This window comes from Silene latifolia, chromosome 4 (genome assembly GCF_048544455.1).
Source record: "Silene latifolia isolate original U9 population chromosome 4, ASM4854445v1, whole genome shotgun sequence".
Classification (NCBI taxonomy): domain Eukaryota; kingdom Viridiplantae; phylum Streptophyta; class Magnoliopsida; order Caryophyllales; family Caryophyllaceae; genus Silene; species Silene latifolia.
Window position 1 is genome coordinate 3,537,785 of NC_133529.1, and position 72,089 is coordinate 3,609,873.

Here is a 72,089-nt window from a genome sequence, read left to right on the forward strand (position 1 = left end):
GAGTAACTAAACTCTTTCATGTCGGGATTAGGGGATCTATGGTAGGATTGTGACGATGTAGCGAATAGACTAGACGGTTTACTTGTGAGAATCTGCTCCCATAGCAATATAATTATATCACCAATTTAGTTGAATGCATGCTTCTAAATTATTTTAATTTGGTTAACTTCGTTCCTGGATCGGAAGATTGGAATGAACAGACCTGCTATGAACAGTAAACTACCATAATGAGGACGAAAGTTAATTTAGTGGAAATCTAGGATAGAAAGTGGACCGGAAGGACCTTTCATGTATCCTTCTCACATTAGATTATTTAGGCTATTTGCGACTGAGTCGATAGACTACCGTGGTGAACCGAAATCCTGACATGTTCTCTCTCTTTTGATCAACTTACTTGCATTTTCTGTCTTTTATTGCTCTTTCTTTACTACTCTTCCCTTAAGCCTTCTTTAGTTTAGAAACCAAATATAAAATCCCCATCTGTAACTTAGATAGACGGTCTACAGATAGATACCCTGCCTCCCTGTGGAGATCGACCCTACTTATCGCTAGCTTTTGTTAGTTATATTTAGGTATTTATTTTTGGTACAGAAACGACCGTATCAAATTTTGGCGCCGTTGTCGGGGGGGCAATTGGCCTATTTATCTGTTTATTTTCGTTTGTCTTGCGCCTCAAGGGATTTACTCCTTGAGGCAATTCTTATCTTTTTCTTTAGTGTTGTTTTGATAGGTCTACAGGTCTATTAGACAGATTTCAGAGAAAGATTATCGAAGGGAAGGCTTGAGTACCTTCGATTCTTTAGCCAAGATAACGTCCGTCTCCCAACTTATAGCCTGTTTTGAAGCTCCAACCGTCAGAACTGACAATTGGGAGAGGAAAAAGTCTTTACGTACTCGTATAAAACAGAGGCTTTTTTCCTTAAAATTTATTTATTTATTTAATTAATTTAAACTATTCAGTTACACATGTACTCCCTCAATTAAGATGAGAGAACTCCTTAATTACTACTATTGCAATCAAAATTAATAAGTCTAGTAAATAACCAAAAAAAATTAAATTAAATTTGGTATTTAGTATAGACTTACTGCTCGCGTGTGATCCTCCGAACACTATAACCGGGGACTCCGTAGTTGATAAGTTCTTCTTTAAGTTCAGGATCACATCAGCAAAGTCGGTCATAGCTTGCGCGGAAGTTAAGCACCTCTGACCTCGACATCATTAATCGCCAATTCTATGGATCCATATGGTATGGATTTTTCATAGAATCGGTGCTACAAAAAATAAAGAAGATTTAGTCAGTCTGAAAATGCACAATTATTGTACCATTAAATATGCATCAATTAAATATGTCGTAGATGCAATCATGCAAACGTTGAGATTGGTCCAGTAAGGACTAAGGAGATACGAAGTATTAGGTTAACAAGGAGTAAAATTAAATTCTCATAATACAAATTAAAGGCGGCAAGCACGCGAGTACTTCCAAGAGAGAGACCACTTTATTATTTTGAACATTTATTATTTTACAAAAGCATGCTTTATTCCGTGTATTTTTGTTTTTTTGGGTAAAATATTATTTTAAAATCAATATTATTTTTGGGTAAATAGTTGTCATTTTGAAAAATAGGTCATTTTTAGGCATAAAAAACGGTCACTAAGACCACTACTCTACTAGTCATACGTAAAACCGTCGCATAAAGAAAATTTGTGTTTATAGTGTTGTGAGACCTTCTATATAGGACGTGGTTGGTTGTTAATGTCATATAATAAATCCCATATATTATTAAAAATTATAATATCACTACACTTTTTACCCTACAATCCTACATTCAAATAAGTACTACTTTTGTTCTTCTTTATTTATTGCCCTAGTTGTAACTTGTAAGTATATGGTCATTTTTGTTTTTCCAAAAGGTTTTATTACTAACTCATACTTCCACAAAGCTTTTATTTTTGTTTTATTACCCTACATTTAAAAAGTAATTCTAAAGCACGACTGTTGTACTGTGTAGTTTCATACAAAGTGAAATTTTTGTAGTAAGTGTTACCTATTTTGTGTTAAAAAGGGATCATTTTATTTTATAGTAATAGAAAATGGTCACCAATTATATCATAAAAAGACCATTTTTTATCATAGAAGTACCATTTTTTTCTCACAATACAATTGTTATAGAGTAGGATTTGCGACATTCAAATATTAAAAATAAAATAAAAAAATATGGACAACCGCACATCATTACCACTACAGAACAAGCAGAAAGATACAAAAATTACGACCTATTTATTTTTCTTATTACCCTTTTAAGTACTAGTAGCATAACATTATCATCTTCCTCGTCAATTCTACTCTTTTGGATTTGTCCTACTTTGAAAAGCTTAGCGATTAATATATGTGTCTCAATAGCTTAAATACTCTTATAATTCCAAATGTACCTCAATATAGACCACCAATGCTCCAATTTGCTCAGCCGTCATCATCAATATTCCTGGTCCATTACCGGGTCCAAGAATCATTGTCTCTATATTTGCTTCTCCCCCGAAATAAATAAAGATCGGTGCCCCTTTCACCATTTCTTTTTCCGTTAAATAGTAGTAGTCCAGAAAGAACCGTTGTTGAAACGTTTCCCTGCTCATATTCCCGTACCCAAAATGATCGAGAGGTTAAAGGTGGTAGCGTGGATGAAGACTCGACGAAAATGTGAGAACTAGAAAACTAAACAGCAGTAGTGCAAAGAACGGGAGCTTAGGATGGTTCGTTATTTTTAGGAAAAAAAAATTGGGTTAGTTTCTCGAAAGGTTGGAGGTTTGTCAGGTTTCGTTGACGGTGATGAGGAGACCTATTTAGGGTGTCGAAGGGGAAGCATTAGAGTGACAATGAGGCAGTGTTGGTGTTGATGAGGGTGTTGTGGGCTGTTGGTGAGGGTGTTGGGGTTTTGGGTTAATGGATGGGGAATGAAGATGACGGTTGGGTATTGTGGATGAAAAGTGAAGATGAGTTTTTTGTTTATGTGTAATGTAAGTGGTAAGTATAAGGAGTGAAGGGTTATATTAAGGACCCTCTATTAATGTCCAATTCCTCTTATCACCTCTTAATTCTTGAAAATATTACAAGGTAACTTTTCGATTACTAACTAGTTTTATTACCCATGAAATTCACGGGGTTAGCTGTATTGTCACGTTGGTGGTGTTATACAATCCCGGATTTGCGGTCGTACTGAGCCTTATTGACAAAAAGGACTCTATTTTTTTCTTATCAATCTATACTTATACTACCATAATATATTGTCAATATATTATCAATATATATATTCTACAATTTACTAAACGTTTGCCGTTGATTATTAATATTTTGCCACGAATATTGTTACGTTTATTAGTGTTTTCTCACGATTATTGTTATTGTCTTCAATTTTGTTTAACTATGTAATTAATTCAACCTAAAAAAAATTCAAAATAGATTTTTTATATTTTTATTTGTGAACAATAATTCAAGGTAGATTGAATGGTTAGCATTATTTTGAAAGATTATGGTGAGAATTATATTTGTGTTTAATATGAGATATATTGTCTTTAATTTTAACTTTAATTTTTCTTAACAAATAAAAAACAAATACTAATATTTATTGTGATTTAATTAGTGTTTAATGTTATGATTTTTTCAATTTTTTAAATAATAATGACGATGTGTCATGCTCTAATAATCTAAAAGGTGAATGTTGAAAGCTAATATTTAGACTTGCCTTTTTATATTATACTAGTTTTGTACCCGCGAAAATCGCGGACTTGTTCTATTTGTTCCATTTATTTGTTTTTGTTGACGTCCATCTTTAACTAAAATATAAAATATTTTTTAATCGCGAATAAGCTAGAAACCAAACATTTGTAAATAATTAGTTCTTTTACATTATTTTTCATGATCATAGTAATATAGATAGAAGTTTTAATTTGAATTTTATTTCCATATTTTTTAATACATGTTAATATTATTTATGAATTTTTTGTAGTCAACAATTTAATGTAACTAATTTTATAACTATAAATGTTTGTTTAAATTTTTTATTTTTATATATTTATGATGTACGTCATAAATAATTAAGCTAAAAACGGCTACGTCATTAGGTCGATAAACAAAGCACTTCAAGATCGCAGTTTATCAACCTAACGACGTAGCGACAACTTACTTACCATGACTATGTCTACCGATGTCTCATCTTAAAACAAGTTGGTAGGTTTGTTTTTATGTATGGGTTGAACTTCGGGGACGAAGTTCTTTTTAAAGAGGGAAGACTGTAATACTACGATTTTACGAGTCTTTGGGTACTCTATCGAGTGGGGTTTGCTATGTCGAGTAAGTATGTTTGAGTAACGAAACATTAGTCTGCCTGCAGGGTACTCGATCGAGTAGCCTTGGCATCGATCGAGTAAGTGACACTCGATCGAGTACGAGACTTACTCGATCGAGTAAGTGGGTTTCGAGTGATATTTGACGGGTTTTATTAATAATGCGGGAATGATATATAAGGCTTTCGTCACTTTTCTCAAAACACTTTTACAATCTAAAACCTTCAAAGGAAGATTAGAAGTTACGTTGAATCATCCTCGCCGCATTATTAGCAAATCCCGGAGCTAAAAGTGTCGGATCTTGTCGTTCTTCATACCTTTGTGATCCTTGTGTCGAGGGTAAGCTCTACATATCTTTTTTATATCGTTTGGGTAGTTTTGGTTAAACCCTAATTTGGGAATTGGGGGTTTTATGATTATATTGTTGTGGTAGTGATTGTATGAATATGTGAATAGGAAGAGGATTCGTAGAAGAGCGTTTTTGTGACAGCTGCTAGATCGTCTGCTGTTTGTGATTGCATTCCAGGTAGGGTTTCCCTACTCAGTATTAGTTACATGATGTGTGTGGTGATTGTGCCGTAGTTAGTGATTGTTGATTGATTCAGACGGTTATGATTTCATATTGTTGATTAATTCAGACGGTTGTGATTTCATATTGTTGATTGATTCAGACGGTTGTTGATATTGTATTGTGGTTGCTGTTTATCTGTCTGTGTTCTTCGGGGTGCGTCCCTGGCTGAGTGGAGTCACTTGTGGGAGTGACTTCACGCCCTTGATTCGCCTTCCGTGGAACCCGTCACAGAAGGGATGTGCACATTAATGAACATGGGTTTATCGCTCGATGGAGATGAGCGGGGCTTAGGTGGGAACGGCTGTAATACTACGGATTTTATAGGCTGGTACTCGACCGAGTATGGCCTACTCGGTCGAGTATTGTGTGTCGTGAGTCTGTTTGGCTACTGCCGAGGAACACTCGGCCGAGTATGATGAATACTCGACCGAGTAGAGGATACTCGGCCGAGTATACTCTATACTCGACCGAGTATCCGGTCTAGCGAGTAATATTTCAGCGGTTGATTCGGGAGTAATTAGAGATTATATAATTCGATAATCAGTTTCTAAAACACCATTTACAAACCTAATCAAACCTACGACGCACTAATCACTCCCAATCTCTCCTCTGTGTATGTATGGACACTCTTAGCAATCGCATTTAATGATTCATCCTTTCGTCGGTAAGTCTTTATTCCCATGTTTGTTGGTGTTTAATTATAGGGTTTGCCTTTAATCATGAATTGGGGGAAATGGTGTTTTGCAGTTAGTGATTGGAATTATGTGATTGTTGTTGTAGGTGACGATGTGGTATTTATTATGCATTTGTATGGTTGATTGCAGCATAAGCGGATTGCGAAAAGGTAGGGTTTTCCTACTCAGTTACTGTTAATTGATTTAAGACTGTGCTTGTGTTGTAATTGTTGTTATCTGCTGATCATCGGAGTATGGGCGTTGTTGTGACGGTGTTGGTGTGGAGATGTTGTGTGTTTGTGATGTTGTGTGTGTTGTGATTGTGGTGGAGTCACTTGTAGGAGTGGCTTCACACCCTAGTTCGCCCTCCGTGGAACCCGCCACGGGAGGGGATGTGCACATTAAGGGACGGGGATTGTTAGTTGCTCGTTGATGATTTGGACTAGGTAGGGATGGGCTGCGGTCACCTCGGCGGCGAGGATTACTGTTGCGATGGGTAATCTGGCGGGGGCTACACACTTCGGTGTGTAGTCGATTCTTGTGTAAGATTGGGAGACCGGGGATGGAGGATGATCAGCTGGTTGTATTGTTTGTTGTCTTATATTGATTGAGTAGTTCTGACCCCGTGTTGTTGTTTTTAAAACCTGCGGTGATCCATTCAGGAATGGTGAGCAGATTGTGACAGGTAATGCAGATGTTAGCTATGGGACAGTCATGGGGAGTCATCACGTCAAGTCTAGCTTCCGCTGTTATGAGTTTAGATGTCTTAGATTTCATTTTTTTGAGACCTTGTACTTTTATATTGAGTTGGTCTGAGATAATGTAATCGCTAACACTTTATACCTTAATAGATATGTTGTGGATTGTTACTTTTGATATATACTTACCTTGGCCAACCGAGATGGTAACAACCTTTCATGCTAGGGTAGTCCTTGGTAAGGTACTTTGGTATGAGGGTGTGTTACAAAGTGGTATCAGAGCCGACGATTCCGGCACCTAAAACTAATGAACCCAATGAACTTAGGGAGTCTGAATAAAATGAACCCGGGAGAGTTGTTTGGAGCTACCGCAAAGACTTGGGAGACGTCCCGAAGTCGCATTAAGGCCCTTACGATCTCAAGCCGGTCACATGGGGGGGGGGAACTGTTGTATGCTTGAGTCATGTGAGTTTGATATTTATAGTTTGAATCTTGTGCATGGTTGAATGAAATGGTGAAATAAGTGGAATGTGATAGTTGTTGAAAGATGCATCGAGGATTGTTGATGTTAAACTTTGAGCATGAATATGTTGGCATGTTAAGTGTTGGAACATGGTAAAATATGAAAGGTGAATTGTGAATTTGTATCTGACTGATATTGAGCATGAAGAATGTGATCATGTTACCTGTTTAATACAATCTTGAGCATGAAGTATGGTAGTGGTACATGTGCATAAGAACATGATGATGTTAATGCTTGATTGTTGGTAGTAGCATATGGTTACGGGTATATGTCTATATACATGAATGTCGTGTCTAATTTTCATGTGGGTATGATAAGAGTTCACTTGTGTACTGGTTTCTTGAAGTATTAAGTTGTTGTTGTTGCATTATGCATGTTCAAATTGTTTGGGTTTAGAAAATTTGATTTGTATGAAGATCGATTACGAAAGGGTTGTCTTAAAACTGTCATAAGTCGAGTTCTAGAAATGATATGGCTGTGATTCCAAGTTGAGGTGATAGCTTGTCTTCTTACGATTCTAACGATAGGTCACACGTCCAAAACGACCAAGTAACGATTGAGATATGACTATTTTACGAAAACTGTACGATGCTGAGAATTGTGTTGATACTCGACCGAGTAAAGTAATACTCGACCGAGTAAGGGCTACTCGGCCGAGTATTCCTAATACTCGACCGAGTAATCCTCTGTGATAATTACGTTCACTTCTGGAGTCGAAAACTCGGCCGAGTAATATAGTTACTCGACCGAGTATCCTATACTCGACCTAGTATGCTATGTACTCGACCGAGTACCTCAGTGGGCGGCTATTTTGAGTCGGTGGCTATATTTTCACCTTAATTTTTAAGTTGGTGGTTATGTTCCTACATTTGTTTTGAATCATGGGGGTATGTGCACACGTATGTTTTGAGTCTTAACGCATTCTTTTATATATGTGACGGTCTTGATACATAAGTTACCAAATGCTATGATAGGGAGGATGCCGGCGTATGAGGGATAGGTGTTGGATATAAAGGACATGAGTTATATGTGGTTATGAGGGATAGTGGAACAAGAAAAGAGTAGATTGATGAGTTAATTGAGACAATGAGCATGTTTTGTGAGATGTGATGAGTGATATAGTCGTGGGTTGAGTAATATAAAAGTAAGTGTATATGGGCAACGATGATGTAAGTGTAAAGAAATGTGAGAATGAAAGATTGAGATGAGGGATACGAATAGTGGCATATTGGGATGTGTAAGGATTTATGGAGGGAGACGGTTTGGATTGATTTGCTTAAGGATATATGTGATAAAAGGTCGCTATAGAGAGATGGAAACGAATAGTGTATAGTGAGGTCAAGTTATGCCGCGATGAGTAGACAGTGGTTGATTTGGGAATTTGGAATATCAAGAGGTGAGCCTAGTGTGTAATTCTTTGGGCAATTAACGGTATGAGATGAATTTTTTTTGGTTTTCTAGAGATACAACAGGGAGATACGGCTTATTGAAGAATAACCGTTAGTGTGTATACTTGATGGTAACAAGTGCGAGTGAATAGTATGATGGGAGGAGATAAGTGATAAGAAATAAAGAAAAGATATCGATATGAATTACTGGAATTTGAGTTGTGGAGATGAATTATTAATTGGTATTATTGAGTAAAAAGGGGGAAAGAGAGATTGAAGTAAGTTGGGAGAACGTTGACCGGAGTTAAGGAGCATGAACGTAGGAAATTATGGATATGTACGATAGCCTAACTAGAGGGGCGAGTTAATAGTTATATAAGAGAGCATGACGACATGTTAGCCGTGAGTTTCGAGGTATTAAGGGAATAAGAAGCTGGTAGAGTGTTTGCACGATCTGAGATTTTGGCGGAGAGTTAGGTTACGATGTGATAAAGGATAGAATTGGGAATAACGTTGAGGTAAATTTTGTTGATGGATTTGATGTTCGTTATTTGGGATTGCTAACTAAAGAGATGAAACGGATTGTGATATTAAGAAGTGATAGTAAGAGAGTAGTCACATGAAGGATGTTGGTGTTATAGTATTGTCACTAGTGGTTGAGGATGATGTTACTTTAGGGAAGTTAGTTGTTCTAATGAGGTTGATTTTGTGGAGGTGATTAGTATGTTTGGTTGTGAGGGAGTATAAGATGTGAATATATGAGGTGTTCGCTGGAAGTTGAGCAATAATGTTATAGCTACATTTGCCGGAGGGGTGATAATTGTGTGTATGAGAGGATATGTTATGAAAGGCACCTGAGTTAAGTCAGGATGAGAGGTATTCATTGACAAGTGGTAACTTACGTGATCAGGTTTGGTTAGTTAGATTCGATTATATGTCCATGAAGTGTGTAAAACTTTGTGTGAGGTCCTGGCCTCACGAGTAATGGTGTGGCGTGATAGTTACGAGTCGTTATATGTGTGCCCCGCATCATATGTTATATTTATATATGTATGTATGATATCTGTAAGTAATGGTGTGAGGTTCCGGCGTCAAGAGTCATGGTATGGATAATATTCATAAGGTTGGTATTTGTGATCCCGTCTAATATGCTGCGTCGTGACCTGGTAGAGCAGTTTTAATAAAGTCTTGTGGTCAAGGAAGCTGTGCTGAGTCAGTGTTATGAGATTGTAAATGTTGTGATGCCTATCGATGTGGTTTTGTGCATTGTGCACGGTAATCCGTGTGGTGATACGGGTGTTTTCATGTTGTCACATAATGTTGTTTGTTTACTGTTGTTTGCTGTTAGTGTCGGTGTTGGCATATCGAGTGTTGTTTTGTGTGTTAATGTTTCTTATCAGTTTCGGGTTCGGATTGGAGGTAGAGTGGGATATGAAAGAGAGTTGGGTATGGTTTTGTTGTTGTCATGATATAGTAATATTATGTTAATGGGACTCAGTAGTGAGAGGTTGTTGGAGTACTTTTGATCTTGTTTTAGATGAGACATTGGTGGATATAGTTGTAGCAAGAGTTTGTGGAGCATGTGTGGTATTGAACTGGAACTACAAGTGGTTTATCACCTTTTATTGGGACAGTGAGTACAGAGTTTTGGGACTTAGTATTATGTCAAGTTAAGGGAGTAGTGGTAATAAAGAAGATGAACTTAAGAAGCTAATGTAAGTATGTGTAACACTTGAGGATTGTGAAATAAGATTGTGGAGATGAGTGTATACGTATATAGATGTATGTCGTGTTGTGGTAATGTAGAAGAGATGGAGTAGTGGTTATACTGAGAATTTTATGATATATGTTATGGCAATGCAGAATAATTGGAGGCACGAGAACTGTTAAAGAAAGAGAGTCCTGGATATAGAAATGGTTGTAGGTGTTGAAGTTATAGTGGGTTATCGTTGTCATGCAGTAGTAATGAGGATTATGGGAGGTATAGCAAAGGACCTAGTATTAGTGAGTTACGAGGACGTACCATTTATCTTAAGAGGAGTAGGATGCGACAAGAGAGTTTGATGGTCATATAGGTTGCAATTGGAAGTTTGAGTGTTGGTGCAGAATAAGGATGGATTTGTGTGATTGCCGATTTTATTACAGGTAATGGCAGTGCTCGTAGTAGTATGACGTTTATGAGTGAGAGTAACGGATTGTGTGAGGATGTTTATGTGTGTGAGTAAACTTCGAGGACGAAGTTCGTTTTAAGGGTGGTAGAATGTAACATTCCGTTTTGATGGTTGATCTTGTCCGGTGGATTGTCTCGGTAATTGAGGATGTTAGTGAGCGTTATGAACTAAGATAGAGTTGGCAACATTTAGGTTGTGGGTATCCAATAGTATTAGGGAGTTAGTAGTGGGAGGCTATGCTATAGTTGAAACGATATCGTGAGCTATGTTGTGGAAGGAAGAATGTTGTTGGAGTTAGTGTTAGGTGTCCATGTTTTATAGGTTGGGTTGGAACTTCGGGGACGAAGTTCTTTTTAAGGAGGGAAGACTGGAATACTACGGATTTTATAGGCTGGTACTCGACCGAGTATGGCCTACTCGGTCGAGTAGTGTGTGTCGTGAGTCCGTTTTGGCTCTGCGAGGAACACTCGGCCGAGTATGATGAATACTCGACCGAGTAGAGGATACTCGGCCGAGTATACTCTATACTCGACCGAGTATCCGGTCTAGCGAGTTGATTCGGGAGTAATTAAAGATTATATAATTCGATAATCAGTTTATAAAACACCATTTACAAACCTAATCAAACCTACGACACACTAATCACTCCCAATTTCTCCTCTGTGTATGTATGGACAATCTTAGCAATCGCATTTAATGATTCATCCTTTTGTCGGTAAGTCTTTATTCCCATGTTTGTTGGTGTTTAATTATAGGGTTTGCCTTTAATCATGATTTAGGGGAAATGGGGTTTTGCAGTTAGTGATTGGAATTATGTGATTGTTGTTGTAGGTGACGATGTGGTATTTATTATGCATTTGTATGGTTGATTGCAGCGTAAGCGGATTGCGAAAAGGTAGGATTTTCCTACTCAGTTACTGTTAATTGATTTAAGACTGTGCTTGTGTTGTAATTGTTGTTATCTGCTGATCATCGGAGTATGGGCGTTGTTGTGACGGTGTTGGTGTGGAGATGTTGTGACAACTGTGATGCTGTGTGTGTTGTGATTGTGGTGGAATCACTTGCGGGAGTGGCTTCACACCCTAGTTCGCCCTCCGTGGAACCCGCCACGGGAGGGGATGTGCACATTAAGGGACAGGGATTGTTAGTCGCTCGTTGATGAGCTGGACTAGGTGGGGATGGGCTGCGGTCACCTACTGGCGGCGAGGATTACCTGTTGCGATGGGTAATCTGGCAGGGCTACACACTTCGGTGTGTAGTCGGTTACTGTGTGAGATTGGGAGACCGGGGATGGAGGATGATCAGCTGGTTGTATTGTTTGTTGTCTTATATTGATTGAGTAGTTCTGACCCCGTGTTGTTGTTTTTAAAACCTGCGGTGATCCATTCGGGGATGGTGAGCAGATTGTGACAGGTAATGCAGATGTTAGCTATGGGACAGTCATGGGGAGTCATCACGTCAAGTCTAGCTTCCGCTGTTATGAGTTTAGATGTCTTAGATTTCATTTTTTTTGAGACCTTGTACTTTTATATTGAGTTGGTCTGAGATAATGTAATCGCTAACATTTATACCTTAATAGATGTGTTGTGGATTGTTACTTTTGATATATACTTACCTCGGCCAACCGCGATGGTAACAACCTTTCATGCTAGGGTAGTCCTTGGTAAGGTACCTTGGTATGAGGGGGTGTTACAACGGCTGCGGTCCCCCACTGGCGGCGAGGAGTATTTGTTGCGATGGGTACTCTGGCAGGGCTACACACTTTAGTGTGTAGTCAGTTATGAGGTGACTGGAGATGGAGACTGGGATTGTGTGTGAGCTGTTTGTATGATTGTTTCAGCGTGGCTTTGATTGTGTAATTAGTACTGACCCCGTTTAATGTTTTAAAAATTATGGTGATCCATTCGGGGATGGTGAGCAGTTATTGTGCAGGTATAATATGACGCGTATGGGATAGCTGGGATGAGTCATCACGTGGCATTTAGAAGTCTTCCGCTGTGTCAGACGATGTTTTATAGCTTTGATAGTTTTATCAGTAGATCGTCTGAGAAACTTGTATTTCAGTTTAACAGTTTTGGTGTTGTATATATAATCACTTTAAACTATATTGTTATTTAAATTATGTTTCTTCATTGTCATTTGATTATCATTGCTTCGGGTAATCGAGATGGTGACGTTCTCATACCTTAAGTGGTCCTGGTAAGGCATTTGGAGTATGAGGGTGTTACAGTCACCCCCCTGGCGGATGAAATTTTCTAAGTTTTTAGTTAAATTTTTCGAAATTTTTTCGAGGGTGCCTTATGAAATTAGTCGTTCGCCGCCTAAGTTCAAATCCTGGCTCCGTCACTGGGTCAGGGGGTCGATTGTAGAGTTGTTACATGTTAACAATGCGACGGTGCTAAGATTTAAAGTTAGAAGGTTAACCAGACAAGGCAACTTAATTCAAGTTGGATCAGCTCATTTGTACTCACGTACCCACACTTTCACACTTTAATCGAACAGCTAGTCTTGCTGTAGACGGATATATCCGTCTATAGCTAAAGGCGGGTCAAATAGTTTAAAAGTGATGCTATTTTTGGTCCTACCACCCTACTTGTTATTTGTATTTAGCCCGTCTTTAATTATAGACGGATATGTGTCGTATATAATGAGATTTTGTGTTAATCGAATAGGTCGTTGTAGGCCATACTATCCTTTTGCGTTTGTCCATATTGTCATGTACTTCCTCCATTCAACTCCACTCTACCACTTTGCTTTTTCACGTTCGCCAACACGTGTTTTACGCGGTAAATATCGTTAGCTACGTAGTTGCAAAAATTATAAAAGTTAGATATTTTTAATGTACTCGTAAAGAATAATCAAATAAGATCCCAAATGAATATATTTCCACTTATGTATTGAAAGAAAATCGAGATTAAATGTGCACTTGTGAATAATGTAGAAAATGGAAATAGGTAGAGTGGAGTTGAATGAATGAAGTATTAATTGTACCTTTGGCCTATAGTGCTTTACACATTTCATAATTATTTCAGACTTTACATTTCAGATTTCAACCATTTTTTTTTCCAAAACTGGAACTCTGCCCCATTCTTTTGAAAGACATCATGGGAGTTGCCTTCCCTCGTATTATAGCTTCTTAGGATAAGATTATTGCTAGTATTGAAATAAAATTTTGGTAAGTCTTGAGACAAGACTCACTCAAAACTACCAATAATCTACCAAAGTCTTGATAAAGTCTTGACAAAGTCTTAAGGTGAGTCTTGGACAACTTAAGACTCTCGTAGAGTTGTGGGACAATTTACTATGCATTTCTTCCAATTAATAATTGACATGTGTACCTTTTTTAATTTTCATTCTTTTCTTTATAAGGTGAAAAAAAATAAGTAGGGTAAAAAATAGAGTTTGAGGTAAGTCTAAGCTGGGTCTGAACAATATAAAAATAATAAAAGTTAGTGGAAAGCTGATGTGGTAGAGTTTTAAGACTTTGTTGAGTTGACTGATCATACCCTTAGTAGTTTTCGTTCGGAAATGGATCATCTCCATTTTATTTCTCTCCGTTTCCTTTCACAATCTCCTTAAATAATAATTTCCTCTTTTACCTTCATTTTCCTTTATTTTTGTGGGTAAAATTAGAACCGTTATATGTTGTCAATATGCGATCTGGGCCATTAATAGGTACTTGCCTCTACATTTCTTTTGAGGAAATGGAGAGAAAATTGGCTCTTAGTAAAGTATATCTACGGCCATCAAAAAGTTGTTACACTCTTGCATAGCTTAAAACCGCGACTGTGAGCAGCACACAGTGGTGGTTCTTGTATAGTAAAACCAACATTTGGAGTGGAGGTTTATGTAGGACTAATGTCCATGTAACGTGGTTTGTACAAACATCATAAAACCGCCACTGGGAATAGCAATTGGACCTCCAAATCGTCAATCTCAACTTACCCAAGCCAAAAACATGATCTTATGTATATGCCATATTTACACAGCCTTTATATACGAGTCGAGTATACAAAACAATATACGGGTTAAACAATCAAAAAGCAACAAACCATTACCAAATACCAACTCAAACTAAATTTACACAGCCTTTATATTTCCATTCTCTTCCATAAAAAAAAAAATATACTAATCAACAACAATATCATCACCACCATTACCTAGTGCCTCAAGCACTACAATTGCGGAAAGGGGTATCGGATGTACGCAGACAATGCAGCTTCACCCGTGAACTACCACCACAAGCAAAAACGGTTTCTGAATAACCCGAGATAAAAATTGCGTTGAGAATTACATCCAACTACTCTCTGAATTACTCAAGACAACAAAGATTTTCATTTCTACCACAAAAAAAACTCGCATAACTCCATTTTTTTTCTTTAAAAATAGAATCAATGCCAAAGATTAGAATGCTGTGGTGAATAATAAAACGACGATCCACGACGAGAATTCGATTGCATATGAGAAGGATAGTAATTATGATAACAATCTCCAACGACTTTATACTGATAAACTCTCCTCGGTATATTCCGATCTATCGGCGGCATCATCGCCGCCGACTGCGGTTTCCGATGACTCCAACGGCGGAGATCCGCCGTATAAGACGTTAAATCTGGACTAGACCTCGGCGATGATATCGGAGAAGCCGGCGTTGACGCCGATGTTCTGAATTGTGATTTCGGAGGAGAGAGAATCGCTCTTATCTTCATTTCCTTACCGGAATTTTCTGACGCTTTGTCGTATTCTTCGATTACATTTGCCAGATCTTCGTCGGATTTTATTGTTACGAGAACGTCTAGATCTTCCGTCGGAAGTTGACATCGAGGCGTCGCTGCGAATCCGCATAGTTCTTGAAGCTTCTCCGCTAATTCTACAATTTGAAAAACAATCAATTTAATAAATTATACTTCAAATTTGCGATGCGACTATGCGATACAATTAGTCTTGTGTAAGATGATTTAACACGGAATTATTGTAACATTTGTGTAGAATTTGCAGCTTCTCAGTCAATTCTACAATTTGAAAAACAATCCGATTAACAATAACATCAACAAATTTACGATTTCCGATACAATTAGTTCTGTGTAAGACGAATTAACACGTAATTGTCGTACAATTGTATAAACTCTGCAGCTTCTCAGCCAATTGTACTATTTTCAATTATTCAATTCAATCAGTGAATCAGGTAAATCGATTTAACACATAAATATCGTAAAATTGCAAAAGGTCGCATCATCTCAGCGACTCAGCCTAATCAACAAGTTGCGATAAACAATTAGTCTTGTGTAAAGCGGTTTTAGTTACGACATACCTGAAAAGGAGATAGAACGAGGGACGGAGATGAGACGAGTGAGACCACCGACGTAGCGGAGTTGACCGTCGGCAGGTCGAGGGATGATTTTACCGCTGTAGCTACAGAGGAACTTGACGGTGTCGACGGCGCTTGTTGCGGTGGTTGTTGCGGCGGAGGGGAGTGTTTTAGACGGTGGTGAAGTCATTTTATTAAGGAAGTATGGCGGTGGAGAGAGGAATTTATAACGGACTTTATATTTGTGTAGGAGAGGGAGTGAGATTCGTACACGTTAGCAAATCGGGTTTTGATTCGGTTTTAGTGGGGCCTATGCAGTTTTTATTTTATTTTTTATTTTGTTTATGTATTTGTTGAAGGTTCGGATTCAGTCAAATTGGTTACGGAATATGTGGACTTGGTTTAGGTGAAGTATTTATAGAGTGATTGGAGTATGAAGGTACAGCATACGTGCTCCATGTTCCTATATAATGGGAAAGAAATCGGAATTGATTAGTTGTGGACCTGTTCGATACCAAATTGTATTTGAGTAAGGTTAGAATCGGGTCTAAACTAGTTCAAATCACCTTTTTATGAGCCGGTTTAAGGTTAGGGATCTTTTTTTGAGATACTATTATTATACGTAGTGAGTAATAACATTATTTAGCTACTCATTAAATTACAATAATTATAATATTATTATTTGAATTGATCTTATAATAATCTTATTACGTATATAATATTCTAGTATTAATTTTTTTATATGAACTATTACAATGGTATGAAATAATATATTAACGCCACAAGATGGTAAATGTTATTTACATTATCTATCCATACATCAAAATTCAAATATTCAAATGGTTAAATGGACAAGATAGCTAAACATGATATCGAGTATAAAAATAGTACAACTTATCTCTCAACTCAAAATGTAGCCACACCAGTGTTAGTCTTTCAGTGTGAGAGATTAGGAGTTAAGCGTTCTTATTACTCGAATAAATTTATTATGATTTAATTCGGATTATATAAACAATAGGTCTTGGTATAGACGGGTGGGGCGAACAGACGGGTAAAGACCTCTAATAAAATGGATATGAGGGACAAGGTGGGGCACCCCCCATGTGCTTCCCACTTTATGACAAATGGGTATTTTATGAGAAAAAATGATATCCGTCTATACATAAAGACGGATAGTGTCCGTCTATAATGAGAATTTGTGTTATATAAATATAAAACAATTTTAGTAAATAGGATCATTTTTTTTGTCAGCTATAAAAATCAATAGGATTACACAATCGGAACAACCTTTGCCAAATTACGTGCTCACCTATTAGTAAGTAGATGGGATCATTGGAGCTTCAAATGTTCCAATTTTTCAATATGTTGTATTATTGTATACTTCATTAGTACGACCTGATAGTCGATTCGTCGGCCATGAGTTTAGCCTCAACTGTAGTTTATCTACGTGTGGCAACAAATTGGAGTACAAGATTACAAGAATAATAGGGTATATGATCTCTAGACCACTTGATAGAAGAAGAAGCCCAACTATACTTTATGAGACAAAGTCTAGTGGACCGGAAACAACAATTGAGGTCGAGTGAGATAGGAATTAGGATTATAGGAGTCGTACTGAAAGAGTGTGGAAGAAATGGTATACATTGAGGTTTCCTGATGTGTATGTGTCGACCCCAAATGTCACCTATCGTTTTACAAATAATTATGGAAGGCGGTCTTTTGACAATAAAAGATGAAAAATGTGTTAGCACTACCTGATATAACCCTTTCACATACAATAAGTAAGAACCCCTATAATAATAGGTACATCACATGCAATAACGCCAAACAATAAGGGATGCGTATGAAAAGGTAGCGCTGTATCATTGTCCATACTTTGATTTATGTTGAGACTTAGGGGCGTTTGGTTCAATAGCATGGAATGGAATGGATTGGAATATTAACCCATAATGGTATGAGGTTCTAAATCCATTCCTTTATAAACTTGTTTGGTTCATCTAAAATTGTAGAAGGGAGGAATGAAGTTAGATACCAAGGGGGGAAGTTGGGTATGGGATTCTAGGGGGTTGGAATGGAGTTAGAATCCATTGGCTATCTAACTTCATTCCAAAAGACTCCAACCAAACATTGGAATGGAGCAAATCCATTCCAATCCATTCCAAGAGAGCCAACCAAACACCCCCAGTGAGTTACTAATATAGGGAATTTGAGGACCAAGCCCTTTATTTTCTGTGAGGTATATTTTAACTACAAGTAAAAAAAAAATTAATAGAATGAAGAAAGTGTGAACTAGACATAATATAATGATGCCTTTTGGTATATGATTGATTTCTTTGGTCCTATAAGTTGGCTTCTCAGGTTATGTATAAGTTTGACATCCTATAAAAGATGTCATACTTTTATAGTACACCTACTCACTCTGTCTTAGTTATTATTTATTTTTGATTTTGGCACAAAGATCCAAAAAGGAAGGGAAAATGAGTATTAGCGTGCGGTGTTATTGATTGATAAATGGACAATAGGTTATGTGCATAATCAAATTACGCTTCAAAAATATTTCCGACATAAAAAAAGTAAATAAATAAATGAAACACACATCAATAAAATAGGTAGATAAATGAACTAGCCAAAAAAATATAATACACGAGTGTAAAATCAAAATCGAATGAGTATAAATTTAAAAACAAAGAAGTAATAAGTTTAAGATAATTTCTTTTTCAGTGTTACTCCTTCGGCCTTAACTAGAGGTGGCCAGATGTTTGGTTGGATGGATCAACCCTGCCTAGGGCAGTTTGGGCTACTTTAAGCCCTCAGTTCTGATCGAATAGTAGGGGTGACTAGTGAACATCCTTCTAAAATCGAATCGGATCATATTAAGCGGGGCAAAAGGTAAAAATTAGGTGGATCGAAAGAGCGGACTTACAACTCTTGATTCTGGATCGGGCTAAATCCGAAATATTTAATCCAGTCTAACGAAAGGGACCTTAAACAATTTTTATGTTCTATTTCGTATATGATGATAATTATATTTGAATTCCACAAAATCAAATGCATTAAATAATTACATACTAAAAAAACCAGTCTATTTGCTCCGGATCTATACTAACCGACCTGACAGAACTGAAGGCCAATACTATAAAAAAACCAAGCGTAATGACAAGCCTAAATAAATTTCGTCGTAATTCGATCCATTCCGAAAGATCCAATCAGATCTATTTTTTCGGTCTGCTCCTAAACTTACTCACCCCTACCTAGACCTATACTCGGGTCGGGCTGGCCAGGGGGCGGGCCGGGCTCTCCTGGTCAAACCCGGGCCAGGCCAGGGGGAAGGGACGGGCTTGGTCGGGCCAGGCCGGGCTGGGATATGCTTGACCCGGACCAGGACCTTAGGCGGGCTAAGGCGGGGTCGGGCTGGCGGGCCTTACTATTTTTTTTATTTTTGCTAAAATGGCGGGCCGAGCTGGAATTTCAGGACCCGGGCCAGGCCAGGGTTAATGGCGGGCCGGGCCGGTTCAGGCCAGTCTGCATAAAATAACGGGCTAGGGCGGGCCGGGTCCGGGCCGGGTCAACCCGTACTGATGGTCAGCTCTACCCCTACCAAACACTAACATGACTCAACCCAGTTTTCTTACCTAAAAAAAAATGGCTCATGGACAAATTGCGGGCTAATTGAGTTGAGCCGGGGAAGTTCAACCCTGACCCATAGTCCCATACCCATCCCATCTCGGGGATGGGTCAAGTTTGATTCCTCGTCATGCGGGTTGCAAGAAATGGATCGACTTACCCGGTTACCAAGCTCTACCGACTACCATCATGCAAAACAAATATCTTCACAATTTCACAAGTGTTTAATTAATCGTCATTGCTCTTTCAAGTACAATTTTTACTCTTTCACGGACTTTTTACCATTATTTTTCCTTCTCTTGCCCTTCCCTTCCCTTGCCCTTGAAAAAAAGGTGAAAAAAACTAATTCCCTTTTCTTTCACAAAATTCAAATCAAATTAATCAATTATGAATTTTAATTCTCAAGTTAATCAGGCAATGATTCTAACTTTCTAATTTAATTAATTATGCATCAATTATACTATCAAATTAGGGAGATTTAATTGATTTAGGTTTTAGGAAAATTAGGGTTAATCAAAATTAGCAATATAGGAAAGGGTGGCTGGGTAGTAGAGGCGGACGTCGGAGGTCAGACGAGTGGCGGACGTCGGAGGTCAGACGAGTGGCAGCACAAGGGGTGGTTCAATGGTGGTCTGGGAGGTGCGAGTCTGACGAAGTGCGGCTGTGCGGGTCTGGGGATTGGGGATTGGGTGTGGCCGACAAGGGAGGGGCGGTGAAGGTTGGTGCACGGTGGCTGTCGGTGGTGGTGGTGGTTAGCCGGTGGCCTATGGCTATGGTGGACGTTGTTGGGTGGGTGGTGGTGGTTGGTTGGTGGTTTTTGGAGGAGTAATTTTTCACGTTTAATTGTAATTAGAACAAAATAGTAAATGAGGTCAAATAACAAGGGTATAATGGTCATTCATGTCCATGATTAAGTAAATCATGTCCATGAATGAGCATAATCCTAATTAATAACCGCGATATATTCACAGTTGTGCTAAAAGATATTTTCTCCTCTTTCTTCTCCATTACCTTTACACCTTCACCACCTTCCATTCTTCCCCAAATCATTTCCCTCAAACCTTCACCACTTCAATTCCACAAACCTAATTGAATTATTCAACATATATCATATTTTATTTCATACATAAACCCTAATTATTAATTAAAAATCACACAAATATCCCAATAATAATGAGTTACAACCACTACGATAATCGCTACACCGACCTTTCCTCCTACCGCGAACGTCGCAGGTACCTTCTTTTTCAGATCTACTTTTTCCGTCTCGATCATTTGTTTACCTTTAATTAAAATACCGCTTCAGACGAACTTATAAACTTACTAATTTCTTCATAATCTGTGTTAATTCTAATACTATTATTATTACTTTGTTCATTTATTTATTTATTTATTATTATTTAATTGCAGTGACCTTATGGGCCCACCTCCACCAATGGTTCCCCGTCCAATAACCGGACCGCCCCCACCCACATACGCCCCGTATAGCGTCGGCCCACCTACTTATCCCGGATCCGTGTCATATAATGGGTATCCGCCATTTGAGCCTCCGCCGACCCGGAACTTCGATATGGGTCGCGGTGGCGGTGTTGGTGTTGGTAGTGGTGGTGGTGGATATAATAGGGGAGGTAGGAGTGGGGGAGGGTTTAGAAGTGGGGATCGTGCTGATGGCGGAGGTAGAGGGTTTGATTCGAGACGAGGTGGCGGAGGCGGTGGTCGAGGTGGTGGGAGAGGGTTTAGTAGTGGGGGAGGAGGTGGTGGTGGGTTTGGAAGGGGAGGGTTTAGTGGAGGGAGGGGTGGTGGTGGCGGCGGTGGAGGTAGAGGTAGAGGTGGAGGAAGAGGAGGAGGTGATGATTTGAATGGTATTTCGCTTCCTAAGCAAGAGTTTCGGAATTTGGTGACGTTTAAGAAGGATTTTTATGTTGAGTGTCCTTCGGTCCAAGCTATGTCGGATCATGAGGTTGTGGCTTATCGAGGGATGCGTGATATTACTGTTGAAGGACAGGATGTTCCTAGGCCTATCCGTATGTTTCATGAAGCGGGATTCCCTGGTATGGACTGGATTTTCTGTTGTTCGATGTGGAATTTGTTCGTTTTGTTGTTAGGATTTGGAATGTAATTGTTTGGTGATTGTGTTTTGTTGGTTTTGTAGTTTATTGTCTTGATGTTGTTGCTAAGTTGGGTTTCGTTGAGCCGACACCAATTCAGTCACAGGGCTGGCCAATGGCCCTAAAAGGTAGGGATTTGATTGGTATTGCAGAGACTGGCTCTGGGAAGACTTTGGCGTATTTGCTGCCTGCTCTTGTGCACGTCAGTGCTCAACCAAAATTGGGTCAGTTATCACTCAGTTTCGGTATAGAACTGTTGTATGTCACTATGTCCTTCCTATTCTTCAGGTTTACTGAGTTTTGTGTCATTGTGTAGAATATGGTGATGGCCCAATCGTGTTGGTATTAGCTCCAACTCGAGAACTTGCTGTGCAAATACAAGAGGAAGCTCTGAAATTCGGATCACATGCTAATGTTAGGAGCACTTGTGTGTATGGAGGTGCCCCTAAAGGACCTCAAATCCGGGATCTCAAGAGAGGTGGGACGCTATTCAGATGAATGCTGTCGTTCTTTTGTTTTTTTAATGTTATGATTGTCAAGGGGTCATTGGTTGTGATGCGGACATTTCATGCATTTCATTTCCTTATTCAGGTGTTGAAATTGTAATTGCTACGCCTGGTAGATTGATAGATATGTTGGAAGCACAACATACAAATCTGAAAAGAGTTACATATCTGGTGCTGGACGAGGCTGATAGGATGTTAGATATGGGTTTTGAACCTCAAATCAGAAATATTGTTTCCCAGGTAAATTATTTGCTGCCTTTCCGTTCTCCAGTTTCTGTTACGCATGCTGATTTGTGGTTCTGATAAGTACTTGGCCATTTGGGGTGAAAGGTTGTGATCAATTCGTGTGTTTCTTAGTTGACTATTAGTCAGACGATTTATTTGATATAGTATCAGTTATGCTTTAGAGTTAGTTCTATATTTATTCTTAGCTTCACCGGCTTTCTCTCTCTTTTTCATGTGAAATATTGTGGTATCATATCTTAGTTAGGCTACTAGTGGTCTTGCAATCTCTGTTAGATTGATTGGAATGGATTATTCAATGAGTGTGTGGAATAGCACTATGGTAGTTTGAGGGGTAACTGGTATCTCAGTTTAGTTTTAAAAGTGGCAAGGCGCACATCGAGGTGATGAGTGTTTATTAGCAACAAGGTGCCAGCTGTGAGGTGAAGGTTCACGCCTATTTCGCACGACACACATTGTTTTTACAAATATATTTGGGTGCATTTCTACCATTTTGAATTTGCACCTCACCTGATCCAATTCTCAATAAGTGTTGAACCCCTCTTATGTTTTCAACACTGCTCCCTTCGTTCTTATACGTGTGCTTTTTGTGACATGTAGATTCGACCAGATAGACAGACTTTATACTGGAGTGCTACATGGCCAAAGGAGGTGGAGTCTCTGGCCAGGAAATTTTTACGTAATCCTTACAAGGTCCGCTTTAAATCTGTTTCCAGGAGGAATTTTTGTTCATTTTCATCACAATTATGCCTTTTCAGTCTGTTCAGTGAAATCTTACCCCAAACATATATGTCATGATCTGATACGTAGGTCACTATTGGATCTGCGGAATTAAAGCCTAATCATTCTATCTGCCAAGTTATTGAAGTTATGACTGATATGGAGAAGTATAACAGGTTCAATATCTGCTTTCCCAGGCCATAACCATCTATAGTTGTATGATTTAACTGTATGTTTGTCGATTTCTCTGACACCAGTTTAATGGTTCAGGCTGATTAAGCTGCTTAAAGATGTAATGGATGGGAGCCAAATCCTCATTTTTGTAGAAACAAAAAAGGGATGTGATCAGGTCACAAGACAGTTGAGAATGGATGGATGGCCAGTTTTGGCCATTCATGGTGACAAAGAACAGTCTGAAAGAGATTGGGTCCTGGCAGAGTTTAAAAGTGGCAGAAGTCCTATAATGACTGCCACTGATGTTGCTGCGCGTGGTCTTGGTAGGATTGCTGTGTGTTAGGAGTCCTCGATAGATTTAGCTTAGGTCTTAGCTATCACTCTAAAATGCTAGGCTTGTTGGCGGGCTGCTGCCCAGTTCCTATCATACTTCTGTAATTTGGATGGATGGAGAGGGTGCACTATCGAAACCGCTGATGCATGGTTCGGGGATCGGTCAATCCTATAACCCTATAGTCCGTACTTGAAGAAGTACAGGTTGCCAGCATTCTTTACATATGAATCTGCTAGTGTTTCTGCAAACACGAATCCGCTCCCCGAACCGAATCGAATCGAACAGTGTACCATATAACACTGTACACTGTTGAAACTTGCATTGGTGCAATGTGCTTCTGGGTTGCCCTTGTCACTTCAGTTGGGGCTCAGGTTTATTACTGCTGAAGGCTGGTCTAGCAGACTTTAGCAGGCAGTGTATCGCCTGAGTCGCTCATGATATATATGGTGTTTGGGCAATACACAGAAGCATGGACATTGTATTTTGTCGGGCATTTGTGGTTAAGGATGTCTTCTAATTTTTAAGTACGATGATATGACCTACTTGAGAAGGGGACATTTCTGAAAGCTTATTATGATAGAAGTGTCTGAACTCCTGATGGTGCTCTCAAATTCTCACAAGTGTGTAGTAGAAGGCACCGTCACCCATCCACGCTTAAGGAGCTGGTAGTCATGGCAGCCCGGTTCATTGAGACAAGCTTATTCCTTTGTGGGAGATATTAGACGCTGCTGCTCCTTATCCCTATTAGGTAAAGGTGGGCACATTTCTGTGATGAATGTGTTGTCTATATTTTGATCCATGTGATCGGTTAGGTTAAGGGATAAGGGGCAATACGCTACATCCATCCAGTGAGTAATTCTAACTCACGTGTTTTTGGTTTCTTGTAGATGTCAAGGACATAAAATGTGTGGTAAATTATGATTTCCCATCAAGTCTTGAAGATTACATCCACAGAATAGGAAGAACTGGTCGCGCAGGTGCTACGGGAACTGCTTATTCATTTTTAACGCAATCTAATTCAAAGTATGCCCGAGAACTCGTTAAAATTTTGAGGGAAGCAGGGCAGGTGGTACCACCAGCCTTGTCTGCAATGGCCCAGTCCAATTTTGGAGGTAACATTCTTATTTCTTTCTGATTTTCTCGTTTTCTTCTGTTATGTTACGGAGTAATTTCTTTTCAAGAAAAATCAGAATGACTCAAATGAATAGTTGCTTACGTATTGCTGCTAATTGGTTGCCCACAAATTCTCAAACGAGAAAGTCTTACATTTTTTGTAAGCTCATATATTGGTCGTTTATTGCTTATTGCTGCTTATTGGTTGCTCTCAGGATCAGGAGGCAATTTCCGGTCAAGAGGGAGGGGAGGCTTTGGAAACAGGTCTCAGTATTCGGGATCAAATGCTGTTCCGGTTGGCCGAAAGCCTTGGTAGATCAACAACTGCAATACAATCTATCCATCCTGAAATCCAAATTGGTTTCGACATTGACCACACTACCTCTTCCTCGGTTATCCCTAGTTGTGAGATCAGCAGGTTGAATAGCCGATACTCATGCAATAGTCTTCCATTTCTGTGTGTAATTTGTGGGTTAGCGGCCAGCCCACAGCTGGCTGGTTTAAGTGATGCTGATTTGTTGGGCATTTTTGATGGCCTAAGTTGTTTTAGTGCTATATAGAGTAGATTAGAACTGGAGTCCTCTGGTAGGATTATAGGTGTTTTATGTTATTATGCACTGTACTGATTTTTGTTCTGGACGTGTTCAAATATCGAAGTTTCCTTACAGAGATCGGTTAACCACGAGGTTTGTTTATAAGAAATGTAGTTTATTTTAACCAAAGACCTGTCAAATGAGTCATTTGGGTTGGCTTGGTTGGATTAGCTGGGATTGATAAGAACTCTGCACTGCGGCGAATGACGATGATTGCGGCCTTTAGAATTGGAGTTCATTTCAGTTTTTCTCCATTTCTTTCCATTTGCACGAATAAAATAATATTTATCCATAATCCTTTTTTAACCTCTTCATTTCATTGGCCTTTAGATCGTTTCGAAACCGTTGGATAAGAAATGGAAGGAAATGGAGAGGATCCTAATGCTTAGAATTGTTACGGTTTTTGAATACGTTTCACGCATACCACCAAAATAAACCCCCTAAAATTGACGAAAAACCCTACTGAAACCAAATACTCATTTCAGACGACCATTTTCGTCTGAAATTAAGATGGATAAAATATAACCGTTTTACGCTAAATAAAATATGAATATTTCCTGATAAAAACTTACGCCAGTTTATTGTTAAAAATCGACATTTTTAGCTATAACTTTTTTTTTTTGAAATAGAAGAATAATTTCATTAATAGAACGCCATACGACACTTACAAAGAATAACCGTAATCGAAAACGAATTATAGTTATTTTCTTTTTTTAATCATTAATCAGACATTTTTTATCATAAAAAAATGACATTTTATCGTCTTAAATTAAAACCGTCTCAAGAGAGCCCCCGTCACTCCTTGAACTACATAGAAATGTTACGATGTTATGGGCTTGGGCTAACAAAAAACCCAAAACCCAATCACACCATTTCCATCAACCCTACCCTTATATAACCTCCACACACACACTCTCCAAAACCCTACTTCCTCCTTCACAAACCCTAACCACATTTCCAAACCGCCGCAAAAATGACAACAAGCCTCCGCAAAAACCGGAAGAAGCGCGGCCATGTCTCCGCAGGTCACGGGCGTATCGGAAAACACCGAAAGCATCCCGGAGGAAGAGGAAACGCAGGAGGAATGCACCATCATCGTATCCTCTTCGACAAATATCATCCAGGGTATTTTGGTAAAGTTGGTATGAGATATTTTCATCGTCTTCGTAACAAATTCCATTGTCCTACTGTTAATCTTGATAAGATCTGGTCTATGATTCCTGAAGATGTAAGGGAGAAGGCTGTGAAAGAGGGGAAAGCGCCTGTTGTTGATGTGACGCAGTTTGGGTATTTTAAGGTACTTGGGAAGGGTGTGCTTCCCGAGGGAAGGAGTGTTGTTGTTAAGAGTAAGTTGATTAGTAAGATTGCTGAGAAGAAGATTAAGGAATCTGGTGGTGCTGTTCTTCTTACTGCTTGATTTTAATCGCAAGGTTTAATTTTATCAAGGATTATTGTTGTTTTTGTTATAGTTTTGTATTTCAAATGTTTTGTTTTGGTATCTTTTTGAATCTTATGGATTTATTGTTGGATTTCAGATTATTATTCTGTTGTTTATGGTTTGTTTTGATATTCGCCCTCCGTTCCAATCATTTGTTTACGAATCAAAGGTAAACAAATGATAGGAATTAAGGGTTGCATTTGGTTGGATTTCAGATTATTATTCTGTTGTTTATGGTTTGGATTTAGTATTGCTATGTTGGTATTGTGTTTATGATGTTTAGGATGTTCTCCCTCCGTTACGATCATTTGTTTACGAATCAAAGGTAAACAAATGATTGGAACGAAGGGTTGCAGGGTTGCATTTGATTAGAAATGTGCGTTAGTTGATAGCTTTGGTGGTTAAGTAGATAAATCTAGGGATTGTGTAGTTGATTGGTTTGGTTGATGGGGTGTTGTTTTAGGCGTTTATTGGTTATTGGTCTCTCGCTCACTCGTCATCCATGTAGCGAGTTTTATGTTGGTTCTACAAATTTGGGCTTATCTTATGGGGTATACTTGTGTACTCTGTTAGACTGTTTGGAGTGGTCATGAGCTGTTGTAGTTTTCCTGGATTAGGTTTTGAAACCGAAGGAGTTTTTCTAAAATGTGGCTTAGATACGGGGATTAGTATATTTTAAAATGTAGACGGAATATTGTAAAGGGGAATGCAAAGATTTATAGCTCATATATTATAGTCTTTCGCTACTTTTGTTATGAAAGCCTTTCTTTCTCGTCCCCTAGGAAACATTTTGAGTTTGGAGTCCTTGAAATGTTGGTGTGTTATGCTGTATCAGCTACTATTGTTGGATTTCAGATCGTTCATCATTTGTTCCCGTTTTCAATTCTTTGTCAGTCGAGGGTGTTTTAATTATAAGTGAACAAATGATCGGGACTTGGAGTATTTTGTTTTTGATGATGGGTTAGAGTTGAAATAATTGTGTTGTTTATATTACTCTGTGCATTGTTAGGAAATGACATTAGCTGGTGTTTTTAGTCATTTGAGTGCATTTTGATCTGGTTTATTGGTTGGTTACTTGTCCAAACGACGTATTTTCTCCGTAATAGTTATGTCTTTAGTAGTTGGGATTAGGTTTTTAATTGAGGCTCTAGGCACTCATCCAAGTGGTATGATTGTCATGAGACTCCTGACTATTAATTTGTAGACACCAGGATTCGGTTGTAAAATGAGGATCTGCAGCTTGGGTATGTGGACCTTTCTTGAAAGGTATACTTGTATATGTATATACATGAAGTTGTATTAGATTATGTGAAGTACTTCTCCTCTATATTTGTCATACATCCCTATCATTTGATGAGTCAACGTTATATACCTTATGGTAGTCTATGCGATTGAGGGATAATGGGACGCTAAGGATAAGCTTTTTCTCTTCATTATGTGTTTTGTTTCTTGACTCGAACATAGAATTCTTGTTGCTTTCTCTGCGATCATTCAGTAGTTTCGTGCTTGTTATGTTAAGAGGGTTTGGATTAAATGAGCAATTGTGGCCATGCATTACTATTGCAGTACTGCATTATCGGGAAGAATGTAAAACACTTTTAACAGCAAATTTCAATTGCTTTCTGAGAAAGTTGGTGTAGACATTGGTTGTGCTGTGCTCTTTAAGGGCATCAACAATAGAGGTTTGTCAACAAAGGTTTGTGTACTTTTTAGAGGTTTGTTGACAAACCTCTCTATTGTTGGAGATGGGGTTTGAGGTTCATCCATAGGAATGGTTACACATTTGTATACGGGTTTGTTGATTGACATGGCAAGTGGTCCCCTAAAAGTTAGTATATTTTTATTCTCCAACAACATATATATATGAGGGAAAAAAATGGGTAATTTTATGTGGGTCCTATGACGATATGAACCTTGAAAAGGTTTGTCTATTGTTGTATATGGGTTTGTTAATGGAGAGGTTTGTTAAATTGATGATTTGTCATGTGACAAACCTCTTTAGAGGTTCATCTATTGTGGATGCCCTAAGTCACTGAGAAGATGAGGGTCTTTTGGTAAACTTGAAGTTGACGACACTGGGGCTGGGGAAATAGAAAGGAGATTAAAGTGTTGCGGTGTTCATGCTTCTTGTTTTAGTATTGGTTTGTTACTTGTTAGTAGGGCTCTGAAATCTTAGAAAAACCGTGTAGTCGACCCGAGTCCCTTTGATTTGCTGTTTATCTCGCATTTGATGCTGAATCTATCTACACTTATAGGTAGATTTCGTGAAAATGTCGTAAGAGTCTATCAGCACGTTGCACGATTGCCCTGTTGCACACTTTGGTGGTCACCTTTTCTTGTACTGAAAGACATTTTGTTTTATGGCTGCTAAGCTCGAGTCTTGTTTTTTTTATTTTGCTCCTCCAATTGTTGCCGCTGTTATGAATATTTGTTTAAATATCGTATTTTCTGTTTTATTTCTTTGCGCTCAACTTTCTGCTCCTGCGATTGTTGCATTTGTTGTGAATGTAGAGGAGTTATAGTTATTTCAGACTCCATATTTCAGTCTTTACTGTGCTTTGCTGCCTTCAGTAAGTGTTTTCGAGAATTGTAGCTCTGTTCACAGTTTAGGGACAATGGCATGTCCATATAGCATATTAGCACTCCCTTCCATTTAAAGATATATCGATCTTGACTTTGTGTTTTGCTCCTTAACATACGACTTGTGGCCATCTGGGATAAAATGATTGTCTGTATTACACCAGTTGAGTAGTAGCAAGATTGATTGTAATCCCACAACGATGTCTGATAGGTCGGTGAATAGAGTTATTATCGATGCCACCCAAGGCATTCTGGTCGTTAAATCACTAATTGACACAGTTTTCGATCCAGGCTTTTGTAATTCAATTTGAATCCTGGAGAGCATATATTTTTTTTTTCGATTTCTGTTCATCTGGGGGTAAAATGATAGTGTCCATATTACAAAAATCGAGTCGTTCCTAGATTGATTGTTATTGTCAAATACTAAGTCTGATACGACTGAACGACGAATTATTATCGCTGTCACAGTGTCACCTTACGGCTTCTGCAATTTGATATGAATTGTGGAAAGCATATATTATTTCTTTGGCACAATGATTTCTCTGTTCCGGTATGTAAATTCAAATTACTTCCTATTCACAGCGAGTAATTTAAGGGTAAAACAATCTGTGTAATGATACAAGTGTTTACTCACTACTTTCGTTGTTAATCAGACTAGCTTTGATAGTTTTATTATTAAGAGCATATCCAACCATGAGGAAGAGAGACGCGAAAAACTGAGGATGTGAAAAAATGGTTGTCCAATGATGATTTTGCTTAGGCGTTAATTCGAGGATGAAAACGTTGTGCGAATTGTCAAGGATGAAAACGCTGCGTGAGAATGGGCCCCATAGTATGTACAACCTGCTTTCTTAGACCATCCCCAAGCAGTGGTCGCGCTAACTAGGTCGCGACCCGATTTTACTCTTAATCCTACCTTATTAACCTTGACCCATTTTCACCCTTCCAAGCAGAAGGTCGCGACCTAGGTCATCAACCCAATCATTATTCACCTTACAACATTCCCAATCATTGTTTTTTTATTGTTTTATAATTGTTCAACCAATAAGAAATTGACACGTAGAAGGTCAATAAAACCTCTCTTTTGATCAACCTTGGTCACAAATTGACCAACCTTGGTCACAAATTGACCATTTCTTGTTTTTGGTCACAAATTAACCACCCTTGGTCACACATTAACAATACTAATTACTTGATTAACCGTGATCAAGCAAGGTCATGACCAAGCAATTGACCTTGCTTTGGGATAGTCTTAGGGAAAATTTGTGATTCATCAACATAGAGTGCTTGCAGATGCAAATTATTTGGCCACCATTCCTTATTTTTACCAATAATTTAAATGTAATTTTTTTTTTGAAAAAAAAAATTAAACCATAATTTCTATCTTTTTTTTTATCTACAAATAGGTAGTAATATTGATATATATCATCATAATTTGAATAGTTAATATATTCATCAATATAATTTTTTTTTTAAGAAAACAATGTCTTGTCTTTTTTCTATAATAAAACCGAAGTCGATAAATTATCGAGTTGAAAACCCCTCAACTCGAACAAATTACGAAAATAGATTTTTAATGTAAAATGTGTGGGGTATATTAAGATAAGAGAGATAATGATGAAAGAGAGTGATGAGGAATAACTGTAAATTATTGTTGAAGGTGTAAAATTGAAAAGTTGAGGAATAATGAGGTGGATGAGTAAGAAATAATAAGAGAGAGTGTGATGAGGAAGAGAATGGCTCATGGTTGGAGATGGTCTAAGTGCATATCGGAGAGACGGAGACATTAGGGTCACATTTTTCTTGGGTCGAATCAAAGGCTATGAAATACTCTGCGCCTTTCATTTTTTTGGTTGAAATAACGGTAAAATTTAGTTAATTTTTTTTCCAGATATTCCATATTTGTCTTCAGTTTATTTCGATCGAGTTCAAAATTAGGTTGAAGATTGCAATATTACCTGTAATAATGATAATTTTGATTCACTTTTTGAATTTGGGTTTTGGTAACAAGAGTTTCCTTTAGGGCGTGTTTGGATAGAAGGATTTGGAGGGAAAGGAAGGGGAGGAAAAGGGAGGGATGATAAATCCTTTGTTTGGTTAGCAAAATTGAGATGAAGGGATTTTGAGGGGAGAGAAAATGGATCCCTCCATTTCCTCCTCTGCCCAAATTATTTCTCTCCAACAAAGACAAGATTTGGAGGAAAATGATCTCCTCCATTCTCCTCCCTTCCATCCCTTTCTCTTCCTCTTCTCCTCCCCTTTTCCTCCACTTTTGCTTTATCCAAACACACCAAGGGTGTGTTTGGATAGCAAAAGTGGAAAAGAAGGGGAGAAGAAGAGGAGAAAAAAGGAGAGAAGGGAAGGGGGAATGGGGTGTGGTTGTTTGGATACAATTTCCTCCCAAATCTTGCTTATATTGTGGAGAGATTTTGTTTTCTTGGAGGAGGAAAATGGATCCTCCAAATCTTTCCCCCTCCATTTCTCTCCACCCTTATTTGCTATCCAAACAAGGGAATTTAAATCCCTCACTCTCCCTCCCTTTCTTTTCCCTCCAAATCCCTCAATCCAAACACACCCTTAACCTTTACTCGTGAAAGTACAGAAATATCAACGGTTGTCGACTCGATTACTCGAATTCAGAAAAGCACCAAATTTTTCCCAAGGATGGAAACAAAGCCAAAACAATTCCATTCAGGGTGCTGTGGTTTTTCTCAGCTTCAATTCCTTCTACCAAAACTCGATTACTCGAATCCAGAAAAACACCAATTTTTCCCAAGGTTAGAAACAATACCAAAACTACTCCATTCAGAGCACTATGGTTTTTTTCAGCTTCAATTCATTTTACCAAGTAACCAAAATATCGGTATTTTCGACCTTGAAAATGGTAATGGCACCTCCGTCACGCAAGCGAAAAAAAAGGCATACTTCCTCAGTTCCTCTTCTAGACACTGCTGTTAATGTCATATAAGTCATTGATTTAATGTAAATATGTGCCGTCTAAATGAAGTTACTTGTAGTATTATTTTGTGTATAATGACTCGAAAAGTCGAGTAATCATTGATTAATTGGTCATTACTGGAGAAAGCAACCTTACTTAACCCCCTACATCTGCATCTGGCATTAACCCCTACATCTGCATCTGGCATTAAACATTAAGCCAAGCTGACACTTCTCCCATTAAATTATGCAACGGGCCTGAGCCGCACCCAAATGAAGGAGAGAGAGTCCGCTTCATAAGGTCAAGAAGGTTTCACTCTAAAACCAATTGGCAATAGAGGGAGTAGCTCATTGCCTTATAAAGTGATAACTCCTCTCCTCTTTTATCAATGTGAGACACTCACATGTGGGAATATATGGGTGGTTTTCTTCACACTCCCCCCTCACATGTGAGGCCCATTTAAATTTAAATCGGTCCGGGGGGCAACTAGGCCTCTCTTCCAGCCGTCAAAGCAAACCGTGTTATTTTCCAACGGTTGCGAATAATAAGTCCAGTTAATTAATTCATCATACCCAGGATAATAACCGTGGACTCTGATACCATGATAAGATTAAAGGAATGTTGGAAATGTGTTGTTGTGTTATTGATATGAGTAGAATGATCGGTATTTATAATACCTTACAAGAAATCCTAAGCACTATTAAAACCCTAGAGACAGCCACCGTGACGTAGCCGTCACTACTAAACCCTAATGGACCTAATATCCTAATATTACCTTTATTGGATTTTCCTTGTTGATTTGTCGTCCGAGTTTTAAATAACATTTAATCACGATTTCGTTCTCATATTAATGACCCTTACTCTTATTGAACAATTTTATTATTACTTCTACATTTCTTCTACTAAGGAAATATTTCTTTCCGTGTCCAAAGGGAAGTCTACGTACATCCGACCTCCCTGCCTTGCGTTGAGGCGGGCGCCACTGATCACGGTTTAAATTGAATTGAGACTTCTTGTATTATGAGATTATATGGATTGCATTCACATTTTAAGGGTTAAGTATATGTTTTTGTCCTTGCACATCTTCAATTTTCCATGTATGAATGAAATCAATGGGACCTTCACTAGACAAGAAATTTGCTTTCTAGGAAGTACACTTCATAAAAGAAAAGTGACAGAAAGGAAAAATGGTTTTTTTTCCGGCCCCACAACTTGGTTACGTAGTAAACGAAAAAAGTTACCGAGTATTACTTACCCATCTTACCGTTTTTTCTATGCTGTATTGTTCTTCTAAACTAAAACTCTCTAAACTGAACTGAAATAATTGGACTTGGGACTTCTGAACCTGAACTGAAATTAGTCCGAAGAACATGGCCTAAGTGTATCTGTGTATGTCACCTATATAGTACACGACTTTTTCCTCGAGATAAGCATTTAAACCTAAACGGATGAATTCTGCATTTTTTTTAAGAAATGGAGAGAATTTTGATTCGGAAATAAATTACCCTTATGAATAAGGACAGTGATAGGGCGTCACCGGGTGACGTCCAAATTGGGTGCCACCCTCTCACCTGCATTCTTAATTGAAGGGGTTCTCACTCACCCCATGTAAAAGGGTGACGCCCAAATTGAGTTCCACCCGGTCACACCCTTCATTTTCCTATGAATAACAACAAATGAGGAGAAACAAAGAGAGAATGACCCACAAAACAAGTTTTGCTTTCATATTAATTTCAATATTTGATACTGTACAGTGTACAAGAGACATCAGCAACACTATTCTATTCATCATCTCTTCCATGGAAAAATAATGCACACACAACTCAGAAAGATACCTGGACTAATAACACTTTCTGACCATCACACATCAAAATCAACAAAAAGAAAATAAATCCCACCAAACTGAAAAAGAAATTAATAATTAAAAACATTTTTTTTTTCAAAAAAAAAAAAAACTCAATTTTCTTACCTTTACATGATCATTGTTTTTCTCTATACATGAACATGTCAAAATTACCAGTACCACCAGGACTACCAGCAGCTGCTGCTAGTTCTTCCGACAGCGAAAGCGATTTAAACTGTTCTTCCTCCCATGAACTTGGTTGTTGTTGATCAATACTTTCTTCCATCTTAATTAACCCATAATTATTGTTATTAAATGGGTATTGAAAGAATTCTGATTCCAACTTGGTTGTTTCAGGATTCTCCCAGGAAAAACTTGCATTCCTGCTGATATTATTCATCATATTGTTGTTATTATTATTAGAACTGCTGCTTGAACATTCTTTTCCTTCACTGAATATAAGCGATTCCGAAAAACAGTAACTCTGAGAAGCATCATTAGAAGGTTCAAGGACATTGAACTGGTTGTTTAAGAATGATGACAGTGCATTGCTGAATATTGATGTATTGTTGTCTGCAGGGTAAGGAGTATAAGGTTGATGTTCCGAGTTTACGGTTTCTTGAGCAATGTTGTGATCTTCTGAAGAATTATTTGATTGGAATTGAGGTGTGTCAAGGGGTTCATGAGTTTGTGGATCAATCCCTTGTTTCATTAGTTTCTTCTTTAGAGACGAGTTCCATAAATTCTTTATCTCGTTATCTGTTCTTCCTGGTAATTGCGCTGCTATCTGTGCCCACCTATACAAAATCCAACACAATCAACCGGTGGTATTTATGATCTGGGTCCGAACCCTTTAGCATTAAATTGCTCTTGACTACTCTCTACTCACAAAAGAGTTCCGAGTCAATGAGGTCTTAGTCTGGTGGTTAAATTTGTCGACAGGGGTAATTAGGGAACAATATTTTACCTATTTCCTAGAAGTTGGTGAAGATTAATGATAAGATTCTCTTCCTCTTGGGAGAACATTCCTCTCTTGAGATCAGGCCTTAGATAATTAATCCATCTCAACCTACAACTCTTTCCACATCTTTGTAACCCTGCATTTCCACATAAATTACCAAAATTATATTAACAAAAAAAAAAAAAAAAAAAAAGAAAAAAAGAAAAAGAAAACTGAAATAAGACTCTAGGTGAATATTAAACAAGTTCAATATACAGTAAAATGATACCGAACAGGTCTTAGCCTAGTGGTTCGAAAATAAAAACATACAATGAAATGATCAAGGAAGTAAAGATACCAGCAAGCTTAGGAACAGAACTCCAGCAGCCGACACCGAACCGAGTAATGTAATTGAAAAGCTTCTCATCTTCTTCAGGAGACCATAATCCTTTCCTCAACTTTTGCTTTGCACAGCTAGAGTTGCGCCCCATTGTATGATAATTTTTTGTTTAATGGGATAATATATATGAAATAAAATAAATAAATAAAGTACAACACATAAAAAATAAGGAGCTTAGCTTGCTCTTTTGAGTAAAAATGTAGGAAGGCTAGAGACACATGGCAAGTTTTGTAGACTTATATATAGACATATTTATCGGGAATCTGTATAATTGAAGATGTCTTAGTCTGGTGGTTAAAACGTCGTTACTCCCTGTATTGTATTGCCGTGTGGCACATTTGAACAAAAAAAATTGAGAATTTACATAGAATGTATTTTTTTTTTTTTTTTTTTTTTTTTTTTTGTAGTGAATGCCAAAAAAAAAAGATTTAAGTCATACTTAGAATTCAAGTTAAGGAAATGAAGAAGAAAAGAGAGAAAGAGAGATAAAGGAGGTGAAGTAATCAAGTGAGTTTTACGCAAAAGTGGCTGCCTATTATTTCATAGGAACTGCTGGATTGGGTTCTAAGGTATCTCTTTCCCTTCTTCATTAATCAATCAATTACACTAATTAATACTAGCTAGTCACAAATTACAGAAGAAGACATTTTTACACTGTGAAACGTCCTTTTGTATAAAAAACAACTGATTATTTTAGATGACGAAGGAATTCGTAACCACTTTTTTGGTAAACACCGGTTAAATTTCTGAGTATAATAGCCCGCAAATAACGTATATCAGGTAAATGGATAATTTTTATAAAAATAGAAAGTTTAATCCTTGTATAAAAAACCCCACAAAATCTCATTTGTGACGGTATGTATCTGTCACTTTGGAGTGACGGATACCATTTTCTCTCACAAATAACCCAAATAGAGGAGAGAGGGAAGCACATGGAGGTGCCCCCACCCTGTCCCCCCTATTCGTTTTGTGAGTGGCATTACCCGTCACTTGCTCCGACCCGTATTCAGTAAGACTAATTGAAAAAACCCTGCATGTAATCTTACCTTGCCCAGTATATCTCAGAGTTTTAACACTTCTACATTTTCAGGGCTTTAATACAAGACTAGTTTTACTCCCGTGCAAAAAAAAATGCACGGGTCGATTTTAACTTATCATATACTGACCTTGTATAGTTGTATGAATATAATTAGATATAATATTATTTTATCAACAATTGAATAAAAAAAATATGAATTGAAGAATTTGTTAGAAATTTTAATTAATTGTTATTAAGATCATGGGTAGACCCCACATTAAAAAATTACTTTTTTACCCCTAAAACCAGTAACCAATCACAATTCACCAAAAAACTTGGCTTTTATACTATGTAGATATTTTGTTAAGTTAAAATAACCTCTTACCAGTTGATTCAAGTCGTCTTTATTATGGAAAATTGTAGGTTTATTATGGAACACAAATGAGAAGAGTTGTGTAAACGTGCTGAATAAACTAAAATAATTAGGAGTAGGAATACAGTTAACTCAGATGTCTACTTGTCTCATACATCTGGTCCACAATTATGGAAAAATTAATAGAGTTTGAAATTAGTGTAGCTTAGGGGATTAATTGAATTCTTGTAGTTATTGGTAGTTGATATTACCAAATCATTAAGATTTTTGTCCATCACATTTTTCATGTTTTTGGTTATTTTATATTATAATAATTCAATTTAGTTGCATATATATGTGTACTTAATTGAGTAATAAGATCATTGATTGGTCTTAAGTATTATTTTAAATTTTAGATTAAGATGAAATTCTTACATTATATCGGAGTTTCAAACTCTTAATGATCATGAGGTTTCAAATTCAAATCTTAGCAGCTTTCTATTATCTATTCTTGAAGAGATTTCGAACTTGAAAGGGTAATACAAAAATATTAAACCATTAATTAAATTTTACTTATTAACTTAACCTTTTTGATTGGGAAGATGTCAGTATACGCTGGATTAATTTGTTCTTAGGTTTAAACCTAACGAGAGCAATTTTCTAATAAGAAAAGTGTAGTACTGCCCAATCCGATATACACAGTCGTACAAATGATCATGTATGCACGAATATTAAACTTATCCAAGTATTCACTTGATAAAAGAGACTCTTAGATGTAATTATATATCCTATGGTTGTAGACTTTTAGTTAAACTAACAATGACCGATACATATGGAGTTATTGACATTTCATGAAAAATACGATATCCTCTTCTAAAAATTAAATGAAAAATAAAACTTGTTACGTAGTACGTACACAATAGTACTTCGTATTTACGATTATCGACATCCATCCAAATTGGTACACTTGGAATTCTTGATGGAGTCAAAATGCATGGACCCTACACTTAATTATATATAGTGTCGGCTGATTCTAAAAAAATCTTTTTTTCGAGTTTAAATGTCTCTAATCTTATTTACATGCATTTTTATACGTGTAGAATCCTCGACCGAGTGGTAGAGCTTAGAGGGTTAGTAGAAGCAGTTAATGTATTATATAATTGGTTGTATATAGAAATTATTTAATATAGTTGAACTTTGTTATAAAGTTATCGAGTTCTACTAACAAAATTATCGAGCTATGATACAAAGTTATTGAGCTTAACAAAATAATTAATTAAGCTCAATAAGTTGTAAAATAACTCAAGAACTTTGATGCGGTTGTAAAATGTTACTATACAACTGGTTGTAGGATAGTATTTGTGTTAGTAGCAGGGGCGGATGCAAGATTTTACTTTAAGAGAGAACATCGGATTTTTTTACTAAAAGAATGTTTGAATCCTCGACCAAGTGGTAGAGCTTGGAGGGTTAGTAGCATAGACGGACGCAAGATTTTACTTAGCGAGGGCGCTAGAAAGTTTCTTACCAAAAGAATGTTTGAATAATGCAAACAATAATGCTCTTGGTAGGATTTGAACCCGGTGGAGTTATATAAACTGAAGCTCCAACTATTCAGCCAATTGAAGATTAATGTTGCTAATCAGTACCAATATTAAATTATTTATTAAATTTGAGGGTGACACTTGTCCTCTCTTTCCCCCGCAACTCTGCCCCTAGTTAGTAGGGGTCCTCGCTCTCTTTGACAAATGAGAATTTTGAAATATCGAGTTAAATTTTCTAAATTTTTTCTGAGTATTCCTTATGCTATTACCCATTCGCCTCCTTAAATTTTTCGTCCCTCAAACTTCAAAATCCGCCATTGCTGGTTATACCTTTATTTTTAATAAATGGTATCGTACATGATAATGTACATCTAATAATGCTTAAGAACATCCCTTAATAATGATCATGATTAAAGTCAAACTAATTAAAGTATTATCCTCGCATGACAAGTGACATAATTCATATATGTACTTACAATTTGTGTTTAAATAAATGCTCAACAAAAAGTAAGGTTCTAGTTTGTCTTGCAAGTAAAATTGATCTAGTTTCGAAAGCGGATTCAAACGGTTCAAGTAATAATCATTCTATGATTTAAGGTTGATACATATATCTATAATAAAATAAAAGAAATCTTAATTTAAATCGTAAGTATCTTAATTTAAATATAAGTTCAAGGCTGCTTAATAAGTATTCCCTCCAATTTTTATTTTCTTCCCATTTCATTAAATGAAATAGGAAAAAAAACAGAAAAATGTATTACGATTTACATATTATTATATAAGTCATTAAGGGACATTTTCTAAAGACACCGCCAAAATACATTTATTATTCATTGCTATTGGAGCTGATTTCGTATTTACAAAGTTTCTCGGTAAATAAGAAAATCGTCTTAACATAAATTCATTTACAAGATCTCTAAGTGAAAATATATCAATTCATAGTTTACGAAATACATTGTCCACCAATCTGTATATTTTCAGTAGGTCTTCGTTAAGACAAATATATCCTTATTAAAAATAAAACGGGTTAAATAACATCCCCCCTACTATTAAGAGAATAAAAATTCTCTTAGTTTTCCCTCCAAAAAGCATCTTGCTAAATAAGGTAATAAATAACATTTTCTTTCATTACATTATTATCTTTTCAATAAATATATTCTTATAAAAAAACTCTAATTTTTTAAATAAATTCATAATTATGTTTTTTTCATTAAAATAAAATAAAATTGATATTAAATTATAAAGTATAAGTTTCTAAATTTTTCAGTAATGCAATAATTATTACTGTGGAGAATAACTTGACACATGCTTATTATTAGCTTTGTGACAAAAAAACATTCACTAAAAGAAATTCACAACTTAAATAAAAAATTTTATTAGTTTTCCATTTCAATTTTTTTGTTTCATATTAAAATACAATGGAGTGAACTGATAAATATTAATGCGGTGCAAAATTTAAAAGTATAAATCTTCCTATGTACTAAGAGAATACAACTTCTCTAAATTTTTCCCTTCAAAGTGCTCAAACTTTTATATGGAAATAAATTAGATTTTCATTTATTAAACTAATTTTCCATTTAAAACAATCTATACATAAAAATTGTATCGCCTATTATTAACTCGTGACTCGTTAAAATATTTTCATAATAAACACAATTTATGGAATTATTCAATTCTTTTGATTAATTTTAATATTAGTTATTTTTTATAAAAATTCGCGAGATATAAATCTAAAATCTATAACTAATACACTAAAAATTAAAAGGCTTATATTTACCGCGCATTTGCGCGGGATATACACTAGTTCCAATTACATGCATATGACACATTTTTTGCTAATATTAATGTATCCTGTTTTTTCTTTTATTTTATGTATGTGTTATACTTGACCCGTCTTAAGATTTAGACAAATATACCAGTCTTAAATAAAAAATCGTGATATTGCTTTATCTTACTTTGTAGAACTTTTATTTCTTCTCGAAATATTACTAAATGGAGGTTAGGAAAATGTGGATGTACTCCGTACGTGGTAATCGTATGCCGTTGAAGGTAACCGACAAGAACACGTATGCATGAAAGTATATGATTAGGGTCCAGAGAAAAAGCCAAGTCTTAAGAAATACGCAGCCAGCTCAGGAAATTCAATACCACATATTAATTATCAATTAAATTAAAGTTTCATTAATCATGTAATCCTACAGTGTATATGGTACAGTTTACAGGTCGAATGTTCTGTCTTCTTTTGTCAAAAATGCTAAGATAACAAATAAAAACACAAATAGGATTATATAATTATTAAAGACGAAGCGGGTAAACAAATACCAAATGACAAGTTAAGTTGTCTAGGAATGTTGAAAATTCGTCTATTTTAATTTCTGTCATCATGTGAAAACATTTTAATCTGTTTTAGAGATAAAATGAATATCTCCGTCCAAAGTAAGACCTCTTAATTATATATATATGGTGATTGGTGTAGAGTATAATAACTTCAAACTTTCATACATGTTATTAATTATTTACTGATAGGAATTAGGATTATATAATAATTAACTCAAAATTATGTCATGCATCAATCCATTATTGTGTATATTTCTATGTACTATAGCACACAAATACTCTTATATTTCCAGTTGTATAATAAACATTGTAGAACCACTATACGTCTATACATTTATCCGAGCTTTTAAATAAATATATTAATATAACATCCACTTTATATGCACAATTGTTTATATATATTATTCCTCCCTTTAATCATGTTTTTTTTTTTGCAACACGGTTACAAATAAATATAAACAAATGAGTAGAACAAAAAAAATACGGATTAAAACACAGCTAAAATTGCATAATTGCTGCTATTGAAATATTTGTAATGCATGACGTGTGGAATTTACGAAGCTTGATCTAGTATTGTTAAACTTAATTAACCTAATTACACCCCTTACGAGTTCCGATTACAAAATACAATTTTGTAGTAAATGAGCAATTCGTAACGTACATTTCTAGAACCATGCACGTAAGTTTGCGTAAATAAACATTATAAAAAAAATAAGACAGTTTGCATGGAAATGGTTAGATGATTAAATATTTATGTCTAGTACGTACTATATGATGTCTATATCGCAAATCGAAAAATAATACTCCGTACTCCGTCTAAGGGAAAAATTCATAAACGGTTTGCATAGATGATATCGGAAAAGTGGCGATTAACCCCATAACTTTGAGCAATTGTGAGATTAAGTCCCATAAGTTTCAAATGTAATGACTAGGCTCCATAGTCCATAATTTTGAGCTAAAGTGAAATTGAATTCAATTTTTTGATTTCCAGCCAAAATTGCACCAAAAAAAATCAATTTCATTCATTTATACAATTTATCAATACAATAAAAGTTGTTATACATTTATAAAGGAAAATGAGATGGCGACAGCGGGTGTTACTCAAAGTGTGCGACACCCAGGGTATTATTGTAATTTACATATGTATTTTGCTTTCCCTCCATTAAAAATCAAATTTCAAACTTATTATTTCAAAAGGGTAGTTTAGGAACTTAACAATTAATTAATTTAACAATTATGATAATCATAAATTTTTAAAAATTTGGTTAAAAGATTTTGTGGGATTTTAGTGTGCGATATTGTTGGAACAATACCGGTATGTTACTGATCATTCGAGTCCAATATTTCTATTATTTTAATAATACGACTTTTTAGGTATTTAAGTGACGGAAATCAATATTTCTATTAGAGCGTCTTATTGTTTTATAGAACGAGTCCAGAAAATAGAAGAATTAAAGCATATTCTATCTTATATTCCCTTCATCTCGGTCATTTATTTACATATTATATTCTATGAGCGGTGGCGGAGCGAGATTGTAAGGATGTCGGTAGGACCGGTAGAAACGAATATCGCTCCTCTTAAGCTAGCCTAAATAGTAAATGGAGAAAGAACTCAAAGAAATGGTGGAAATTGAGACGGCAAATATGTAGTCTTCAATTCAAATTGACTACATGAAATCATTCACCTAGTTGAACTCAATTAACTACAGCGTTGATCTCAGATTACATTAGGAATATATCCCGACCGTTACCTACCTTCACAATTATAAATTCAGTATAGAAAATTTCCGTAAGGTATTCGTCATCTCGCATTTCACAATAGAATTCTCTCTTATTTTTTTGTTAAACGGTAGCTAAGATTTGATGAAGATAAAAATGTTTTTGTTATGATTTGTATTGCTTTATAATATTAGATATAGTTTAGTTTAATGAGTATCTTTTATTTTTTATTTTATTAATATAATTGAATGTGAATTACGATTTTATCCTTGCGATATTGGCGCGAAAACTAAAATGATTTTTAAATTTTTATTTTTTTTCTATTTTTTATTAGGGTGTTACCGAAACTCGGTAACACCCGGTGTCGCCCTAGCACTATTGTATGAAATTTATTACACATTTTGGGGAAAAAATAATATTTGAATGAATTGCATAAAATTTAGAATTTGTAAAGTAATTTCATCTGTATATCAATTATATTAAAACTAGTGAAAATATTTTAAATATTCTATATAAAAACTATGTTAATTAATAAATTATTTACTTACTTTTAAAATATTAAAAATTATCTAATGTACAATGAGTATAAATATAAAAATGATTTAATGATATATTTATGTTAAAATTAAAAATCAGGTTGGATTTCACTTTTTGTCAAGGTTACGGGGCCTAATTTCTACATTTGTAACTTATGGAGCTTAATCTCACAATTGCTTAAAGTTATGGGGGCTGACCACCACTTTCGCGGATGATAATTGTTATGTTTCTTTTAATCTCATTATTTCAATCGCTATTTATACAATAAAAATGAATTCCTGAATAAGATCAATCTAATAATATTATATTGGGTTTTTTTAACGTGTGCCCTAAGGGCACACATTAATTGTAATACTACGGTTTTATGAGTCTCTGGATACTCTATCGAGTGGAGGTTACTCTGTCGAGTAAGCATGTTTTGATTTACGAAACAATGTTATGCATGTAGGGTACTCGATTATCGAGTAGCCTTAGTACTCGATCGAGTAAGTGGCACTCGATCGAGTATGTTAGTTACTCGATCGAGTAGGTCGGTTAATGGGTTATATTGCGAATTAGTATTTATATTACGCCATCATCTTTCATAAACACTTTTTATAAACCTAATACGCTCAAAAGAGATTGCAAACTACGTTGTTCTTCTTATTCGCATTATTGGCAAATCCTGGAGCTAGAGAAGTCGGTTTTCATCGTTCTTTGTATCATTGTGATCCTTGCGTCAAGGGTAAGTCCAACGTACCATTTTTATAGCATTTGGTTAAGGTTGTTTAAACTCTAATTTTGGGATTGGGGGTTTTCTATATTTATGTTGATGTGGTAGTGATTGTATGATTATGTGTATAGGAGGAGGGTTTGTAGAGGAAAGGTTTTGAGACAGCTGCTAGATCGTCTGTTGTTTGTGTTGCATTCCAGGTAGGGTTTCCTACTCGTATTAGTTACATGATTGTGTGGTGATTGTTATTGTTATTGAGTAATTATCGTACTGGAGTTGGTTGTTGGTAATTGTTGGTGTTGTGACGGTTGTTGTTTAATGTTGTTGATTATTGTTGTATTTGTCTGTGTTCTTCGGGGTGTGTCCCTGGCTGAGTGGAGTCACTTGCGGGATTTGCTTCACGCCCTTGATTCGCCTCCTGTGGAACCCGTCACAGGAGAGATGTGCACATTAATGAACATGGGTTTATCGCTCGATGGAGATGAGCGGGTTTAGGTGGGAACGGCTGCGGTCCCCCACTGGCGGCGAGGAGTATTTGTTGCGATGGGTACTTTGGCAGGGTTACACACTTTAGTGTGTAGTCAGTCATGAGGTGATTAGAGATGGAGACTTAGATTGTGTGTGAGCTGTTTGTATGATTGTTTCAGTGTGACTTTGATTGTGTAATTAGTACTGATCTCGTTTAATGTTTTAAAAACTGTGGTGATCCATTCAGGGGTAGTGAGCAGTTTTTGAGCAGGTATGATATGAGGTGTATAGGATAGCGGAGATGAGTCATCACGTGGCAGTTAGAAGTCTTCCGCTGTGTCAGGCGATGTTTTACAGTTTTGATAGTTTTATCAGTAGACCGTCTGAGAACCTTGTATTTCAGTCTAACAGTTTTGGTTTTGATCATGTAATCACTTTAAACTATATTGTTATTTAAATTATGTTTCTTCATTGTCATTTGATTAGCATTGCCTCGGGTAACCGAGATGGTGACGTTCTTATACCTTAAGTGGTCCTGGTAAGGCATTTGGAGTATGAGAGTGTCACATTAATAAACTTAATGTGGTAAGATTTGCAAGAGATTTTCACTAATTATGGTAAAAATTAGTTTATATTTCAACTCTTCATCACCATTGAGAATCAGAGTGAGTAAATCAACGAAATTTTGGAGGCAATTTTTTTGAAGAAAAATTTTGAATGAAAATTTAAACTGGTTTTTCAGAATATGGCAACACCAATTTTTTCCCCCTTCTAATTGTGAAACAGGTAACTCTTCGTAATCGATTGGGATAATAGTTTCGAATAATTATTCTTCGAATCCGGAATTACCAAGCTTTCTTTGTCTTCAAGTTCATAATTTTGGTCATCCATTGAAAAGATTGTAGAAAAGAATTGTAATTATTGAAAGGGAAGTATCCATCCATTGAAAGGAATACTCGTATCATATATACAAGTGAAAATTGAAGAGGTGAGGTAATGAGTTAATGGGAGTTAATGCTTAATGGGGAGAGTAGATGCATAGATTTTTTGCTTTGGAATTGAAAGAGATGTGTGAAACCACTACATATTCCAAAACGTCATCTAATAAGTATTTTTTTTATCAAAGTCTTAAACGTCAATTCGTCAAATATAAAAACATTGAGGGAGTATATGAAACTATGTTTTGATTGGTTTCCTTATTTAGTAAGTAAATCCTTAGGAATAAAAAAATCTATATATAAACAACAATCAGTAAAAAGAAGTAAAGTATTTAATTATTTTTATAAACTCTAATTCAATAAAGTTATGGTCCTTTTTGTGAGAGTCTAATCAATAAATCAACCAACAATGGAGTAGCTTCGAGTAGCTTCCTTTTGAAGTGATGACGATAAATTGACAAACAAAACAACAAATCACAAATAAAGGTGTTTAGATGCAACCCCCTTTTATTTCGTTTTTTATTCGATTAGTAATTATCGTGTGACCATCATCTGATTCGACAGCTAAAAAATGACCATTTTATGTTGAATATTTACAATAATAAAACTCAAATTTAGGTCATTTTTTAACCTAAAATAGTTAATTTTACAATAAAATGATCAAATGGTCGCACTGTATTATGATATAATTTGTGTGTTTTAGTTGCTTTTTTCATGCCGTCATACAAAATGAGTACCATATTTGACTGCCTCCTTAGCTTAATGAAAAACGTGGTAACATTATTTGTCCAATTGCATAAAAGAGTAAAGACTAATGGAAATTATGGCAACTTGAAAGCTTTCATGAAGTATTATGTTTGGGCCCTCACAATTTTGGCTTCTCAAATAAATTTGAGACGGATTTTTTTATAATATCTTATGAGTATTTATTTGATGTAATTCTAAGAAATAGGTATATAGTTCGAACTAAAAAAAGGGACATAAAATCTATTATAAACTATTAAAAATGTAATATTAACAATGTATAAGATACGAAAATTTTATTTGATTCAAATTTTTAGACAGATTTTATATAAGATTTTACGTGATACAATTATAAGAAATAGTTATGGTCCTGCCCGAAAAAAAGACGTAAAATCTATTATAAACCATTGAAAGTGTAATATCAATATTGTAATATGATTCAAATTTACAATGCATCAGCAGCCGCTACTTTCGATGCACACTGAGTAAACCCTCGGGTTGGGGATGCTTGAACCTGAGTCTCCTGAGAATTTCACCCAAGTTTTAACCACTAGACTCCACCCTTGCGCGCAGTAAATTAAATTTTATTCCCTTTTGAAATCAAGTTTTTTTTTTTTAAATTACTCCCTTAAATTGCATTTTTTTTTTCCTAAAATTACTCCCTTGAGTTTCATTTTTTCGTAAAATTATTTCAAAACTCTAATTTAAGTCTTATTTCCTCGTTTTAGGAACTCTCCCTACATTTGTTTATAATGTTATATCTTTCAAAGTATAGATTTGCTAAGCCACAAACATAATAAATTCAAACACAGACGAAATAAGTCACTTAAATTGGAATTTTAAAGCAATTTTAGCAAAAACACCATCTCATTCTCCCCTCCAATCATCCCGGCACCCTTCATTGCACCGGCTACCCTCCCTTTGGAAGCATAATTTCTTGTAAATCTAATTTACTCTCTAATTTTACAAGAAATTATGCTTCCAAATTTACCCTTCCTTCGGGTTGACTTTGGATCTAATATATGTTTTGGAGTTTACTGGTTGTCTAATCTCAATTAGTCTATTTTTTAAAGGTCACTTTTGTATGTTGGCCTACCATCATTATATGTTTGCTGAAAATATTACTACGAGTACCTTCTTAAGTTCTTTCATTTCTCTTCTTCAACACTCTAGGTTAACGGGCTGATGCGATTCTAGAAGGGGTGCATGGGGTTAATCTAACAACGGTGATCAGCTAAATATTGTCGCGATTAACCAAAATTCAACCATTTTCATTATTTGTTTTAAGTTTTTAACCATGCATACGTTATAAATTTAAATTGAATGGGGTATCTAAGTCATACGCTGTTAAAATGATGTCTAATTTAATTCTATGTTTTTTTTTTTTTTTTTTTGACAACTGTAAAGAAAGGGTTTACATACGAATGGCCTGTCGTGCCAGACCATGAGCGACACTATTAAGATGTCTCGGAATAAAATTAAAACATAAGCAATGAAAAGAACTCGCAATGATCAGTCTTCGCCACTCCTGCAAGTTGATTTATAAGTTGTAAACAATCAGACGAGATGCTCAGGTGGAAAAAAACCCCAGAACATGCCCAACCAAGAACATCACGAATACCCATCGCTTCCGCCTGCAATGCTGATTCCGCTCTAGTTCTTACTTGCCGTCGAAAAAACTCATGCCCCGACTCATCGTACGCCACCCACCCAATGGCCGCCCTATAAGATCGTTCCCAACTAGCATCCACCTTAACCCGTAGTACATTACACTGATCCGGCTTCCCAATCATTTGAAAAGGGTGCCCGTCTCTTAAATCCGCGTTAGTCTCTTCAAATGGCTCCCCAGTACTCCTTACCGACACTACCTTCGAACCCTTGCCATCCACCTGTTCACATAGGGTGCGTACCTTTTCATTGATTAATTCTATGTTTGAATTTACGTTTATCCAGTTTCCAGTGTTCTCCAAAAGCAATAATTACGTTATTATTTATTCTTCCAATACATACGTCAAATATAAAATCATATCGCGATTAATACAGTAACATACATACAAAGACTAATTTGAGCAATAAGCAAAAAAGTCTTCCATGTTTAATCATGTAATGCAAATAAAGGTCGTGATATGTCATGAAAAAACCTCTTCTTGGTAGCAAGGTAATTGACATTTGAGTTATCGTGATAAGACACCATTAAAATTAACAAAGTATAATTAAGATATCTTTAGCAACATAATTTGGTCCACTAGTCACATGCATAGAAGCCTTCAACTTTATAATTTGATTTAGCTTTGAATCTAAGAGCATCCACAATGATAAGCTAGTTGCTACTAGCTTACCTTTGCAGCTAGTTGCTACTAGCTTACCTTTGCCACATAAGATTTTCAAGCTAGAATATTTGTAAGCTACAAACTACTACAATGGTAAGCTACTAGCTTAATGTTGTGGCTTAAATGCACTATATATCAACTACCTTCCACAACACTCTTCTAATTAATACATTTACTTATTTTACCTAGAAAATAAAAAAAATAAAAAAAAATTAGTGTTGTTTTAATTGGTAGATTTTTTATTGTAGATCCATTTGAGCTACTAGCTTCATGGAGCTACTAGCTCAATTTAAGCTAGTATATGTAAAGTGCTCCAATGGTTAAGCAAGTAGCTTGAAAACTTTTTTATTTGCAAACAAGTCCTTTTGCTTAACCATTGGAGATGCTCTAATTTAATTTCTTTCGGTAACGGCAAATCATGGTGACAAACACAATTAAATCAAGAAGTAGCTAGTGTATGTACATAATCCTATTCACATTAGAAAATTAACTTTTGTAAGTTAGCTAGTGAATATCAAATTATTAATTTTACATATCTTGATTTTTTTTTTTTTTGGAAAATTTAACTAAAAATTCTGAAAATTTCATCCCCCAGCTCCACCACTGCCCTCCATCCCATTTTTACTGTCCCCTTTCAATATTGGGAGGATTTGAGAAAAATAATGAACTACCAATTTTACCCCTTAAATTAAAGAATAGTTGCATTGTAATATTGATTTTAGGGAGGTAATGGTGGTAGGCCTGGTATTATATTCCTAAAGATAATTCATGATTCATAATATGATATTTAATATGGTTCCCTAATCACGATATGTCGACATTTCACAACATAAATATGTTCATTTGGTGTAAACTATGTTTTGATTGGTTTCCTTATTTAGTAAGTAAATCCTTAGGAATAAAAAAATCTATATATAAACAACAATCAGTGAACAGAAGTAAAATTATTTAATTATTTTTCTAAACTCTAATTCAATAAAGTTATGGTCCTTTTCGTGAGAGTCTAATCAATAAATCAACCAACAATATAGCTTCCTTTTGAAGTGATGATGATAAATTGACAAACAAAACAACAAATCACAAATAAAGGTCTTTAGATGCAACCCCCTTTTATTTCGTTTTTTATTCGATTAGTCACATCTGGTTCGACAGATAAAAAATGACCATTTTATGTTGAATATTTACAATAATAAAACCCAAATTTAGGTCATTTTTTAACCTAAAATAGTTATTTTTACCATAAAATGATCAAGTGGCCACACCGTACGACGGTGTTATGATATAATTTGTGTTTTTTAGTTGCTTTTTTCATGCCGTCATACAAAATGAGTACCATATTTGACTGCCTCCTTAGCTTAATGAAAAACGTGGTAAGATTATTGGTCCAATTGCATAAAAGAGTAAAGACTAATAATGGAAATTATGGCAACTTGAAAGCTTTCACGAAGTATTATGTTTGGGCCCTCACAATTTTGGCATCTCAAATAAATCAATAGGTCTTGGTATAGACGGGTGGACGAATAGACGGGTAAAGACCTCTAATAAAATGGGTAGGGGGGATAAGGTGGGGCACCCCATGTGCTTCCCACTTTATGGCAAATGGGTATTTTGTGAGGGGAAATGGTATCCGTCTATGCGTATAGACGGATAGTGTCCGTCTATAATGAGAATTTTTGCAAATAAATTTAGACGGATTTTATATATTATCTTATTGAGTATTTATTTGATGTAATTATAAGAAATAGTTATATAGTCCGAACTAAAAAAAAGTGACGTAAAATCTATTATAAACTATTAAAAATGTAATATTAACAATGTATATGATACGAAAATTTTATTTGATTCAAATTTTTAGACGGATATTTTATTACATTTTACGTGATACAATTATAAGAACAGCTAGTCTTGTTTGTGACGGGCTAATCCCATCACGAACTTGTGACCTCTCACAAAAAGAGCAAAGGGATAAGGTGGGGCACCTCCTATGTGTTTCCCACTCACCTCTCAATTGGTATTTTGTAAGAAAAAACGGTACCCGTCATAAGCTTGCGACATGTACCTCCGTCACAAATGAGAATTTATGTTATAAGAAATAGTCATGGTCCTGCCCCAAAAAAAAAGACGTAAAATCCATTATAGACCATTGGAGGTGTAATATTAATATTGTAATATGATTCAAATTTACGTGCGGCAGTCGGATAATAATATTTATAACACAAAATCTCATTGAAGACGGGCGATATTCGTCACAAGGTTGTGACGGATCACGGGATTTTACTGTCATGAAAACTTCATTGAGAGGTGAGTGAGAAGACACGTAGGTGTCCCCACCTTATCTCCTTCCCCTTTTATGAGAAGTCGCGATTTGACGGAATTAGCGTCATGTTAGTTAAAGACGCTTTGTATTTATAATGGGTTATAAATTTATGATCTCAATTATTTAATCTCTAATTTTTCAAGAAATTTAGCTTCCAAATTTACCCCTCCTTCGGGTTGACTTTGGATCTAATATATGTTTTGGAGTTTACTGGTTGTCTAATCTCAATTAATCTAATTTTTAAAGGTCACTTTTGTATGTTGGCCTACCATTATTATATGTTTTCTGAAAATATTACTACGATACGAGTACCTTCCACACTCTAGGTTAACGGGCTGTTACGATTTTAGAAGGGGTGCATGGGGTCACGGCCGTTCCGAACATTTTGGGGGCCCTGTGCGAAAAATCAACGAGGGCCCTTAAACTATTATTTCATTGGCGTAGAAAAATAATTTTTCTATAATGATATGAGTACATCCGTTAGACGAAGAAAGAGTTAATTTAAATTGGTTTTATTAAGGAGCAGTACTAAGAAGCCATTGGTCTGATGACTTTTATTCAATTTAGCTGTTCATATTGGATAGATCATAGATGTCAAGAGTAATAGTATGCTTATATCATGTGTCAAGAGTAATAGTATGCTTATATCATGTGCCAAGAGTAATAGTATGCTTATATCATGCCTTATATAATAATTATAGTAACATTTCTTTTAGGGACGAGGCCCCTCCGAGTCCAGGGCCCTGTGCGGCCGCACTGCTTGCACGGCCCCAGGGCCGGCCCTACATGGGGTTCATCTAACAACGATGATCAACTAAATATTATCGCGATTAACCAAAATTCAACCATTTTCTTTATTATTTTAACCATGCGTACGTTTCAAATGTTACGCATTTGTATGTCTCTAACGAACATGAATACATGCTAGATATGCAAAATTGCAAATCTAGAAGCAACGGATCTCGATGAATTTTATCGTCGAATTTAAACTGAATGGGGTATCTAAGTCATACGCTGTTAAAATGATGTCTAATTTAATTCTATATTTGAATTTACACATTTACCCACTGTTCTCCAAAAACAATAATTACGCTATTATTTATTCTTCCAATACATACGTCAAATATAAAATCATATCGCGATTAATACAGTAAAATACAAAGACTAATTTGAGCAATAAGCAAAAAAGTCTTCCATGTTTAATCATGTAATGCAAATAAAGGTCATGATATGTCATGAAAAAACCTCTTCTTGGTAGCAAGGTAATTGACATTCAAGTTATCGTGATAAGACACCATTAAAATTAACAAAGTATTTCCTCAAAAAAAAAAAAAAATTTAACAAAGTATAATTAACATATCTTTAGCAACATAATTTGGTCCACTAGTCACATGCATAGGAGCCTTCAACTTTATAATTTGATTTAGCTTTGAATCTAATTTAATTTCTTTCGGTAACAGCAAATCATGGTGACAAACACAATTAAATCAAGAAGACTTATGTTTTAAAAAGGAACATTTTCACATTTCAACTTTGATATAACCTTGGAGTCCTTGACATGGGAGATGGGACACAAATTTATATAGTAGTAGTGTATGTACATAATCCTATTCACGTTGGAAAATTAACTTTTGTAAGTTCATCGTCTTATTAAGATTGCCAATAACCTAAATACAGCTGTCAAAAAAAAAAAAAAAAAAAAAAACTTTTGCAAGTTAGAATGTGATGAATATCAAATTATTAATTTTACATATATAGTTTGACCGATATTCTTTCCGTCTTAATCATCTATTTGGCTTTGATTATAATACTTTTCACAATGAATAAAAAAAAAACAAACAAATAATTAGGATAAATGGAGTATACTTTATTGCACGAGCCACGACCAATTTTCTAGTGATTAGTAATGTGTTTTTATCGCATTCTACGACTTTGAGCAACTTTTATACTTTTGATTGTAAAATTCTTGAAATCTCTTCTCATGTGTGTGTTAGTCTCATGTGTGTGTTAGTTAAGACTTTGTCCCACCTCGGTAAAATTAGAGTTATGAGACTAGTTTATAAGTTAATGAGCTATTTCATCATATCATTAATTGGTTTTACGATGGAATCTCACTTACTTACGATGCACCTACTTCTATAAACCTGCTTTAGACCCACAAATATGAGGTTAGAGGTTAAATGTAGTAATGTACTATAAATATTAGTAGAATTTTGTGAAGAATCTTAGTGGTCGTCCACACACTATTAGTCTATTAACATGTTTTAGCTTGTAAACGTGCATTCCATCACTCCGATCCCCTTAGCGTGCTGCCATAAAGAAAATACGACATTCTTACGTCAATTACACGTTAGTTTGTGAATATGTACCAAGCTAAGCACAAATACACTATGCTACAACCAGTTCTATAGTAGTATTGTACAACCGCCTCAAAGTTGTTGAGCTCTCACACAAAGTTGTTGCTATTTTACAAGTTATTGAGCTATTGTACGAAGTTATTGAGCTTAATAATTATTCTGTTAAGCTCAATAACTTTGTATCATAGCTCGATAATTTTGTTAATAGAGCTCGATAACTTTATAACAAAGCTCAACTACATTGAATAAGTTGTATATACAACCAGTTGTATAATACATTAACTGGAAATTAAGTAACAACAGTAATATAACTAATGGAGTATCATATATGTGCTATTTGGTTAAATAAGCTACTTGCCAAACGCTTATAAAACAACAGTAAAATGTTACTCTAGGTAGAATTTCATTTCAGATAGCTTATTTGGTTAAATAAGCTATTTGCCAAACGCTTACAAAAAAATAAGGTACCTGAAATTTTGGTCAAAGCTCCTTTGACCAAATCAAGTACCTGAAATGACTTACCAAACGGAGCCTTAGACCTAGAAATACGAATCTTAGTGGTCGTCCACACACTATTAGTCTATTAACACGTTTTAGCTTGTAAACGTGCATGCCATAACTCCGATCCCCTTAGCGTACTACCACAAAGAAAATACGACATTCTTACGTCAATTACACGTTAGTTTGTGAATATGTACCAAATTACGTAACAAAAGGTAAAACAACACTAATATGACTAATATCATGTGTTGTAGCAATACTCGATCTAAGGGGGCTAGCAGTTACCATCCCCCGATAATTTTTTTTGTAATTTTTAGTTAAATTTTTTGAAATTTTTACGAGTGTACTTTATACAATCACCCGTTTATCCTCCCAAATTGAAATCCTGGTTCCGCTATTGAGAATTATATGCCACTTTTGTTTGGCGATAATTATAATTTGATAGAAGTGTTGAACATTCCCGAAATAAACATAGCACTGTATACTTTATTACCTAGGATTCTACCTGTCCAAACTTAATAAGTTCACAACTGACAACTGTGTAGGTAATGGAGTAAGTAAACTATTAGCATTAGAATTACAGTTCATGCTTTTTGTACAACGTTAATCGCAAGTTTAACTATGCTATACGTTATGGAGTCCTACACTCCTACACCATCTTATGAAGAATATTCCTTATCAAGGATGGAGCCCAAAACGGATTCCAAAATCTTATTTTTAATTAAATTAAAGCGTAAAATGTGGTGATGATGTCCATTTTTTTTTTCAATTAACGAAACATTGCGCGAGTTATTATTCCGTTAGGCAACAATGGTTCAAATTGTTGGTGAATTAAGTGAATTACCGAATTCATTTGAGTGTAAACTCGGAACGACAATAATGTGTTTTCAGGAGTGTGGAGTATACGCTATTATAAACAATTAACTCGCTCGATAGTGAGATACAACCCTCCTATATAATACGATTTTTTTTTTTTTTTCGTCCATACATATGATTGAGTACATGCGACATCCTAATCCGTTGTAGGTAGTATCCTTCTCGTGATATATTTTGATTCATACGAGCATATAAAATAATATACTTACGAACTAAACTAACTGATCATAAGGGCGTATATAATACTAAGCCCACCACGTTATCACGTTATCTTGTCTGTTTTACTTGTTTGTTCTTTTATGTTTTCTATTATATTATCTGAAGGTCAACATTTGCCGAAATGAACCTTATAGATGATCATGATATGATGTTGGGGTGACAGAATGGCTCAAAACCTCCATCTATTATCAATTATTTCGAACACCTAATTCGGTAGTTATGACTTATTATGAGCTTGATTGATAAATTATTATTACGAGCACTCTGACAAAAAAAAAAAAAAAAAAAAAACATAATGTGAGCAAAGCATGCACTAATATAGAAACTGGTGAATTGTTGTGTGTTGTCTTTTTAAATAAAGATGCATAAATTACTACTAGCAATTTCCATGGCTTTAGCTCTACTAATCTTCTTCTTGCTTGCTTCTAAGACATCACAATTTTTATCAGCTCCAAATGGTACTTTAATTTCCTAATTTATCCTTTAAATCGTATTCTAATTTCGTTTATTTATATTGTTTACATTTTATTTAATTTGCTTATCTACACGTGGAGATACATTTAATAACAGTGGCGTAGCCAGAATTGTTAGAGTATGAGGTTATTGAAATTGTGTAATTACATGTTGAGTCGTGACGTGATTGAAATTAAATTAAATTCCGTAGTTAAAAGTTAATATGCAGGATGGAATGAAGACATTGTTTTACAGCAAGTCAGGTAATGGAATAAGGAAGATGCTTGATCATCACAGTGAAACAGCAAAAAGGAGTCTAAGATCAACACAACCATTGTATCCACCGGCACCGAAGCCGAATTATACACAAGTTCATCATCATACACCTCCAGAATGTTGCTAGGCCATTCAACCTTCATTTCCGAAAATTTGATAGTTTGATTTTCAGGGATATGTGCATTTGAGGAGTCATGAATAAAAGTTCTTATAATTAGAAACCTTTGTTGCTTGAGAATTGGGCTGTGTATATGTGACTTCTGTATTTATGTTCAAAATGTTATGGGCTTTTGCATATTGGGTGTTAATGTGTTATCCATCTCTAAATTTCCGGCCCATTTTTGCTTAGTTATTTCCAGGAAGAACAGGCGAAAGTAACGGGCCAGCCCACCCCGTCCCGTCCCGCTCCATATCCGGATTCTAAGTTTCCAGTCCGGTCCGCCCTTGGCCAGCCATTTTAGGCAAAATAAAATAACACGGTATGGCCCGCCCGCCTTAAAACCCAACACGGGTCGTGTCCGGGTAGCATCCCCCATAGCCTGTCCCGGCCGTCCTCACTCACGGGCCAGTTAAGGGCACATTGGGGGGGAACCCGGCTCGTGGGCCGTGGTCAGCTCTATTTCCAGGAGTGGGTGTCATTGTTTGACACGCCACTTCAACTAGCTTATTTGAACAAAATTTCAGTTAATTTTTTTTTTAACTCTTTGCCAATGAACTTATTAGCAAATAAAGTAGTTACCGTAATAATTATTGGATGACAAGTAAAACAAATTGAGTATGAAAAATCAAATTGACAATCAAATGTATTCCCAAAATAGAATGGTAAACAATTGATTGAGATACCTAAAATGGAATATGTTAACAAATGACTGATCCGATACGGAGGGAGTATTTGGTATTTACCTATTGATCTATGTTCTCCATGGGGGTATAGCCATGACATTTCTTAAAGTTGATTTGTATAATCCTTTAATCTGGTTGAGAAGCGCGTTTGCAAGAATGTTTCAACCCTACGTTATTAATTGACTACACAATCGTTGTAGACTTGTGATCATGTGATGTATTAACGTTTATATAATTGCTCTATTTAAAGGCTAAGAAATTTTGCAAATGGGTAGGATATAAGAATTGTAAAACCATTTGTTGCAAAAACGCAAACAAAAAAAATGCAGACCGTAAGCTAAAGAAGTAGCGAAACCACCCAAAATAAATAAAATCAATGTTAGTAATATTACTATTACACAAAATCTCATTGAAGACGGCACATATCCGTCACTCCGGAGTGACGGATACCATTTCCTCTCACAAATGGCCCAAATAGAGGAGAGAGGGAAGCACATGGGGGTGCCCCCACCTTGTCCCCCCTATCCGTTTTGTGAGTGGCATTACCCGTCACTTGCTCCGACCCGCCTTCAGCAAGACTAGCTGTTACTATTATTAGTTTTTTCAAGGAGCTTGCCATTTTCATCAACTCTAGATGTCTTGGTTATTGGTTCATCTTTCCCATTTGCAAAATTTCTTAGCAATTCTTATATCCTACACCCATGTGTAGGATACTACATACTCCCTCCAACTCCCCCACTCCCCACTCATCCTCAACTTCCTCCTTTTTTTTTTCTTTTTTTTTTTTTTGCTTTTTTTTTTCCTTTTAAAATTTTAAAACAAAAAATAACTTCCTCTTTTAAGAAAAGTTACCACAGTCATATTCACTTTAAGTGTTACTAATGTTACATTCACGATATGACACTATTATATTCATTTTAAGTTTAGTGAATATGAAAATATTATTTAATGAATATGTGCTTTAAAGTGCGATATTCACAATAGGACACTATCATATTCACTTTCAGTTTAGTGAATATGAGAGTGTAGTTTGATGAATATGTATTATGTGGTGTGATATTCATCCCATGGTTATATTATATTCACTTTCACTTTAGTGAATATGACATTTATAGTTTAGTGAATATGACTTTATTTGTTCAAATATATTGAACAATAATCATGAACGTTTAATTTCATACCAAAACCGCATAATACAAAATAATTTAAGGAAAAAAAAATTATGTGATATGATATGAATATGTCAATTACGTTGTGTGAATATGTGAGGAAAAATAAAATAAATAACAAAATATATAAAATATGATCTCTATTTGTAGAGGAATAAAAATTATGAATAATAACATATTTTTTATTATTTTCTAATTTATTAAATTTATAATTTATTTATTATAAGAAAAAAGTTAAGAAAAAGGAGTACCATGCTCCTGGGTGCATGGTATAATTTACCATGGTTTTAGGTTGTAAACAGCTTTTCTATTGTGTGTACCCTCATAAAAATACACGTTACTAAGCTAATTAATTACAGAAAGATTTTTAATAGTTAATGAAATATTTTTGTAAATATTTTTCTAATTAGTTTCTTAATATTAATTTTGCTGTTTTCAAATAAAATTATGCTCACATATTGTCTTTCCTTGCTCTTTCTCAGATGATCAAGAAAAAAGATGGCTAGATAACGACGACGAAACGAGAAAATCAGGTTTCATCGTCGGAAATTTAGAATTTGATGGTGAAAAGCTCGTAAAATTTTCGCGAAGGACCCTTAGAATACTTCCAACCAATGACAATCCACCTTCTCCACGTCCGGAAACCGAAGATAATCATCATAGATACTTGAGATCCCCTTGCTATTGTTTGAGCTGTACTCATTGAATATAAAAACAATGACGGAGCTAGGTTCTTAATTAAATCGGCAAAAAATTAATCCGATTCAAATTTTACATTTAACATAATCCGAAATAATCTGTTTTCTTTGATCCAGACCCAAATGAACATCTAATTTTTTAGATGTTGTAAATCAATCGATAATCTGTTGGGATACCTATTCATAACTAGTTCACAATAAGGAGCCCAATAGGCAAGGGAGTGAAGAGAGGCTTCGGCCTCCAAGGGCCTACGACCAAGCGACATGGATAGACGGAGTTTTACGGGACCCAAACGACTTGATTCCTGATTTATTCTATGGTTGTATCGATAGATCTATTAACCAATCCGATATATATATATATCTTCTTTTATCGTTTTATCTAATACGTTTAAACCGTTCAATTACTTGAATATATAATGAATATAATTTCGCGGTTTGAAGTTTATGGTTATTATTTTATTTGATTACTTAAATTAGTATTTTCTATTGATGGGGCATATTCTGCACCCGCTGACCGAGTCAACATATTGAGCAAGGTCAAAGCCAAAAGACAGCAAGTCAACGTATTAGACGACCTAGCCGTCGACCTATCGGCTGTCACTTGGGTCCCGGCTAGGACAACTAGCCAGCCGGGATACTTATCCGCGTACTCATATCCAAGACCCCTCGGCCGGCCTGCCATGGGTCCATCGGCCGAGGGTAGAACGGTCTTTCCACCTGCTAGCCACTTGGCCACTACGTGACAAAAGGTGAAAGTCTATAAATACTCCTCAACCCTCATTGAGGAAAGGATCCAAAATATAACCTAAACCACTCATAATCTGGTATAAACTCCCTTATCTCTCTACAATATACTTTGCCAAGTATCACACAACTTAATCTCTTTAAGTTTACTGACTTGAGCGTCGGAGTGAGTACGCTCGGTGCCAAGCCGAGCCCTCAGTTTGTTCATTGTTTCAGGAGAGGCCGAAAGGAGGACTCAAGCAAAGTCATCATTCAATTAGCTCACGTGGTAACAACACTGCTCCGTAATCACACCCCGGAACAATTGGCGCTGTCTGTGGGGACTTGATACTAAAAGCTAATCAAATCCCTTAAAAACACAAAACAAAACCCACCCAAAAAGCTACAAAGATGTCAAAACAGCCAGAAGCAATTGTGAGTGACGAAACCGAATTCTACCAAGATGATACAGTCCCTAATTCGGGGATCGGTCAGTCCTCCACCGGCCGAGTAATTCAACCGGCGTACGGGATGCCGAAAGAGATAAGAAACACGTCACGGCGGGTCTTTGTCATGGGACATGTGGTCGATGCAGCGAAACTAAAGCTATTCCTGGACACGATGGGTAGTACGCCGCTAACCCCGTCGAAACGACGATTCTGTGCACGCTCCCCACAGTGAACAGGGCCCATAAGGTGACTCCGAACAACCTAACCGGAGCATTGCAAGAGGTTGGGCGTACCAAAACGCCAGCGGTGCCCGTGGTGTCAGTGTCAGACCAAAGTCCTTCCTACACTCGCGGGAGGATAGCGTCGCCACGGCATCAACGAGGCCACCCCCGAAGAAGTGAAGAAAGAAGCCCGACTTTCCAAAGTCGGAGAACAAAAAGTCCTTCCCGCCACGGGGAGAGAAGCCGGACTAGGGCTGTGAGGAGCCGATCGCCACGTGTCATTCGACACGTGGTCAGACAGCCCCTCAGCGCCTATGTCCTCGACGTCTCCGTACCAACCAAACTGAAGCTGCCGGCCCTATCGTACATAAGGGAGAGTGACCCAACCGACCACGCCGAGTCTTTCGAGTCTTACATGTCGGTGTGGGAGCAGCCTGATGAGGTGTGGTGCCGAGTCTTCCCGACAACTCTGCATGGGATGGCCCAGAGTTGGTACAAGGGGCTGCCTAATGGTTCGGTATATTGCTACGCCGACCTAAGGGATAACTTCGTAGCCCAGTACGCCTGCAACAAGAGGAGGGCCGTGGAGACATCGGATCTCCTCACTATCCGACAGGGGGAGGACGAGTCTCTACGAAGCTATGCGAAGAGGTTCGACGCAAAAGCTCAGCAGATCCGTGAGCTGAACACCGAGCTGGCGGCCTTCGCACTGATGAAGGGCCTCCCGAAAGGCGAGCTCAAAAATGAGCTGATCAAGTGCGCGGACCTCAATCTGGACTCCGCCAGAAGGATGGCCGACCAAGCCGTAAAGGTGGAGGATTATCACAAAACCTGGGTAGGACACAGCGAAGCTGGCCACCCAGAGAGGAGCAGCCGCCGGGATAACAAAGATGAAGGACGCCGTGACAATAATAGGTCACGGCCTGAAAAAGATAACAGAAAACAGAACTCGGCGGGCGCCGGGGGGAGTTCGGGACCATACACCGCGAGGCGGTACAACAGTCTCACCCCCCTGGTCAAATCAGCGGCCGAGGTCTTTGCCCTGAGCAAAAATGAAGGGCAGAAGTGGGAAAAAACCCCCAGGACAAAGGCGGAGGGCGACACAAGCCAATTCTGCGATTACCACGGCCAGCCCGGCCATAAGACCGATGACTGTCGGCATCTGAAGAACGCCATCGAGGAGCTAATCCGAAAGGGGAGCCTCAGCAAGTATGTAGCTGGAGACCCAGGAACGAGCTCCGACGGGGCAGATAGAAAATCCGTTTTTCAACGGATAGGAGTAATCGAAGACGCCCATCCGGCCCCGACTCTAATGAACGTCTCGGACCGGGGGGGGGGGGGGGAGCACAAAAGACATGGAGGGTGCCATTGGAACATGGACGATCTAAGGAAATACTTTGTATAGCGGTGGAGGTGTCCAAAACCATTGTGGGCACCCCAACGCATGATTATACCTTATAAAAAGTGATCCAAGCTTTCCATCAAAATACTCGTCCCCTCCATAGTCATGCCAGAGTAGACGCCGCAAATTAAGCCGGGCAGTCACTACAGACATGTTCACAGCGGTGGTTGGGATAGCAAATCTGACCGCCTCGGCTAAGACCGTGCGCGTAGGAGGAAGCGACCAACATGCCAACATGTTTTAAAAAAAAAAAAAACGTTAAGTACAGTTGAGATACGCATTCTAGCTGCCTCGGCCAAGCCGAGGGTAAAAGCGAAAAGAAAAAGAGCGCTCAACTATTAACGTATGAAGACAACTCAGATAAAAACGAGATAAAGACCTCGGCCAAGCCGGAGGCAAAAGAAACAAACTCCTATTAAAATGCTTACAGGTAATACGAGAAAGAAGTCGACGGCCGTCCCCATAGGGATAGCCTAAACACTACCTACCAAGGTTTACAAAAAAGAAGAAACAGCAAAAGGGTACAGACATAAGACATGAAGTGCCAAAAGGTGGCAGGGAGGAAAGGCTTAATAATTGGCCTCCGAACAGCTGAAGCTATCCGAGATGCCGGGTGAACCTGGTAACGACCGCCCGTCTCCCTATGCCTGTTGCTGCTCGTCACCGGCGACATCAGCAGCATCATCTTTGGTGGGCGACTCAGGAGCCGACTTGGCAGCTTCAGATTCAGCTGCCTTTACCTTCTCAGCTTCCTCCTTGGCCGCCTTCACCTTTTCGGCGTGGGCCGCCTTCTCCGCGGCCTCCTCTTTCTCCTTCTTCACCTCTGCCTCCTCCGCAGCCTTCGCCTCCGCGGCCTTCGCCAAAGAAGTGAAACCAAAGTTCAAGTACAGAAACATAAAAAGCAAAGTTGGGCCTCACACCGACCCTACTCACCCCGTTCGAGGGCCGGTATGAGGCCGACGTGGCAGAGCAGCTCATCCTGAAGAACGATCTGCGTCGGGGGCATCCATCCCTTCGGCGTCCCATTCTTCTCGGCCTCAAATAGCCTCATCGCCCGCTTCTCATCCTCATTAAGATAGACCCTGCTGGCGTCTATCTTGAGCTTACCCCAGGAGATATACTTTTCACGCTCCCCCCGATTCTCACACCGCAAGTTGACACGGTGCTGAAAGGACCGGGGCAATGGATAATCCTCCGGAACCTCAACGTACACCCACCGCCCCTTCCAGTCCTTACAAGACGTCAGCTTGGACACGGTGCTTAAGCCCCCGGCTCGAGGCCGTATCTTTGTACCACCCCGAGCCGACTGCGGTAGACTGTTTAAGATGGTGAAGCCGCCGGAAGAGGTTCACCGTTGGGGCCTCCTTCTTAAAAAGACAGAGCCACACAAAGCCAACAATCGTCCTGATGGCCAACGGATGCAGTTGGGCCACGGCGACGTTCATGGCTTTAATTATGGCCATAACGTATCCATTTAGAGGAAACCGGAGCCCATACTCTAGGTGTCTGATATATACGCCGATACAGCCCTTGGGAGGGCAACAGACCGCCTGACCTTCCCCAGGAAGAACAATTTTATACTCCCTGCCAAAGGAGTAATGGTGTTCAAAAAGCTCAGAACCGGAGCAGCTGGCAAACTTATCTGTCCAGGCACGACTAGGACCGATCGAGCAGGCATCACCGTGATGCAAAACAGGCGGTCTCTCTACGGTAGAAGGGGTCGCCTCATCATCAGTACCCTCAGAATGGGTCCCTTCATCATCATCATCCTCCCAATCCTCCAAAACTTTTGGATCAACTTCAGGAGAAGGAGATCTAGGGCCCCAGGACCTTATCGGGATGGCGGCCAGTGCCTCCCCTTCATCAAGACGCGACGGGGAGCCCCCCGGCGCAGGATTACTAGGTCCGGCATCAGCAGAAGACATGACAACGAATATTTAACAAGAAAAAAGATTGAAGAATTTGTTTGATTACCTTGGAAGGAAATGTTACACCGAGTAACGATTCAAGAAATTAGAAAGAGAAAGGAACTCTGCGAAAGAAAAGCTAATCAAGAGAAAATTTTTGAGAAAATGAAATTTGGAAGGCCAAAAGGAGGGGGTAACTGCCCTATTTATAGATCAAAACCCACTCAATCCGACCAATCAGAGCAAAACCCATGAGGCGTCAACCAATCAACGCCGAGCCACGTGTCAAGCATGCAGCAAGGGAAGGTCAATCGACAAACAGTTACCAAACTTCTCCAACACGCTCCTTGACAGAATGCCAATCGACGTATCTTCTTCAACACGATCCTTGGTATTTACTTGCCAAACGGCCCGCTGTTCAACCAAGCTTGGCAGCACCGGCTGGGGGCAATCGAAAGCACATGGCACTCTCAACCTCGGTCTCAGCCAGCACCATTTTTCTTTTCCACATCTGATGTCCATTACACATCCATGTGGAGGGGGGATAGTATGATACGGCCTGAGCAGAACCAAGCCGAGGAAGAAGAAGCCGATGGAAAAATTCAACATGCGCAGAATACACGCTCAACATACATAGGAGCCCATACCACGGCATAGACTACGCTGGGGGCAAATTGATGGGGCATATTCTGCACCCGCTGACCGAGTCAACATATTGAGCAAGGTCAAAGCCAAAAGACAGCAAGTCAACGTATTAGACAGCCTAGCCGATGCAGCCTATCGGCCTGTCACTTGGGTCCCGGCTAGGACAACTAGCCAGCCGGGATACTTATCCGCGTACTCATATCCAAGACCCCTCGGCCGGCCTGCCATGGGTCCATCGGCCGAGGGTAGAACGGTCTTTCCACCTGCTAGCCACTTGGCCACTACGTGACAAAAGGTGAAAGTCTATAAATACTCCACTTCTCTCATTGAGAAGGGGATCCGAAATATAACCTAAACCACTCATAATCTGGTATAAACTCCCTTATCTCTCTACAACATACTTTGCCAAGTATCACACAACTTAATCTCTTTAAGTTTACTGACTTGAGCGTCGGAGTGAGTACGCTCGGTGCCAAGCCGAGCCCTCAGTTTGTTCATTGTTTCAGGAGAGGCCGAAAGGAGGAGTCAAGCAAAGTCATCATTCAATTAGCTCACGTGGTAACAACACTGCTCCGTAATCACACCCCGGAACATCTATATTTGTCCAAATTCACGAATTGACTTTTCTAATTATGTTTGTCAACTTATCCTTTTTTTTTTTTTTTTTTTTACAGTAAATAAATAATAGACATGCATGATGAGTCCATTACAGCATTTGCAAAGGAATGAGCAATTCTATTAAGTTGACTAGGACAGTGGCTAATTGAAAAACAATGCGTAGAAGTAAGTAAACTAGTAATACAGCGAATAATAGGTTTTGTCAACTTATCTTGATCACCAAGAGTTCAAGATTATTTTACATGTCTTGCCTATCTTTATTATCACGATCAGTTATATTTATATATTGTGTTGTTCATGGCTGAAGTCGGTACGTGAAAGCTTGTGTTATAACGTTATTATCTTTCCAACGACATGTAAAACGTCTAATTGTACAATAGACGAGAGTGAAATACCTCAAAAAATAGTGAAAGTAAGGATCAAACTCATAACTCCCTAAGAAATGGCTAAAGTTTGTGGGAATTTTTATTGATTTTAACTTTTAATTAATAAACTAGTTTTAAACCCGTGCAAAAATGCACGGGATGATTTTAATTTTTACATTTTAAAATTGTTCAATTAATAGGAGTATAATTAGATGTAATATCCTTAAAATTAATGAAATAATACGATACGATGTATAAAAACAATATTATTGTTACAAATTAAACTCGTGCAAAATTGCATGAATCTAGTGCTTAAACATTGTATATACTAAATTCAATAAATATGTCAAGCGTCATGGCATCGAACACTAAAATAGTGTGGTGGAGGCGCCTTAATATTAATGGGTACATCCATTATTATGGGGGTCCCCACTTATTGCATGTGAGAGGGTGGCGCCGAGATTGGGCGCCACCGGGTGGCGATAACTCATTTTCCGTGATTAAATGTTCGATGCCATGTCAAAATTTCAGAAGACTTGTCAACTCGAATTTATTGACGGTTTCACACGGTAAGGGAGTCTTACACCATGAGACGGTCTTTTTCTATAGAAATTTTTTATTATTATTTATAGCTACTGATGAAAGATTTTTATAGAAATAAACCGTCTTACAGAATAAAAAAAAAACTTCTCACACAATAATTAAGGCAGTAAAATATCAAACCTAGCCCGTCTTACACAATAATTACGGAATCGTAAAATATCATGGTTGTTATAGAATAAGAATTAGAGAAGAAAGTGTAGAGAGAAAACAAGCAAATAGAATGAGAGATGTAAGAGAGTTATCTTATTAATCTCATATGAGGGGTATATATAGTACATAGAAGGAGAGTGATATACTACCCTAGTTACATATATAATGACCATAATGGGTACAAGCCCAATGGACATCCACACTAACTAATATTTCATAACACTCCCCCTTGGATGTACATTACTAAAGAAAAATGCCTCGTTAAAACCTCACTAGAAAAACCCAGTGGGAAAAACACTAGTAAGGAAAAAGAGTACAATATTTCTTTAACACGCAAACTAATAAGCTGCCTCATTAAAACCTTTCTATGGAAAACCCAGTGGGACAAAATCATAGATAAGGAAAAAGAGTACAGCGTGTGCACACTCCCCCTGATGATTACATCACTTATAGAACGATAATGCAACCCATGATGTGACGAACTTTCTCGATCTTGAATATATGTCATCGTATTTGATCAACTTGATAGATGTCTTCAATTAATAGGACTCGTTGATTGCTTCAAATTTCATAATATGAAGATAGTAATTCATAACAATTTTTGCATCTTCACTTCAAATAATCTTGTCACTTTTGTAATACTGCACCTTTCTTTGAATGATCATATTATCAACAATAATGTGCATGCATATGATATGTGACTAGATTCTAAACTATAAGATATGAAGTAATGCAATGATGTAATAAAAACAATAGAAAATGCTTAACTTAATCTTTATATATGCACATGCATGATGACTCGATAATGCAAACTGTACAGTTTTATATTCAATATCCATGATTTGAATGGATTTCAGGTTTATGAGCTCGTTAATAACCATATATATGTCGACTGTCAAATGGACTTATAAAGTCCTAATTCAATTGGCAATTGAATATTGCGCGCAAATGTGTATCCGTTTCATATGGATATACTTTTATGATCATATTAGAAATGTCAAGAATCGTCATTCTTCATATATTACACTGTAAGTGTAATTTAATATGATAAAACTTGTTTTGTTTTACCAACTTTTCACTTACTTTCTCCCCCTAAGGTGGTAAAAACTATATTCAAGATAGATTGCAATCATTCACTTGACCACCTTAGAATGTGATTTCTCTTGATAAATGAGATTTTATGAGTGGGCATTATTGTAAGATTTTATAAGATATCTAGGGAGTAGTATATAATGTAATTGATTATCAATTTGCTGAAAAAATGCCCAATAAGAAGATCAACTTGTTCACATAATAAGAATAAAATTGTGAATTTTAACGGCACAAAGAACTTGTATTTGTGTTATGCGGCTATTAAGCCACTGAAGACAATATCAATTTGTACAATTGAACTTACACGGTCTTTTCTACTTTGAGTACTGTTATGCAACTTCAATGTTTAGATCTTCTATGTATCAATACACGCAATTTTAGTTTTTGTACTTGCGTGTAATAAAATGTATATGCTATACTCGAAAGAGTGTCAGCACATTACTGTTTGAGTAGAATCAAAGCTTAAGAAAACGGGTATAGAAGGGACCCCGATGGCCTCAATTTTAAATCGTAATTCTTTTATTCTTGAAGCATGGTGATCATATAAGTTCAATCATCATTTCATGTTAACATTTGATAGTAGTTCGCAATGCATTATAATACTCCATAGTTGGAGTTGGATGCCTTAATTGTGCAATTACCAAATTTAGAGTTGAATGCTAACTTATGGTTAGCTATTATATCATATGTGCAAAGAAATGATGTGGTATAGCGAATATGACACGTTTTGTGTCTCATGTAAAAGTAAATTGACAAAAAATGACGACGAAGTTATTCATTTTGAGTAACCATTAGTTTGTCGTCTTAATAGTGTTAACAATTACTCCGTATGACGAATAATTTAAGTGCGTGGAGAATTTGACTTTTCATTTGGGGTAATGAAAATAAATAATATGGGTAAGATTACTCCATAATAAATTAGTCTCCATTTAAATTTATAGGAAACCAAAACGAACTTTTAGTTCAATCCACAGAGCATACGGATATTTAACTGATAGAAATTGTGCTTTTAAAGATTCATCAAGGAGAGGACGGAGAAAAATTAAGGCGTTTGAACGAACCTCAATGGATTCTTTATTGCCCTTCATAATAATTTTCTCAAGATATGCAGCGCTAAGGTGCACTTTAGCGACTAAAATCGACATATGAAATTAATAATGAAAAGGCGGAAGAGAAAAAAAATACAAAATTAGATTAAAAGAAATTTGTACGAAATCATGAAACATCTGATCCCGTTACCTTTAGTTTTTACTAACACTACCTTTGTCTTAGTATAGAAAAAAAAATGCAACAAGTAAACAAGCATATTAACAGCACAGTTGTGTGTAGGGAAGTGATGAATGGCAAATGCAGGACTATAAGTAGTTTCTGAATTTTAGCCAAAATCAACAACTTATCACTTTCATAATTCACATGTCAGTTTAATCTGCTACCCCTGAATTTGATAGGGGATCGTCTCACACAATATTGATAAGAGACTAAATTACATTAATTTAATAATAGATCGTCTCATATTAAATATATTAAATTGAAAGAAGATCGTCTTAACTCATAATGACGATCGTCTCATGTTAAATAGATACGAGATCGGTCGTCTCACATTAATTTGATAAAAACCCGTCTCAATTAGATTGATATGAGATCGTCTCGAATAAAATAGATAGGAAGCGGTCTTACATTGAATAGATAGAGAAGACCATCTTGTACCATAATGACATTAGATTGTCTCACTTAAATTGATAGAAGATCGTCTTAAATTAATGATGAAGATCGTCTTATGTTCAATAGATATGAGATCATCTTACATTAATTAGGGTAAGACCTCGTCTCAATTAAATAGATATGAGTCTCAATTAAATAGATATGAGATCGTCTCGAATTAAATGAATAGAGGACCATCTCTTATTGTAAAGACATGAGATTGTTTCAAATTTGATAGGAGACAAATAATTACATACTCCATAACTCGGATGCTTAAGAATTGAAAACAATATAAAATCAAGATCAACGACAGACATTGAAATCAAAGGGTTTAGAGTACCAACCTGTATAAATCATCATTGAAATTAAATAAAGAGTTAAAGACTTAAATACCTACCTGTATGCCGTATGAACTATTGCTATATCAACCAATTAACCCTAGTATTGGTAGTTGGTACGAAATTACGAACCGTAGGAATTTTTTCTTAAACTAAAGGGACAAACCATAAGTTTATACGATTTGGTATGCTCAATTCGGTAAGGATCGTGCTGATAACGTGTTATAGAATAAGAATTAGAGAAGAAAGTGTAGAGAGAAAACAAGCAAATAGAATGAGAGATGTAAGAGAGTTATCTTATTAATCTCATATGAGGGGTATATATAGTACATAGAAGGAGAGTGATATACTACCCTAGTTACATATATAATGACCATAATGGGTACAAGTCCAATGGACATCCACACTAACTAATATTTCATAACAATGGTTTTGATTTAAGTTTACTTCTCAAAATATACATTAATACATACTCCCAAGTCCCAAGTAAATAAGTAACTGTTATTATGAAATAAATCAATAATATGTTACATATATCATCATGGGCCAAACCGGATAAATCCAAATCCAAATACAAACCCATTCCTTTCTTAAAAACCTATTGTCTTACTGAGTCACTGCCTCTATCAAGTTCACTTTTCACCATCTGTTTCACCGCCTCACCTTCACTGCTTCACTCTCACAATTACAAACGCATTTTTTATTTTTTTATTTTTCAATTTTGTCTCAGAATATCACCTCCGTTCATCATTTTCCTAACTACTCCTAAATCATGCTCCTCACTTCATCTTCCTCAAATTCAATATAGAACTGTCTCAAGTGTAGAAAGTTTTATTTATTAGAGTAAAAATAAGGTATTTTCATTGTTTTAAGATTGAAGATTATAGACGTTCTCATTATGTAAGTAATTCGTATTTAAAAATAAGATTCATTTATTTTGTAAAACTTTTTATCTCGGTATTTTTAGCTACATATCTAATATTTGACGGAGTATGTCATCTTGAAGAGATTTAATTCCTGCCATATTTAATATCATTTTCAATATCGATTCAGAAATCAGATTTGATTTTTTTTTCGATTATAATTTTTTCTTCTAATCTATGTCATCCAAATATTTTCCCCATTAAGATATTGATTTTTTTTCCTAAATAAACTACAGGAATTAAATACGGAGTATATAATTTTTTTTGTTTAAATTGGTGTTTTTATAAAGACTTATGTATCTTCTAATTTTTTTATGAACATTAAATTCCAGGCGACCTATTGAAATTAAAGTAATGAGGGTGATTATTTGAAGGCAGGAGGTTGATAATCCGTTCATATAATTTTTGTGATTTTTTATTTGATTCACATTAATTTAAATTGATTCATATTTTAACATTCATTTCTATAATATCACAACTCATCTACTCTGTATGTGATTGTATAGTTACAAAGATATTTCAATTTTTAAAGCTTGTGTTTCAAAGATGAGAGTGTGTAATTGAAAGGAGAGAGAGGAATTAATTCTACCAATAGAACGTGGGGTTTGAGGAAACAAAAGTTTTTCTACTCCCATAAAATCAGGAACCAATAGAAAACTTTTAAAGGCTTCAGCTTTTATAGTATAGGGATTTTGAGTGTTGACTACCTTATCGTGATTTTAACTTTTAATTAATAAAGTCTGTGGGAATTTTTGTTGATTTGCATCGTGGTTGCGCCTTACTCGCGTGTGCTCTCTAACGTCGCATTCGACCAACATCGTTCCATCAACGGTTGTTGAGTTCACCCGCATCAACATCACCAATTCCTTTATCTCTTTGTCATTCATTTACATTAGGAATTGGGACAATTTCCAAGTTTCCATACCGTTAGCTTTACCAATAACCCCGAATGCACATACTAAATCCGTCTCATTCTATCCCTTACCTTGGTTCACAAAGAAATTCTAGTCGTGTCGGTCATTTTTCCTTAGTGTCTACCTGAGTTGATCGATGTTGAAAATAAATACTCCGTACTAGACCTGTACTCGGGCCGGGCTGGCCGGGTGCGTGCCGGGCTTTTCTGGTCAGACCCGGGCCAGGTCAGGGTGGAGGGGCGGGCTTGGTCGGGCCGTCTAGGCTGGGACATATTTGGCCCGTGTCCGGGCCCGAGCTGGGCCGAGCTGGCGGGCCTAACATAAATTTTATTTTTTTCCCTAGAATAGAGGGGCCAAGGGGGCCAAAATGGAACCCGGGCCAGGCCAAGGGGAAGGAGCGGGCCCCTGCTATTGGCCAGCTCTACGTACTACAGTGATAAAATCAAATTTCTGCCGTCAATGTCTTTGGACTTTAATTAGCCCTTAGACCATCCCCAAGCAAGGTCAATTGCTTGGTCATGATCTTGCTTGGTCATGGTTAGTGAGTTGATTAAGGTAGTTAATTGGTGACCACATGGGATAATTTGTGACCAAAGGTCAATTTGTGACCATACTTGAATAAAATTGACCACCTTTGTGACCTCCTATGTGTCCAAATTTAATTGGTGGAACAATTAATAAATAATAAAAATACTACATTTTCAATGCACTGTGTATTTCTGCGTGAAAGTACTTACTCGATATTTATTAATTGGTTACTCAGAATTAGATGAGTTACTCGGTTTTTATTAATTGGTTACTCGGAATTAGATGAGTTACTTGTATTAATTGGTTACTCGACTTGTATTAATTGGTTACTCGGATTTATTTATTAAAATAAGAAACTCGGTTTTAATAATTAGATGAGTTACTCGGTTTTAATTATATTTCAAAATAATTATATTGTCACATTTGGATTTAAAATTTCAAAATAAAACCGTCAATTAATTATAACCGTTAGATCAAAATATAGCCGTTGGAATAATGATAAGCATTTGGATTTTAATTATAACCGTTAGATCAAAATATAACCATTAGATCAAAATATAGCATTTGGATTTTAATTGTTAATGAAATCGTCTAATCACTTTTCAAAATTATAACGTTATTTAATATTTTTTTCCCGTAAAGTGTTAGGATAAATAATGTGGAAAATGATATTTAAAATAATAGATAAATAATATATTTATAAAATGTTAGGATAAATAATTGTAAAAGTAAGAGAGAGAAAAGTGGGGTAGAGAATGTGGAAAATGATTGGTAATGTTGTAAAGTGGATAATGATTGGGTTGATGATCTAGGTCGCCACCTTCTGCTTGGGAGGGTGAAAATGGGTCAAGGTTAATAAGGTGGGATTAAGAGTAAAATCGGGTCGTGACCTAGTTAGCGTGACCTTTGCTTGGGGATGGTCTTAAGATACTTGAGAAAAACATGGGAATAATTTGTGGTCTAAAAAGTAAGTTTGAATAATCAGCGCACTTAGCTCTTTATAAATGGAACAGTAGTGAAGAACTTGAAAATCAAAACAACACTGTCTCTTACACAAAATTCATGCATTTGAAATCAATTTACAAGGAACTTTAATGGCACCCGTTTCGGCAATCTTTTTCCTGCTGATTATTCTTGCATCAGACATTATTTCTGTATCTGCTAAACAAGGTGCGCGCAGTTCTCTGTTATTTCCTTTATCTTGTTATGTTTACCATGGTATTGTATACATAACAATAATAATTCTAAGTTGATTGTTTGTCTTTTGTCGCGAAAAGCCGGGTTGCAGGATGTATCCAGAAAATTGCTGTATAATGGGAGGAAGATGGTTGTTGGACCAGGTAATCTAAAAAGACTGGCAAACAATCCACGGCCATTAGAGCAACCGCCACCACCATCACCGACGCCTGGTACCGAAACTAGGCCTAGAGGCATCCACCAGCATCCACACCACCATCACAGATACCTAGCTAATCCACCAGCATCAGCACCACCCCCACCTCCTCCTTTCTATTAATCATACTACACTAGTTTGCTGTATCCTGAATTAATCAGGATTAATTATTGTTGCTACCTATAATAATAAAACTAATGAAACAAAGTATTTCGCCCACATGTAGATTACTGCAATTTCAATTGTCTAAAGTAGTCTGGTATGTATTCAGGATATTTTAAAACGTGTGCCCTAAAGACACACATTAAGAAGTCATAAAAGGAAAGATTCTCCGCACAAAAAAAAACAATAAAAGGAAAGATTCTCAGGATAATTTAATGATAAATTTAGAGATAAACTCATTATTGCCATTTTTAATGAAATTATCCTGAGAATCTTTCCTTATATGACTTCTTAATGTTTGCCCTTAGGACGCACATTAGA

General features: G+C 36.6%; 4 protein-coding genes across 6 annotated transcripts; 2 read left to right on the plus strand and 2 right to left on the minus strand.

Annotated features, from left to right (window-relative positions):
• Positions 1-14,392: 14,392 nt before the first annotated feature.
• LOC141652600 (uncharacterized) lies at positions 14,393-16,061 on the minus strand. Its single transcript, XM_074460136.1, has 2 exons — positions 15,676-16,061; positions 14,393-15,234 (listed from the first exon to the last, which is right to left on the minus strand). Exons 1-2 carry the CDS (start codon positions 15,860-15,862, stop codon positions 14,756-14,758), a joined length of 666 nt encoding a protein of 221 aa, XP_074316237.1. The 5' UTR covers positions 15,863-16,061; the 3' UTR covers positions 14,393-14,755.
• A 4,182-nt stretch (positions 16,062-20,243) lies between these two features.
• Positions 20,244-25,176, plus strand: LOC141652601 (DEAD-box ATP-dependent RNA helicase 20-like). 3 transcript variants are annotated; one of them, XM_074460137.1, is made up of 10 exons: positions 20,244-20,531; positions 20,707-21,347; positions 21,449-21,628; positions 21,721-21,882; positions 21,996-22,150; positions 22,754-22,846; positions 22,964-23,049; positions 23,144-23,370; positions 24,269-24,493; positions 24,710-25,176. In XM_074460137.1, exons 1-10 carry the CDS (start codon positions 20,470-20,472, stop codon positions 24,808-24,810), a joined length of 1,932 nt encoding a protein of 643 aa, XP_074316238.1. In that variant the 5' UTR covers positions 20,244-20,469; the 3' UTR covers positions 24,811-25,176. The 3 variants fall into 3 exon arrangements, 1 of the variants encoding a protein (XP_074316238.1); XR_012547222.1 differs by having other exon boundaries at positions 20,246-20,531; positions 23,144-24,135; XR_012547223.1 differs by having other exon boundaries at positions 20,246-20,531; positions 23,144-24,129.
• An 819-nt stretch (positions 25,177-25,995) lies between these two features.
• Positions 25,996-26,623, plus strand: LOC141652603 (large ribosomal subunit protein uL15x-like). Its single transcript, XM_074460139.1, has one exon. The coding sequence runs from the start codon at positions 26,061-26,063 to the stop codon at positions 26,502-26,504; it is 444 nt and encodes a 147-aa protein (XP_074316240.1). The 5' UTR covers positions 25,996-26,060; the 3' UTR covers positions 26,505-26,623.
• A 7,120-nt stretch (positions 26,624-33,743) lies between these two features.
• LOC141652602 (myb-related protein 308-like) lies at positions 33,744-35,727 on the minus strand. The gene is made up of 3 exons (XM_074460138.1): positions 35,185-35,727; positions 34,854-34,983; positions 33,744-34,683 (listed from the first exon to the last, which is right to left on the minus strand). Exons 1-3 carry the CDS (start codon positions 35,315-35,317, stop codon positions 34,023-34,025), a joined length of 924 nt encoding a protein of 307 aa, XP_074316239.1. The 5' UTR covers positions 35,318-35,727; the 3' UTR covers positions 33,744-34,022.
• Positions 35,728-72,089: the final 36,362 nt, after the last annotated feature.

Coding starts and splice junctions, on each gene's coding strand:
- LOC141652602 (XM_074460138.1), bottom strand. CDS start 35,317: ATGGGGCGCAACTCTAGCTGTGCAAAGCAAAAGTTGAGGAAAGGATTA. Junction 34,984..35,184: donor TTCTGTTCCTAAGCTTGCTG/GTATCTTTACTT, acceptor GTGGAAATGCAG/GGTTACAAAGATGTGGAAAG. Junction 34,684..34,853: donor CACCAACTTCTAGGAAATAG/GTAAAATATTGT, acceptor GATTTTGTATAG/GTGGGCACAGATAGCAGCGC.
- LOC141652603 (XM_074460139.1), top strand. CDS start 26,061: ATGACAACAAGCCTCCGCAAAAACCGGAAGAAGCGCGGCCATGTCTCC.
- LOC141652601 (XM_074460137.1), top strand. CDS start 20,470: ATGAGTTACAACCACTACGATAATCGCTACACCGACCTTTCCTCCTAC. Junction 20,532..20,706: donor TCCTACCGCGAACGTCGCAG/GTACCTTCTTTT, acceptor ATTTAATTGCAG/TGACCTTATGGGCCCACCTC. Junction 21,348..21,448: donor TCATGAAGCGGGATTCCCTG/GTATGGACTGGA, acceptor TTGGTTTTGTAG/TTTATTGTCTTGATGTTGTT.
- LOC141652600 (XM_074460136.1), bottom strand. CDS start 15,862: ATGACTTCACCACCGTCTAAAACACTCCCCTCCGCCGCAACAACCACC. Junction 15,235..15,675: donor TCGTTCTATCTCCTTTTCAG/GTATGTCGTAAC, acceptor TTCAAATTGTAG/AATTAGCGGAGAAGCTTCAA.